The 69,745-nt window shown below is 41.3% G+C and overlaps 5 protein-coding genes across 7 annotated transcripts in view; 3 read left to right on the top strand and 2 right to left on the bottom strand.

Moving 5' to 3' along the window:
• The window catches only part of LOC115795490 (protein unc-13 homolog A), a 33,768-nt gene extending 11,107 nt beyond the window's left edge, over nt 1–22,661 (bottom strand). Inside the window, exons 1-27 of one of the 2 annotated variants that reach the window (XM_030751437.1) lie at nt 22,331–22,661; nt 16,472–16,501; nt 16,181–16,280; nt 14,243–14,360; nt 14,034–14,157; nt 13,297–13,367; nt 13,073–13,127; nt 12,631–12,660; nt 11,212–11,425; nt 8,521–9,618; nt 8,279–8,381; nt 6,949–6,992; nt 6,320–6,398; nt 5,994–5,999; nt 5,822–5,896; nt 5,493–5,712; nt 4,570–4,797; nt 4,120–4,261; nt 3,708–3,877; nt 3,419–3,534; nt 2,910–3,073; nt 2,546–2,699; nt 1,723–1,791; nt 1,450–1,539; nt 891–1,025; nt 658–785; nt 1–48 (exon numbers count right to left, since the gene is read on the bottom strand). The exon at nt 1–48 is cut by the window's left edge and continues 38 nt beyond it. In XM_030751437.1, the coding sequence (XP_030607297.1) occupies nt 1–48; nt 658–785; nt 891–1,025; nt 1,450–1,539; nt 1,723–1,791; nt 2,546–2,699; nt 2,910–3,073; nt 3,419–3,534; nt 3,708–3,877; nt 4,120–4,261; nt 4,570–4,797; nt 5,493–5,712; nt 5,822–5,896; nt 5,994–5,999; nt 6,320–6,398; nt 6,949–6,992; nt 8,279–8,381; nt 8,521–9,618; nt 11,212–11,425; nt 12,631–12,660; nt 13,073–13,127; nt 13,297–13,367; nt 14,034–14,157; nt 14,243–14,360; nt 16,181–16,280; nt 16,472–16,501; nt 22,331–22,352 (3,833 nt within the window). In that variant the 5' untranslated portion in view covers nt 22,353–22,661. The remainder of the gene's footprint in view (nt 49–657; nt 786–890; nt 1,026–1,449; nt 1,540–1,722; nt 1,792–2,545; nt 2,700–2,909; nt 3,074–3,418; nt 3,535–3,707; nt 3,878–4,119; nt 4,262–4,569; nt 4,798–5,492; nt 5,713–5,821; nt 5,897–5,993; nt 6,000–6,319; nt 6,399–6,948; nt 6,993–8,278; nt 8,382–8,520; nt 9,619–11,211; nt 11,426–12,630; nt 12,661–13,072; nt 13,128–13,296; nt 13,368–14,033; nt 14,158–14,242; nt 14,361–16,180; nt 16,281–16,471; nt 16,502–22,330) is intronic. The other variant, XM_030751438.1, reaches the window with a different exon arrangement.
• Nucleotides 22,662–30,261: 7,600 nt separating this feature from the next.
• Nucleotides 30,262–35,529, top strand: LOC115796328 (BTB/POZ domain-containing protein 2-like). Its single transcript, XM_030752674.1, has 9 exons — nt 30,262–30,810; nt 30,895–31,014; nt 31,705–31,861; nt 32,188–32,293; nt 32,409–32,606; nt 32,736–32,928; nt 33,568–33,655; nt 34,174–34,320; nt 34,458–35,529. Exons 1-9 carry the CDS (start codon nt 30,290–30,292, stop codon nt 34,617–34,619), a joined length of 1,692 nt encoding a protein of 563 aa, XP_030608534.1. The 5' UTR covers nt 30,262–30,289; the 3' UTR covers nt 34,620–35,529.
• A 1,293-nt stretch (nt 35,530–36,822) lies between these two features.
• eef2b (eukaryotic translation elongation factor 2b) lies at nt 36,823–46,615 on the bottom strand. 2 transcript variants are annotated; one of them, XM_030751454.1, is made up of 14 exons: nt 46,479–46,615; nt 44,922–45,136; nt 43,856–44,037; nt 43,555–43,766; nt 43,288–43,466; nt 42,990–43,095; nt 42,536–42,788; nt 42,204–42,399; nt 41,953–42,076; nt 41,535–41,777; nt 40,480–40,833; nt 40,185–40,367; nt 39,914–40,046; nt 36,823–37,500 (listed from the first exon to the last, which is right to left on the bottom strand). In XM_030751454.1, the coding sequence occupies exons 1-14, from the start codon at nt 46,479–46,481 to the stop codon at nt 37,307–37,309; spliced, it is 2,577 nt and encodes an 858-aa protein (XP_030607314.1). In that variant the 5' UTR covers nt 46,482–46,615; the 3' UTR covers nt 36,823–37,306. The 2 variants fall into 2 exon arrangements, with proteins under 2 accessions (XP_030607314.1, XP_030607315.1); XM_030751455.1 differs by having other exon boundaries at nt 37,307–37,500; nt 43,387–43,466.
• Nucleotides 46,616–52,644: 6,029 nt separating this feature from the next.
• Nucleotides 52,645–62,014, top strand: LOC115796159 (cyclic AMP-responsive element-binding protein 3-like protein 3-B). The gene is made up of 10 exons (XM_030752437.1): nt 52,645–52,782; nt 53,015–53,113; nt 53,437–53,710; nt 56,189–56,319; nt 56,458–56,568; nt 56,800–56,906; nt 59,669–59,737; nt 60,981–61,065; nt 61,345–61,438; nt 61,540–62,014. The coding sequence occupies exons 1-10, from the start codon at nt 52,762–52,764 to the stop codon at nt 61,752–61,754; spliced, it is 1,206 nt and encodes a 401-aa protein (XP_030608297.1). The 5' UTR covers nt 52,645–52,761; the 3' UTR covers nt 61,755–62,014.
• A 3,718-nt stretch (nt 62,015–65,732) lies between these two features.
• On the top strand, nt 65,733–69,454 carry LOC115796158 (relaxin-3 receptor 1-like). The gene is made up of 3 exons (XM_030752436.1): nt 65,733–65,944; nt 68,294–68,737; nt 68,843–69,454. Exons 1-3 carry the CDS (start codon nt 65,744–65,746, stop codon nt 69,452–69,454), a joined length of 1,257 nt encoding a protein of 418 aa, XP_030608296.1. The 5' UTR covers nt 65,733–65,743.
• Nucleotides 69,455–69,745: the final 291 nt, after the last annotated feature.

The raw sequence follows: 69,745 nt of genomic DNA, 5'->3' as shown, positions 1-69,745 counted from the left end.
CACATGACCTCAGCGCTGATCTTGCCCACATTGAGTTCCTGGGGAAACCTGAAGGAGACATTACAGTGCTCAAGACTAAATCCAGCTCCATATTCAGTAATGGTGCTGTATTATTTAACAAGATAGCCCAGGCCCTTTCTTATGTAACTCCATCGGTGCTTTCACAGTTTGTTTTCAGCTGCCACAAAGAGAGAAATCCACCACAGAGAGAATATGAAATTACAAGATACTCTTATCCTCATTTTTTATTCCAAAACAAAGCTATGGGTTTATTTGAATTTATAATAAAATATTAATTTAGCAGTTTTAAAATTAAAACTATACAATTGCAGGAGTTACTTTATGAACAGAAATCAAGGGTTTGCTGCAAGTACAGTTACATAACAGAGTTGATGTTGTACAGCTGTTTGATATTCTTAGACACTGTATTCTCTTTGCTTTGGGTTTTAGAACTGACAGGACACTATTTGTGTCTCACAACAGTTTCTGTTTCCCTTTTTGTTCCACCTTACCCACACACACACACACACACAAAACCCATAGTCTACTGCTTTATTTTTTGCTTATAAAGCCTTTCACAGGCTAGCCTTGATATTTCCAGCACTGCCTGTGTTTGATAACTGAAGAGTTAGACAAATCTTATAAGCACACACTCACTGATTAAGGCAAGGAGTGTAGGAGTTTTTGTCCTCCTCTATGATGGACACAATGAGGGTAATGAGTTTTGACCAGAAGTCCAGGTTCTTGGTGCTGGGACCCTGCTCATCTGGAGGAACAGCTTTTGACTAAAAATAGAAAGATTTCTTTCACTGAAAATGCACTAAAACTGCAGTGGTAGCATCTGTACAGAAATACAGAAGATTCGTCATCACATACGAATGCATACTTACAGGGTCTGTCTGATATTCCCTGTTGTAGAGGTCATGGCAGTTGTTGAAAATGTACTCGTAGGTGGAGTTGAGACAGGCTTTTACACAGTCCTTAACCACCTGACTTGCCCTTGGGGGACTCTGCAGCTCCTGGACCTGAAAACAAAAATTAAACAGCATATTGCTGAAGTCAAAACTCCTCAAAGCATTTACCAGCCACACGCAGCAGGAGGGTTTTCTCACTGGGACTTTAACCATCAACTCACTGAACTGCACAAATGGCACCTCTGTACAGTAGCAGCCACACTAAAACAGGCACACACACACACATCAGAGTGTTTCAGTGCTAATAGCTTAAGTTTAAATAGGGTTATGCTGATGAGGCTGATTCTTAGTTTGTGCTTCAGGCTACTTTCTAGAAAGTACTGATATTTATACTATGTTAAAAAGAAAAGAAAGAAAAGAAAAGAAAAGAAAAGAAAAGAAAAGAAAAGAAAAGAAAAGAAAAGAAAAGAAAAGAAAAGAAAAGAAAAGAAAAGAAAAGAAAAGAAAAGAAAAGAAAAGAAAAAAGAAATCTTACCTTCATCCTAAAAAAAGTGATACTAGTCAAAAGGTCAACAGTAGACTTGAGGTCTTGTAGTCTTTCAGGACTGCTGGCTGGGAAGTTATTCTGAAAACACAGCAAATAAAAAAAAATGTCAAAGTGGCTTAAAAGCATACTCTCTTCTTAAAATGATGTATGTATGCAGAAAAATGGCAGCAAGAGACTGACAAACAGAAACACCTGTAAGCAGTATTTAATTTAGGATCAAATTGTTCAGCACATTTTATAATAGAAATAAGAAGTATGTACCCGATACATGGACAGGTCAATTCTCAGGGAGTTGTGCAGCTGATCCAGCAGTTTGACAAACCTCTCCTTCTACAGAGGTAAAGATGCAGAAACAAACATGCTCTCAAACACAGCACGGCTGGAGGATTATTTGTTACTATTTGACTAAGCAAATCCAGAGTGGATCTGATGATGCTCAGCTGACTACACGTTTAACAAAGCAGGGACATATTTAACTGAGCCAGTCATTTTTAAGGGTGTTAAAGAGAGATGTTATCTTCTTTAGTATAGGATTTTTCAATTAGCATATAATTCCTCTTGTATACACTCACCGGCCACTTTGTTAGGTACAACTGTTTTCCCTGCTTGTTAATACAAAAATCTAATCAGCCAATCACATGGTAGAAACTCAGTGCATTTAGCCATGGTCAAGATGACCTGCTGAAGTTCAAACTGAGCATCAGAATGTGAGTGACTTTGAACGTGGCATGGTTGTTGGTTCAGAAACTGCTGATGTGCTGGGATTTTCATCTGTAGGGTTTACAGAGCATGGTCTGAAAAAGAGAAAATATCCAGCTCTGCTCCACAGTCACCAGATCTCAATCCAACAGAGCACAGAAACAGGAGATTTGCACAAATCTGCAGCAACAAGGTGATGCTATCATGTCAATATAGACCAGAATTACTGAGAAATGCTTCCAGCACCATGTTGAATCTGTGCCATGAAGAATTAAAACAGTTCTGAAGGTGGAAGGAGGTCGAAGCCAATGCTAGTGTACCTAATATTGTGTCTGGTGAGTGCATAGTCACATATAGAAAGGGACAAAATCTTTCTGGGTCTCACTCCAAAGTTTGATGCCGCAAATCTGTCTGAGGCAGAAACATTGTTGGAGGACTGGGTGGTGTGAGCGTAGTAAGCATTGATGTTGGCAAGTAGGGTGCTCATCACAGCTGGTACTCCTGGGCACATGTACTTAGATGACAAGCAGGCAAAGTGGCTGTGGGAAGGACAAAAAACCAAACATTCAGTACATTTACTTGCTTCTCATAAACCTGTATTGACCAATAAGAAAATACACTGTCTAGTTAAGATTTAGCTGTACTGTGTGGTTCATGAAGCCATTTAAAAGCAGATCAACGCTTCACTTTTCAAACATTTCAGATTTTCCCTCCCTCTGCTCAATCCTCTAAGCTCCCGGGTTACTAACGTCATGGCCTGGTAGATGGACTCCACTCCGTATCTCATAGCAAACTCATCCACGATCTCCTGAGCTGTCTCATCAAAGTACACCTTCCAGGCATCATCTCCTTTGGCATCAGGAATCTTTACTACACCACCATTTTGCTCCTCAGTGGTGTACTGGAACAGATGCTGAACACATACAAAGAGAAAATAAGGGCGGTTTTATGTACTAAGCTATTGTTTACATTATTACTAGCAGTAGTAGTTGTATTAGTAATAGCAGTTAAATAGCAAGGAAATTACTTGATAAAGCATATTGAATGCAACATTTGCAGATCATTAAAAAGTAAAAAAAATAAATACATCCATCTAATCAGCAGGATAAAATCTCAATATAAGACTTCAGTGTGCCCATTTATGTCAGTGTTAACTGTGTGCCGCCCACAGTTAAACTTGACTGGAACTGATATAATAAATAGTTCAAATAATTGCAAAGACATTTAGAGGATTTCCATTAGAAGTCCACTCACTGACCTCATGCAGACAGGTGTACTGGACATGGTAAGGAGCCACCGTTTCCTCTCCTTTGATCTCCACGCTTATGTGCATCCGAATGGCTCCAGACACAGCAGACTTATCTGTTCTCTTGTCTGTCACGAGAAAGTAAGATATGTCTCCTTAGTTGGCTGAAATCTCTTCTATCTACAGCAGACAAGCACTTCAATTATCTGTTTCTTGTGCCGTTATCACTTCCTGACTTGTTGCTCCTCTCATTCATCTCTAATTCACGATCCCCTTTTCTCCTGTCCCATAAAAAACTCACCCAGGTTGTACCAGACATCCATCTCCCCGCTCAGAGTGCGGACTTCGATGATAGTTTGACCCAGGAAGTCATCGCTCTCACGTTTGAACCTTTGTTTCACACGAGACTTGATGTCGTCGTCCTCGTCCCACACACGAACCTTGATGCGGTCGGATGAGTTGTGGCATTCACTGGATGAAGGAGGGGCAGAAATGGTTGAAAAAAAATAAGAAGTTGGCAACTGTAATGCAGAGAAAGACCCTGTTGGAAGGGGAAATTAAGGCAAACTACAGTGACATAAAAAAATAGAACAATGCATCTTCAACAATTGTTTTTGAGCTATAACTCTTAATGATTCAGTGTCTATTGTTGTAACTTAAAACAGCTTATTAGCATTTGAAACTGTTACTGACAGGCTTTCCAGTGTACTCACAAGTGGAAGCTTTCTTCCCAGACAGGGTTGAGATTTCCATAGATGGTCTTTGTCCTCTTCTTGGTCTTTCCAACTTGAACCGTTACATAAGGGTCACTGGAGCCTGTTTTGTCTTTAGCCTGAAGGCCCTGGGCACACACCACTGAAGAAGAGGTGAGAGATAAAGGTACAAGTGAACAAACATCTAGCCAGCTCTCTCTCACAAAAAAATTGCAAGTCAAGTACAAAAATGTCTTTTTATAATTACATTATATTAAATCATTCAGAATGTAACTGCAAGATAGCATTACATCTACAGAATATCCAAAACATAAATTACTGACAGCATGTAAATATTATTTATGTGATTCAAACTTGCATCTCTGGGCTTTACATCTGCACAACACAAGTCCCTCTATTCTTAAACACTTGCTTCAGATAAGGGAAAAAGTGATATATATTTAAATTTACCTGTGATGCTGATTTTTGCTGACCATTTCGAGGTCCCATCAAGCACACTCTGTTTGATCTGTTTCATGTGCATGGCATGCGTTGCTTTGTCGAGGCCAAACACTTCCTGGATTAGCTCAAAGATCTCTGGCTTATTCCTCTCTCTGATCTTCATGCGGTCCTTCAGGACCATGATGATGTTCTGAGTCCGGTCTTCTGCCCCATGCTTGGAGCTCTTCTCTGCAGCTCCTGAAGAGACAGAAAAAATGAAGGAAGGGACGCACAAAGAATAGCTGATAGTGTAAATATATGTAGTAGGCAATATGGCCCACTGGCCCAGTAGATTATCTCTTGTTTCACTGTAATATATCTCCTTAACACTGGGCACCAAGTTAAGATAGCGTCAGATCAATTTTGAAAGACATTTCTTGGTCAGGAGTCAAACCCCCAAATCTCACAATACCATAGCAGAAAGTGACTCCACTTAACCATTAATCTACTCAGGAAAAAGTAGTCAGCTGACAGTAAAAAGAACAGTACATGTTTCCGGGATCAAGATCTTACACGAATCTTTGGACTTTGGAAATTAATTGTGCATTGCACAGACTGAGTCTAAGATGAGTATGGGAACTAAATTAGAAACCTCCTGTGAAAGTGAATTAGACAAAGCAGTATGGATGCAAAGCCTATGGGTAGAAGGGAGAGCGAAAAGGGGCAGGGGTATGACAGCACATTACTCAGGAGATAAATTGGAAAGGAAGAGGGAGGAGAAAGTGAGAGTGGCTAGAGGACAAGAATAATGGGATGTCAATCGGGCAGAAGGATACACAGGAGGAGCTAAAATAGTTTGGGCACACACAACCAGGTGCGTGTGTGCTGAAGTAGAGAGAGATGTGTATGTTTTACGCCTATGTGCACAAGTGCCAAATTTTGTGTGCCCTTACTCTGCAGACAGTCAGCATTGAGCAGATCCTGGCACTTTTCATGGCATTTGACGCCGCACTCTGAGCAGCGCATGCCTTGACGTGCGATGCCCCACAACAGTCCCTCACATTCATAGCAGTAGGTGGGAGTGGTGGCTGTCCACACCTCGAAGTTGTGTGGAGTAGTGGAGGAGATGGGGTAGATCAGAGCCTGCAGGGTCTTTTTATAAACATGAACCTTCTGCAAGTGCCGCAGAGAAAAGAAACACAAGTTTGAATGCAGATGTTTATTAAATGCTGAAAGATCCTGAAGTTAATCGTGACAAATAAACGTGAGGAAGAAAACCCACCAGCTCCTCATTGCCGAGTGTGGTGGAAGCCATAGCCGAGGTGATTCCAGCCTTACGCGAGTTCTGCACCAGAGACTGAGACGGCAAATACAAAAAAAACTTGTTTGCAAGTGTGCCACTACTGCGTGGAGTTTTATATTTGATTTCTTTGAGGAACAAAACACAAACTTACCATCGCCTAATGATGCCAGACAATGATGAAACACAAGAGGAGAGTGGAAAGAGACAAAAACAGATGTGAGCAAAAGTAGGAATTTTAAATTAGTGATTTATAAGAGTCTTAATGATCTGTGTTTGTATAAGCATTTCCTGAACTCTTGAAGAGAACAGCGCAAGTACACTGATTAAGTCCTGATATACAAGCATTTAATTTATGAACAAATCAAGCACAGCAATTGCAGTGGCTACAGTTGCAGCAAATTCACTTTTGATTATTAAAAAAAACTTGTTCAGTACAGGTGTGTGTGTGCGCGCGTGTGTGTTAATGGTGGTTCTCACCAGATCTCTGACTAGAGGAATGGCTTTCCTCTTGCGAAGGTCAGGCATGCTGTCAATACTATATAGGGCACCTCCCATTCTGTAAATTAAAGCATAAAACATTCCACATTTATGTATATGCTCATCAATATTTATAATTCTATCATCAAAATGTCTCATTATGAAATTGTGCTTTGGAACAAAGGGGGTGATGGATTTATCTCAGTCCCTTTTTTTAATGCTAAGGAAGTCGAGGACTTCACTGGAGAGTCTTATTACTCAGGCTGCTTCATCTAAAGTAGTGGGCATGACATTCCACACGCCTACAGTAGGTTTAACTGCTGGGTTTCTATTTGGCTAACTTAGCACTTCTTCAGCATGCAGCTTCAGTTTAACTCTGAGATCTGCCTCATCTACAAATGCCAGCCAAATCAGGGCAGCCCAGTACCGTTCGGTACTTACTGACTAAATGCCACAAGCTGAATGAGCCTGTGGACCATGATGAAACAGACCAAAGGATTTACTGACTAAAACAGGATTGACAATCTAACTCCAGTGAACTGAGGATAACTTTAATTGAATTTCATTTCTGAGGTTACTGCATTAACCTAACTAAAACACTGTCATCTAAAGGAACATAAACGACTCACCCTCCTTTACCAAACCACAGCGAGTTGGAGGTCTCTCCTCGAGCCTGGGAAAGAAAGAGAAGCAATGTCAAAGATGAAAAAGCCATCTGAAATTTGTCCCTGTATTGGGTTTTTTAGCCTTGATATACGGTATGAATGCAGCAGCATTAGATTGAAAGTTACCTGATTATGAAACTGCTCTATTAAACTCTTCACATTTAAATCTTATCCCATTTTGCATTGTTGTATCGCTGTTTGAAAGTTGGACGGGTCAGTAAAAATTACAGTGTTACTGTTCTCTTTGTACAGCTGGGAAATAAAACTAATGAAATTTGTCTGTAGGCAGCAGAATTTAGAACCAAGAGAAACCACTTATTCAATAAATAACTGCAGGATACATACATTGGTTTTGGTTATTGATAATGTATGTTATGGATTTATGTAAACTTTCGATTCAAATGTGTTTCTGGAAAACCAGAAAGTCTGTGGTTCATATACAGACTGCTCAGCTCTTAAAAGATACAACAACAAAAAAGGGTCAAATTGTTGTGAATGAATGAACAAAGTGAAGGTGCCTGTTTCTATAGATTAGCAACAGGATGCATTTCCTTCTCTCTCTCAAGCAACACATTCAGGCTGTACCTACCTGTCATCATGCTCCAATGATGGCCGAGAAAAGTGCATGTGAGTGTCACTATGGCAATGACATGAAACTGGAAAGAAAACATAGCGGGTTGGCACAAACAAACAAAAAAATAAATAAAATAAAAGAGAAGGGAAGGAAGCCAAATGTACAAAAACATAACGTGACACACATCAACATAAACATTGAAGCAAGTGATTATTTCTCTGCACAACTGAATTCAAACGTAATGAACAGCAACATAATATATAAATAAAATATGCAAGTGAAAACTGGCCAAGCAAAACTTAATGTGTCCGGCTAAGTCATGCAGTTTTTGTCAAACAGTGGTGTGGAGCTGCACCCAAGCTGAAATATGAAGTTTGCTCCCTGCCAAGTATTTTTATTTTAAGGACGCCAAAGGGTATCAATTATAGAATATGAAACACATTAAGTCTGCATAAAACACTATCAAAACAGAACTCAAGAAGTTAGTGTATGTACCCTGTCTCTACACATAAATAATGCACAACACATTCATATTTCAAAGACCTGGTAGACACTTTAGAGTCCCAGGAACTGAGGTGTATCTTTGATATGACTGGGTGGAGCTGAATCAGGCGTGCAGCTCAGGAAGCTGAGCGGACTGTTGCAGTAGGCTGGACTGGAATTCAGAGCAAGGGGGGGGGCTCCATCAGAGCTGGGACTAGGAGTAAATGGTGCACTTACCTCCCGAAGTTGTTCTAAGACCTTGTTGTAGAGCCTGTGCCAGTTCTCTTTGGCTCTGACTGCTGGGTCAACTGGCTCTCTGGGCTCCTCTTTTACTGCCGGACTAAAAGAAAAATTGGACTTTTAATAAAAAATGTTTTCAGCTGACACACTTCTATTGATTTTTCTTCCCCTTAATCTATTTTTTTTTTTTTTGTTGATTAAGTTAATTGATCTTATTTCCGGTGAACCTTCACTCCTACCTCTCAGGTGGCATCTCTTTTTCCTCAGGTGTGGTCAGGGGTCTGCTCTCTTCCAAATTCTCCTCTTTCTCCTCCGTAGGAATGTTATCCTCATTCTGAGCTGGGGGCGTTCTGGCCTCCTCCTCCAACATTGTTTCCTGCTCTAGCCACGGTTCCTCCTCCAACTTGGGAACCTGGTCCTCAAATGACATTGACTGGGTGGGATGGTCATTGATATTAGATGGGGTCTGCTCAGATGAAGTGCCCATTGCACTGGAGGGAGGCTGGGAGGCTGAGTTCGCCAAAGTGGCTGGGTGAGATGGAGGGACAGAGTTAGCTGTAGCAGACTGGTTTTGCTGAGGTACAACTGAGGGTGGAGGGTGAGACTGAGCAGACTGAGCAGGCTGAGCTGCGGGAACAGAAGACAGGAAACTAGAAGCCAAGCCTGTGACAGCAGCTGTTAGAGGTTTGGCCATAGAGAAGAAGGAAGTGGCAGAAGGAGCTGGCTGTGGCTGGGGCTGTGTTTGGGTCTGGGGTTGTTTAGGTGGTTGAGCTGTTTGTTGACCACCAGGGGGTTGCGCTGTTGGTGCCATGCTAGAAGGATGAGACTGGTTAGACTGGTTGGACTGATCAGAGGGTTGAGCAGGAGGCTGCTGTTGGTGTAGGGAGTTTTGTTTCTCTAGAGGGGGCCTAGAGTTGGATACATCAAGTGTTGGTGGGGCGGTTGATGTTGGAGTGGGAGTGAAGGGAGGTTCCATGTCCTCACTGAGGGTCCCATCCAAATTGTACAAGTCTTCATCATCATACATCATCTCCTCATCCTCATAGAGGCCTTCTTCTTCTCCCTCATACAACAATCCTCCATCATCCTCCTCGTACAGAGCAGCCTCTTCTCCTCCGTCTTTGCTGTAGCCACCCTCATCGCTATACGCTCCCTGGGTCTCATCAGGGTCCCAGTCTGGAGACCCTTTACTGTAGCTAACAGAGGAGTGACAGGAGTGGTAGGAGTCGTTCTCATCGTAAGGGTCCCTCTCCCCGTACTCACCCCCATAGTCTTCCTCGCTCAGCTGACTGCTGCACCGGCTGAGCTCTGCAGATGATGCATAACTCCCAGTGGGACTGGAGGGAAGGGGAGGGAAGGGAAGGGAAGGGGAGGGAAGGGAAGGGAAGGGAAGGGAGAAGAGAAGAGAAGAGAAGAGAAGAGAAGAGAAGAGAAGAGAAGAAAGAGAAGAGAAGAGAAGAGAAGAGAAGAGAAGAGAAGAGAAGAGAAGAGAAGAGAAGAGAAGAGAATAAAAATCTAAGACAGCAACATCCCCAGGAGAGTACCCAAGGTACTAAGAAAAGCATTACAGTTTTATAATAAACATAGACTTTCATTTACGTTATTACTGCATGTATAATAATAAGTATCTAGGCATATGTAAAATAAATAGTTTAATGTCCCTTTGCGAACCATAACCTCACAAATGCTTACAGAGCACTCTATTAGAGCTCTTTATGGCTTATACACTGTTGGACAGCCCTACAAAATACCTTTTCTACATGTCTTGGGGCAGCCAGAAATAATGCTGATGGCTAATCAATGAAAAGCACTGGGGCTACAAGAGTACCAGACAAGTAGCAAGAAATAGAGCAGAACAGAAAGGTAAGAGGCCCCCAAAAAGCTGACAAAAGGAAAAAGAAAAAGCATCTAGAAATGCAACAAAAAAGGGAAAACACATTCATGCTTCTTGATGAATGGGGTTATTACGAACAAAATAGAGGCACAGAGAAGGAGGATGAATGAGGGAGAGGCAGACAGTAAAGAGCACAGTGACAAAACAGAAGTGCAGAGAGGGAGGGAGTGCAGAGAGCCGAGAGGGGGAGATGAAGAAGGATGGGCGGGGATGAGGTTGTCCTGTCTGATACACTCGCAGAGGCAGCTAATCTTATGTGCAGTATTGACCATGAGATTGCCAGCTGAATAATTCATAAACTAGGGCATGGGTGAATGTATATTTTCATTCTAACTCTGTGCGTGATATGAAACTGTTGAGAAGTTTAATAGTATTGTAAACAACTCTGAAAGAGAAATAGTGTTTTGTCTGCAAAAAAAAAAACAATGAAAGTCTTGCACATGCACCAAAGGCATGGCACAATTTCATTAACCGTATTCATTCATTAACAGGACTTTCTGACTTGTCACAGCAGGAAAAACACAGGTGGATGTGAATTCATTAATGATTCATGGCTGAATTCCACTTAGGTGCCAAGTATTGCCCATCTTGGCCCATTACCACATTGTCGTGGCTTACCGAGGCACCTAAACAAAACAGAACCACCATATTTGTAATAACACATGTGCCTTTTCTTACTATAGAAGGCCAAAATCTCAGCTATAAAAATTTGGTTATAGCTTAGCTAAAGTTCACATCTAATCTGGCAGGCAGGGTATAGCACTAACTCAAAGGTTTCACCACTATGACATTCAGATGGGCAGCAGTTAGTTTGTTAATTCATTAGTCTAATTAACTACTAGTCTAAAGTGTAGCTAACTACTAAGTCTAAGCTGCAAAACTTCAAAGAAAAACAGTCACTTTTTTGATCTATCTTCATATTTTGCTTCACAGATTTAATGTTTTGAACCTTTGTAAACTTTATGTGAATTGTGCTACTGCTGGAAAAGACACAATCCTTTGTGTCTGTCTTAAACACACTGAAGCAGGAACACACCTGACAGTTCTCTGATGGTGGTAGTCGAGGTCGTGGCTATTGCCAGAGCGCGGGTAGGAGAAGCTTCTGGAGCTGCGGTGCTGGTGGCTGATAGGATACTGGTGGACAGAGGCATTGGGCTGGGATGTGCTGTAGTAGGGAGGGGGGATGCTATTACTGGTTTCACTGCGGTAGTCGCTGTCTCTGTCATCCACAGCACTATCTTGGTCTTCATCTATGTAGGAGCACACATAGACATGGTAAGAAAAAAAAAACCAGAAGAAGAAATTATCATGCCATGAAAATGATGAAACTGTCATGTGGCATAGAGATAAGAGCACTAAACCAATCTTTAGCACTATGGTAATTACAGATAATAGAGACGAGCTGCTGAACCCCTGCTGGACCCATAGACTGCAGATCATTCAAAGTGCACTCAAGCATGAAACACATGATGAACATCAGCGTTTTCCTTCTGAGTCTCATCATCATAGCTGAATGTAAATCTGCTCCGCATGCCGAGGAAACACTTTACTTTTCTGTGGTGTCCATAGATCAGAGATTAAAAATCCCAGAGGGAAGCTATGACAGACTTCCAACAGTGCTGAAGCAGTCAAAAGTGAAACCAGCTATCTATTAATCATTTATCATTATCCATCATCATCTTTCGCTCTCTGAAAGCCGCTGATGGAGCCAGCCACTGCACCACTCGCACTTTCATCTTCGTCCGCCTGGGTGTGTTAAAAACGCTAATTAAAGGCATCAAACTCACCTCAACCATGTCCCCACATGTCTCACTCTCTGTCTCTGCCCCCCCCCCCCAATCAGCTCACATCCATCACCCCCCCCCCCCCTTTCCTTTTTTTCCAAGTGAAGAGAGATGAATCGCTGCAGTTGTGTGGGTGAGTCTGAAAGGCACTTATATAAGACTATTTGCTAATCACAATAAGCAAGAAAGCGATAGGCAGGAAGGTAGAGAGTCAAAGGGGACTTTTTGTGTAGATTTTCATGTCTGGACAGTGATGAGATATAGATTTGTTTTATCATTGTGGTGCTTTACTGCAAAAATAAATAAATAAAACAATGGTTGATGTTAAAGGGCTGGTACACCCAAATTATTCTAAATAATTCATAGATCTTGTTGTTTTTTAATGGAAGTTGTTTTTGTTTACCAACAAAGCTGCTGAGGTCTCCAGTGAGAAAGAACACTGCCACTGGAATGAGATGTTAGTTTGTAATGCTGTGACTGCTACAAATGAAAATTCATTTAGATTCACTGCTCGCTCCGACACTGTTCACCTGACATATACGACTACAAGAAAAGGACCTCAAATTGAAGCTCAAAGTCAGCACTCCATTGATCATATTGCTTGATTTCAAATCTAATGATGGCTCGTAGAGTCAACACAATTTCGAAAGTGTGAGTGTATGTACACTTACTTTGTTGGTCTCCCCATAGACTCCAGTTACCTGCAGTGAAACAGAAGGGTGTCAGTACTGATCATGATTTACACCGGTGTTAAAATGTTAACATGATTTCATGCTATTAAACACTTCAAATTTCCAAGATGGTGTTGCTGAATAGAAAGCTTTTCCACCGGCCCCAGACAGCTGGCTCAGCAAGCCTTGCAGACGGGCCTAATGGTCGAAACGCAGAGGCACCCTGGAGGAGCTCACCTCTGGATATCTGATAACACCATCGATCCCTTTACGGTGCAGCTATCCAGCTCCCCCCTCCCAAAGCTCAACAACTCGTGTGTGGTTACACACACACACAATGCATCTACTGAATTTAAGCAATCTAATTATATGTCAAAAGATAGATGCATAATTCTCTTGTTAAGCACAAACTGATGTGTATAAACAGTAATTGGTTACTTACAGCACTGGGTTCCTGGCGCACGCAGAGGGCGTTCCTGTTCCTCCTGGTATGAATACTGGAGCCAAGAGCATCCAGATCATTGAAAAATAATGAAACAGAAGTATAGAAAATGTTGGATTTCATCTTGTAAGTGCAAAATATCCCCCCAATTAATCATGTTGGCTTGTTCCTAAAAAGTAAAGATATGCCACAGGGATATTAAACCAAACTGGGTAACAGCTTACATCTTGGTCCCTCATGGCATTGAGCTGCTCCAGTTTTTTGGCCCAGTACCGTGCCTCATCCTCGGGGATATCTGCAAACAACCAGAAAGAAAAACTGAGGTACAAACACAGCAAAAACAGAGCTTCACCTAGATAAGCACTTAAAATAGTTTTCACAGGACTGTCTGCCTAAAAACTGTTTTGTTCTATGTCACAAAGTCGACCCAAATGAAGACAAAGTACAGTATAACAGCCCATCTGTAAATATTTTTTGACCCAGATTGGAAACTTTGGCCTAACTAAAATACAGTGACATTGAAAACTGGCCTTTTCCACTAACAGGCCTAAAGCCAAGTCCCTATAAATAGGTCAGGTCCACAAACTGTGGAGTCAGGTGTACAATATCGACTACAGGAAGGGGAAATGGCATGAAAATGACACCTAATCAATGCTAAGAGGAACACAGCTTGATCATCGAGAAGAGAAGCACACAAATACTCCCCTCCCTAACACACATCCACACACGCTGTCCTCACAAACAGAATTGAATAGTAGGTCAGCTTAATTAATCAGTCAGAGATTATTGGTGCTTATTTATCACTGTTTGCTGTGAAAATGTACCAACAGACATAATTTATTTGCTCCGTCCCCCCTCCCCCCTTGCCTACAGGACTGATGACTTCCTGTAGTTTCAAATACTCATTTTCTCCCACCAACTGACAGTTTCTGATTTTGATGTGTGAATATTGATTTCTCACCTAGAGGCAGCTCGAAGCGTGTATCGAGCAACACCAGGTGGAGGGTGGGATCTTTGGTGCCACAGATCTCATTATCAGCCATGATGACCTGAGAGTCCAGCGTGAGCCACTCCCCTGGACCTTCCTGCATTACACAAACATCAGAGTTAGGAGTCCTCAGCCACTGCCTGATTATATTTCTGAAGTTGTGATGGTGGTTAGCGTCAAACCTCATTCGACTGCCGGATGCTGTGGAGTGGAATCCACACAGTGCCAACCATGGTGTCCCAGATTAACCCTTTGTTCCACACCTCTACTGTCAGACCCAGGTCCAGGCGGTTAATTTCACTTCGAAGAGAAAGAAAGGGAGAGAAGTTCAAAATCCAAAGACAGATTTAGATAATTTCAAGCTTCTTTAGACTTAAGAAACCACTGTGACACAGGTGTCAGAGTTTCACACGTTCTTGAAATTGTCTTGAATACGTTTTTGATTAAAAATATTTTTGAAATTCTGAATAAATTTTCCTTCGAGGAGAAATGGGTGTCAGCTGGGTTAAGAGCATTACAGAGGCAAATGCAGCACTTTTTGTTTTATTACAGAACATATGATTAGCTTATAAAATGCAAAACATTGTTTACAGATAAACCGCAGTGGTTAGACCCCTTCCATAAAGCCTGTGTTCAATTAAGTCTCCATATATTTCAGGTTTATACGAGTTCTTAGTAGTTTAAATAATATGCTGAGGTGGACAAAGTAAAAGTATTCACTACTACATAAAGAATTAAAAATTGGAGAAGCTCTGGTTCCACCACATCCAAAACAATGCTCTCCTGGAAGAGATCTGGTGACTGTGGAAGCCATTTTCAGTACAGTGAACTCACTGTCATGTCACCAGCAGCCTGACCCCTTTATACAAGGCAGGATGGATCCATGCTTTCATGTTGCTGACACCAAATAGGATACTGAATGATTTTTGCATTGTTTTAGAAGTACTTCTGCTTAAGTAATGAATATTTTTCCCACATTAAACAAACACAAGCTTTCTTACACTCACACAATGCACAATAATTACTTGTGGGCTCCACTATGACAAATTTAAGACATGTCTCTATGGGAGTGAGCCTGAAAGAGCCGGCCATAAAACACTTACAAGACAGCAGGACAGAAAGAAAAAAAGAGAGTGAGGCATAAAAAGGGGGAGGGAGGGGGAGAATGTGATGAAGGCAGTGGAGGAGGTGATTGTATCGCATGCCTGGAGGGAGAAAGTGGGAACTTTAATTAAGAAATGGAGGGAGTGGATTTCCCATCTCCGTGGTGACTCCTTTTAAGAAAAGTGCCTGTTTGATTCATGGTGGTGACTGAGGGGGCACAGTCATTTAAAGACAGTTTGAAGGAGGGCACGAGGCACTCTCTGCAGCCCAAACATTACATAACACAGCTTCACTGATGCAACCCCAGCACAATGCTCAACGCCTCCAACCATCATACAGATGCACAGGACGCCGCAGTAATCCTGCCTGCTGCATCCCACATGCTAAGTGATTCTCACCATTTATCACCCATATGCTGCCCCTCTATCAGTACCTCACTGGATCACTCTATATGCGAAATACCCCAGTGTTGTGTCAGTGTTGTGTAATATTTCAGAGGTTGAAACAAAAATAAAACAAATTTTAAAGTAAAAGAAGACCGTTAATGATGAGAGACTGATTGCAAAGAGTAAATATAAGGGCTGCTGAGGTAACTATAAAATACAGAGAGGATGTGGAGGAGAGGTTGAGCAAATAAAGATCCAGGAGATGTGTTTAGAGGAAATGACAGAGGAGAGGAGAGAGGGGCTGGGAAGGAGCCAAGGTTGAGAATAAGGATGAGAGGGGCAGAGGTATCGAGGGAGCGCAGATGAAAAAGAGCATGAGGCAGTTGTTGTAGGCAGAGAGGAAGAGATACGTGAAACAATACAGGGATAAAGGGCACTTGGGATGGAGGACTGGAAAAAAATGGGGAGGGCTGGAGAAAGGCTGAGATTTAAAAAAAAAACATCATGAAAGCACTCAAGTAGCTGAAGTTGAGCGTGTGATGGGTGGATGAAAAGAGAATGCAGTGATGGACAGGGGAGTACAGAAAGAGAAAGAGAGGAAGCTTTATCAGAAGATGTTAAAGGACTCACAACATGAAGTCTTGCTCCCAGCTGGGCAAGTTGCCCCTGACAGCGATAGTTGTGCTCTTCACATTTTGTACCTTTAGAGTCACATACGTGTTGAACTTCTCTGTCCAGGAGAAAGGGGAGAAGAAATAGATGTTTTGGAATGAAAAACAATAAGGAAGTCCCTCTGTTTGGCTGTATTTCTACACAGTGAATGACTTCCTGTCCCTCTGTTCTTTCACTTTGCAAGGTGTGCACAGAGATTTATGTCTCTGCCCCTACACCTCATGATATTTCCAGGCTCTCAGGTCTTACCTTGGGGTCCATCCAGCTTGGCTTTCTTCACTGTGAAAACACAGAGAGGAACACAGTGACACACAGGAACACCATCTGTTGTCACACTTATGCGTCTGCTGTTTTTAGCTTTTACGCTGAGATCGGACAACAAGGGGATGTTTGTGATATATAAGAAAAAAAAACAACAACAATTTGAGTTTTGGTAAAATACAAAGAACGTGAAATCTGAATAAATAAATCGTATGCATTATAAGATTTTTAATAAATAGTCATACATACTTTCCTATCAGATGGAATCTGTAGTGACTGTGCAGCATCCATCCACATACTGCACAAGTCTTGACTCAAGAAAGCTAAATTTTAATCATCCAGACTTGAACTGAGTGCTTTTTCTTATGTGCCAGAAAACACAGGGACACACAGCGCATGGAAAAACATGGATGTCCTGCTGAGTTTCATCAGTGTGGGATACAGAATCAGCAAATACAATGCAGCTACATGCAAATACACGGATACGATAGAGCACAGACATCCAACTCATTTTAGTTCATGGGTTAGACCAGTAAAATTACTGCATAATAAAAACAAAAACAAAACCTTTAATGAGTTTTTCAATTACACAACAGACAATGAGCAACCTGTTCTATTACTCCATTTAGTAAGCTATTTCTAATTCTGCTCTCACTTACTTTTATTTTATCATATTTATTTTCAGATTGGAAAATATCAGGTTTTCAGACTAGTTTTTACCACATTAAGATTTTTTTCATTTGGTGTTTTTATTTTATTTAGCTCTATATCATTCTACTTATTTAAGCCATTGGTTACATGTTTATCTATACAGCGCCAAATCAAAACAACACCTTAAGCTGCTTTATAGTGTACAGTAAAGACCCTACAATATTAGAAAGAAAACCCCAACAATCACACAACCCCTATGAGCAAGCACTTGGTGATGGTGGAAAGGAAAAACTCCCTTTGAACAGGAAGAAACCTCCAGCAGGACCAGGCTCAGGAAGGGGCAGCCATCTATTGCAACTAGTTGGGGGTGAGGGGAGGGAGACAGGCAAGAGAGCCCGAGTTTAATAACTGTTAATGATTAAATGCAGCGGTGGCGTATAAACATACAAAAGAAAAGGAGTGAAGAAGAAACAGTGCATCAAAGGAAGCTTCCAGCAGCCGAAGCCTATTGCATCATAAAAAGGGATGGTTCAGGGTCACCTGATCCAGCCCTAATTTTAAACTTTATCAAAAAAAAGCTGTGTTTAACTCTTTTTTTTAACTGCTATAACAAAAGTATTTATCAAGTCTGGGGTAAATAAAATCTGGCTTATCTTAGCCTATCAGTAATGGCACACATTTTTTTGATGCAAATCAAGGTAAATGAAGTTACAATATCAGTAACCATATGGTTAGAGTTGGGGTTGGGAGATGGATGCCGTGATGTCACTATTTGTGGAGTAGCCTGAGAAATCCACGACCTACAGAGAGGGGAGAGGAGAGGGAGACCTATTTGGATGCCCACTGAAGTTACCAAATATGGTTTTTCACCCATTTCACCGTTTGCAACACAATGCTTCGTGGTGCAATTGTGCAGTTAAATTCCTTGGAATACCTCCGTCTTTCTCTGTAATTTTCACACTTTACTAAGCCATCCAATGGCCAGTTCTGCCCTGCAGGCTAACACCACTACCTTAAGTCAGTACCAGCTTTACAGCTGTAACACCAATGTAATCAAAGCTAGGATACAATTTTAAAAATAACCCAAACCAAACCAAATTAAGATTTTTACTTCACTCTAAAGCTGGTGTTGTTGTTGGACACATTTTTTAAATTCTCAGTTGCAACTCTACCAAATTTGATGAGGAAGAACTGAAGCACCACAGAGTTGCTTTTGAGTCACAGCTGTATTAAGCATCAAGTTAAGTGAGTAAGGCATATTCACTGAAAGATTGCGCCCAATCACAGCTGTAGTGATAGAGTGGGTCATCTACTAATCAGTGGTTCAATCCCTGGCTCCTCTAGTTGGGCAAGATACTGAACCACAAGTTTGCCTCTGTGCATCCATTCAAGTGTGAATATTAGGGAAAAAGTGCTTGCATGACTGGGTAAATACGTCTTACAATAAGAAAGTGCTTTGATTGCTCCCAGGTGGAAAGGTTAAACTGAAAACCAAATTATAATTGTATTAATTGCATATTTACTAGTAGTGGACACAGAGCAAAAACAAATATAAAATAAGTGATTTGGTAATGTAGTATTTAACATAATGTAAGAGCTAAGTTATATGGCTAAAATGTGGTTTACTGTACAAGCATTCAAAGGGAACATTTCTGCCTTCATCAAACACAATCATTTGGAGCTTTTTTCAATCTCTCTGCACCACCTTTTTACCAGCCCTGACGTAACTCCCATACATTTTTAATGCTCCACTACCCACTTGCTCTCCACCATGCAGATCCCCACAAAACATGTGTGTGCACATGTTAATAAAACGCCTCGCTATATTATGCAACCAAATCTGTGCCTTTCTCACACCTTTAAAAAAAACGTAATATTAACACCAATTCACAACTTACTTCACGATATTCTCCACTGTCTGCTGTCCACACCAAAACCGGCCACCACAAAATAAAAGCTGCCAGCCTGAGTCAGCAAAGCACTTTTTTAAAAACAATGTTTCTATTTCTCACTCCACTCATACAGCACACAAAAACTCAAGTGCTCACAAACACCTGCAGCAATGAGAGCAATATTAATCCCCACCTCCATTCTTTATGTTGAACACAAATTTAAGAACACACACACAACAGGTCAGTATATTTACTATAACATTAAAAATCTTTGCTCTGACATGCCTCTTCCAGAAGAGGAGAGCAGAAAATGAAATTATTTAATATTGCATCAAGGAGATGAAATAAGATCTTTACAATGTTTGGGCAGACCCCATCAGAGTCTGCTTCCTGCTGTGTTTTAATGTCAACACTAACACAGCACTGGAAATGTAACGGTATGTAAGGAGGATCAATAAAAAGCGAATTGGAGTTTCAGTGGCAGAAAGCTGAAGCTTAATGATGGCGCACGATCATAAATCTCTCTGACAGCGAGCCTTATGATGAGAAATACTCTACAAACAACATTTTATCAGGGCTGCATGCCATCTAAGCTGTCAGCACAACCACCAAAAACACACTCACTATACAGTATATGCCTGTAGCTCTCACACAGAAATGGACTATAACATTGGGTTCAATCTGCACTTAAGTAGCAAGTAACACTCACATAGTAACAATTGCTGGGTCAGATTTGTCACCTTGATGTTCCCCCGGAAATGAGGACAGGCTCACTGATCAATAATGACACTTCATTAGGCAGATATAATACAGTATGAAAAATCTGAGATATGTCAATCTGATCAGAATATGTCTATTATTATCTTATGTCAACTATTGTACCTTACTCGTGATTAATTATTAATAGCTGTTAATCTACAGTGGTGGATATAAAGTCTTAACACTGGCTGAGGTCAAAGATTTTCTACAGTCATCATGAGAATAAATGACTTCCATCTAGCTGAAATGTGCCAGGTTTTCTTTAACAAAGAGGATATGTGGCGCAATTTAACATGTCCAACAGTAAATTTTGCGCAGCCCAGAAACTTAGGCAGAAACTTCATTCGGGAAGTACCTCTGACACAGCAAAGTCTGACTTATGTGACATAAGCAGATTGCCAAGAAAACAGAGACTCGACAGGGAATCAAGCAAACACTTCAAACTCGAACTGTCAGGGAATATAAAATAGGTTGTGGGTGAGCTGAGTTCAGCCATCCAGTGACAAAAATGAGGGATGACATGAGACAGATAGACAGCGCCTTATTCTGAAGGATCACTTATACATGGAGATCTACAGCAGTCCCTGCAACTGCTGACAGTGTCAGTTCCCTGATTTAGTGTCCAAAGCAAGAGGACAGGGAGAATAAGTGGACTTCAGAGTACAGCATGTGGGATATCTGCAGGAAAAGAAGCCAAGTTTTTCAGAGTTAATCTGTATCAGTGTCTGAATTCTGCTTGGTCGGCAGATGCGCCAAAGAAATGCTGCCTATTCGAGAGGCACGAAGTACTGTGGAGGCCAGAAATAGCTCCAGTCAGGTAAGCATGAATGATGTAAGCGGAACAGAAAGAGGGCCCGCTGCCAATTCTCGTAGACTCCAACACTGACAGCTGCAGCCAGTGTTTATGAATGAATAAAGCTCAGCGTCTTAATGACACTTGCGACTGACTCAGAGCAGGAACAGTCAGTGGGTGGATCTGGAGGGACAAGATGAGGTGGGCTAGCATCCATGATAAGCCTGACGTATCAAAGGTGACTTTAAAAACCACTTAACTTCTCTTTTGTTCTTATGCTACCACTAACACATCTATGACAAATGTCTAGAGCTCAAATATACTGTATGCCTATAATACACCATAGTCCCTGATCAGTTTAATAGGCTGAATTAGTCACAGTTTTGGAAAACTGACACAAGCCTGAATTTTCAAGCAAAAATGACAAATATTTAGTGGTTTGAAAACTGAATACCGGACAAATCATGAGATTTAAAGATGCTGCTGTCAGCTTTAGGCAAATGTGATGATGCAGGAACATTTTCATGGTAGACAGTTTTACTTGCTACAGCAGGGAAAGCGCTGCTGGTGACACTAATCCACTTAGTAGGTCCTACACTTGTGCATGTGGGTGCTCTATGCTTTCTTTACAAGTCATATATATTTACCATGACAAGGGTATATTGGGTCTAAAATCAGAATTCCCATCTAGCTGTGTAAGCAGGTGCCAATTAACTTTCTTTTCTTTTCTTTTCTTTTTCAGCTCTATTTGGCATCTTTCATCATTTTATAGTATCTCAAAGACCAGAACTGTGCAGGTTAATAATTGCAAATGATTGAGATTCCTGGTTGGCATTTTCTACAACTTAGAACTACTGTCTCTACTGAGTTTTTGGGGGGGGTTGCGGGGCGTTTTTGCTGATTCAGCCACCATCTATCCATCCAAACGTAAGCCGAAAACGCACTTGAGGACAACAGCGTGCACCTCTCCAATCCCCTCCCCGTGTGCGTTCACCGCGCCCTGGATGTGAAGCTGGAAGTGTCCGTTTATGAGCAACCACAGCAGATGCTTATTCATCGTGCTGAGAGGCAACAGCATCAGCATCAGGTGCTTTCGGGGAGTCTGGTGGGAGGAGGTGACGCATCGCTTCAGGGAAAACGCGCAGAAGTGACGCGCACCTCCAGCCGACAGCCAGTATTCCCTCACGGTACGCCAGCGCGGCGGGGAGGAGGAGGCGGCGGAGAGGGGTGCGGCAGCGGCAGGGGCTTTTCCTCGTCTTCCTCCTCCTCCTCCTCCTCCTCCTCCTCCTCCCTCTCTTTGGACTGCCCACGCATGAATGAATGAAGTGGATGACACACACGTAGGCTACACCAGGCATCCGCAACAGTACGAGCGGGGAGATGAAGGAGCGGTTCTCCCCGTCTTCATTTATAGAAAGTCAAAACAGCCCGTTAGTGTTTTCTACTACAAACAGTCACGACTGCTCTTTTATAATGCAGGACACATGTGAGGACAAACAGCGTTAAACAAACAGTGCTGGTAAAAGTATCTCAGCGGTGTTCCCCACAATAAACGTGTTGTTTCCGTAAGGAATAGAGGAGCTGCTCTGAGATTTAATGACTATTCAGCACAAACCCACACACACATACACACACACACTTTTGCTGGGAGCTGATAGCCCGCAGGCTCTGTCAGACAGCTGGTGCAGTTAGAGATACTTCAATAACATGAAACACACAGGCTTTCACGGCCTCTTTCATTTCCACTCTTACCTCCCACGCACAGCAGGGACATCTCTGGTAGCGGTGTGAGCGTCCCCGGCTGTCCTCTACTCAGTGCTCCGTGATTTCTGTTGGCTACAAAAAAAAAAAAAAAAAATTCCAAAGAAAAAAAACAAACTCAAACCGTCAAAGCCCGTTACCGTAAAAGGTAACGGAAACAAATCAGCACCATCTCAGAAGTGTATCTTCTCCTTCTCTGTGGGGCTGTTGCTCTTTTGGCAGGACAAGACACACACAGAAGTGAATTCCTCGCCCCCCCTCTGCTTCCTCCTCTGCATTGCCTCAGCTCTCCTCCTCCTCCTCCGCCGGTGCCGCTGCTCCTCCTGCGCGCACAGCCATCTTGTTTCAGCAGCAGCAACCTCCGCGTGAGGACGCGCTCTCCCGCGCCGTGCCGCCCTGACGTCACGGTTGGTGAGTAGCAGGCTCGAGGGGTGAGGGGTGGGGGTGGGGTGGGGGGAGTAATGTACTCAATGAACAATATGGCCACCAGGAATTTCCATTCATTGCTTCTGAAAGAAATATATTGGTTCATATCCAAGGCTGGATTACCCACTAAAGTGTGGCGCCTGTTACATCACCTGGCGCTTTAATTTATCAAGTTATCGTCCATTGCCTTTTTTTAAAAGTCCTGTAGACAAAAAAATAAATAAAAATAAAATAAAAATGCGTGAGTCTATACCTAAACCCAGTGATGGAGTAAATAATCCAATCCAATCCAAAATATTTGGAATCAATAGCACATCATATAAGCCATTTTCTAACTTAACCTGCCCTCTTTTCAGTGTGTTGCTGGAGGTTTCATGGCAGATCCACTACAATGTTCAGAAAGCAGTCCTTCTGAAAACTGTTTGTCACAACACCAGATTATCATTGCACAATTGTCAGCTATTGTAGCCACAAAAAAAATCTGGATAACAATATTATCGCAACATCTATCCGCAGAACAGTGCACAGTCATGGTAAAAAGAAAGTGCACCCTCTGTCAGTTCTAAGGTTTTACAGATCAGCACATAATAAGAAAAAAAATCTGGGCCTTATCAGGCCTGAAAGTTAGGTAAATGCAACCTGAGATCAACAACATGTGACATATGACACTGTCATTATTTAACAAATGTTAAGCCAAAATGAGGAAGCAGTATGTGAGAAACTAAGTACAGCCCATGATTCAGTAGCTTCTAGAACCACCTTTAAAATAAGATAAGATAAGATAAGATAAGACTTTAATGATCCCACAATGGGGAAATTTGCGTATTACGGCAGCTCAAGTACAGAGAAGAAGGATAAAATAAAATAAAATGAAATAAAATAGAAAACACTATATACATAAAATATATATCAATACACATATACATATACACACATATACATCAAAACACTATATACATTTGTAGCAGGTAATTTGTGTACAGCATACACAGTATGCATTATGGGTGGGAGTGTAAATAAATAAAATGTATATGTACTATATGTAAAAGTACACTGTGTGTGTAAAGTGATTGCAGTGGAGTAAAGACTTATGAAATCAAGATGTGTTGTACAGTCTAACTGCTGTTGGGATGAATGACCTGCAAAAGCGCTCCTTCCTGCAGCGAGGATGTTTCAGTCTCTGACAGAATGAGCTGCTCAGCGCACCCACGGTCTCAGGCAGAGGGTGACAGGGGTTGTCCATAATGCATGTCAGCTTTGCTAGCATCCTCCTCTCATCCACCACCACCACAGACTCCAGAGGACATCCCAGCACAGTTTGTCAATCCTGCTCCTGTCCCTTTCGGTGCGTCTGTGTTTGTAATCCAGTCCAGCTTGTTGTTGAGGTGAAGGTACTTGTAAGAGACCACTGTCTCGATGTCCTTTCCCTGGATGTTCACCGGTGCTGTAGGGGGGTGACTTCCTACTGAAGTCTATGACCATCTCCTTCGTCTTGCTGGCGTTGATTTGGAGAGCACTGGCCTCACACCAGTCGACAAAGTCACTGATGACCCCGCTGTATTCCTCATTGTTCCCGTCTGATATGCATCCGATGATGGCTGTATCATCTTCTGTAGATGGCAATGGTCTGAGTTGTACCTGAAGTCTGAGGTGTACAGACTGAACAGAAAGGGTGAGAGGACCGTGCCCTGCGGTGCCCCTGTGCTCCAGACTACCACATCAGACACACAGTCATGGCACCTCACATACTGTGGTCTGTTGGTGAGGTAGTCAATGGTCCATGCAGTCAGCTGCCTGTCCACTCCGGCTCCCTCCAGCTTCCCTCTCAGCAGTGCAGGATGGATGGTGTTGAAAGCACTGGAGAAGTCAAAGAACATGACCCTCACAGTGTTCCCCGCCTGCTCTAGGTAAGAGAGGGATCTGTGCAGCAGGTAGATGATGGGCTGGTAGGCAAACTGCAGGGGGTTCAGCACTGAGCTCACCAGTGGGCAAAGGTGGTGCAGGATGAGCCTCTCCATGGTCTTCATCAGATGAGAAGTCAGGGCCACAGGACTATAGTGGTTGGGCTCCCTGGGGTGTGCAATCTTTGGCACTGGAACTATGCAGGAAGTCTTCCACAGTTCAGGGACCCTCTCCAGATTCAGGCTCAGGTTGAAGATATGCAGGACCCCCTGACAGAGCTGGTCTCTACAGTTCCTGAACAGTCTGGAGCTGATTACATCCGGACCTGCTGCCTTCCTGATCTTTCTTCGATCTTTAGCAGCAATAACTTGAAGTCATTGTTTTCTGTGTGACTTTATCAGCCTGTCATATCACTGTGGGAGAATTTTGGCCCACTCTTCTTTACAGTGTTGCTTCAGTTTGTTGAGGCATTTGTTTTTGCACTGTTCTCCTAAGGTCCCACCACAACATTTCAGGCTGGACTTTTACCACTGGGCCACTGCAACGCTTGGATTTATTTCTTTTACAATCATTCTGTTGGCAATGCTTGGGAATATTGTCCTGTTGCATAGCTAGCGCACTTTGGACCAAGCTTTAGCTGTCAGACACATTTCTGTGGTATACAGAGGAGTTCATGGTGGTCGACTCAATGACTGCAAGGCGTCCAGATCCTGTGGCTGCAAAACAAACCAGAATAATCACCCCTCCACCACCGTGCTTTACAGCTGCTATGAGGTGTTTGTGCTGATATGCTGTGTGGCCAAACATCTTCATTTTGATCTTGCTTTGAAAAAGTAATCAAGTAATTACAGCCACCAAGGGCCAGTGGAGGGCTCTATTTTGTACCAGTCACTAGAGGGCACAGAAGGACCATGAAAAACTCTATAGCAGTCTTCTAAATACAAATAAACTTTAGTTTAATTTAATCCTAAATTTAAACGTTTAACCACAACACTGTATTGTGTTATTTGACTAAACAGAAACATATAAACTGTATTTATAGCATATAGAATAAATAAATATTTTTCCAAAAATGTAAACATTCATTTCACTGACCATGTGGAGGTTAGCATGCCACCCTGACAAGACAGACATTAACAATTTAAGACCCAATATATATACAACAAATGCAACATTAATATCCATTGTAAATAACAAATGAGTAAACATAATTGAGTGCATTTACACACCCTCAGCACAGGCTACAGCAACTATGCATCCACAAAGCATCTGCACCACATGAACATTTTTTCCCCCATGCTGTTTATTGCTGTAGAAAAACAGCTGTTGGTCAATAAATCCAAGAAAGACTCATCAGAGAGCACAACACTAAGCCAGTACATTGTTCCAGAACCCCTGCAGGGTTGTATCTGAACATTCCACATGTTTGGAAAATAAGCCATACTTGTTCAGTCTTTTTCTAGTTGTACTGTTATGAACGTTAATATTTAAGCTGCTACTTGAGACCTGCAGAGTTTGAGATGTAGCTCTGGTGTTTGTTTTTTGTTTTGTTTGTTTTGTTTTTTTGCAGTTTCTTTGAGCATTGCAAAGTCTAAATTTACTGGGATATCCACACCTGGAAGATTGGCAGCTGTCTTGAATGTTTTCCACTTGTGAATAATCTTTATCACTGTAGAATGATGGATTTCAGATTATTTGGAAATGACCTTATAAGTTTTCACAGATTACATTGTGTTAATACACCTGGATGCACCAGACCTGCAAACTACTCAAACTTCTGAGATGCTCACACTTGCTGATCATGAATCATGGCAATTTGATTAGCAGCATCTGACTGTTTCTTATGTGTGTCCATGAGAATAAACCACACATTCAAGGAGGAGTTGCTTCAATATACTTCAAATAAATGAGTGATGAGAAACAGATTTATGTTTTCCCAAAATTAGAGAGACAAGGTTGAGATGGTTTGGCCATGTGCAGAGGAAGGATAGTGGATATTATATTGGACAAATGATATTGAAAATGGAGCTGCAAGTCAGGAGGAAAAAGAGGAAGATCCCAGAGAAGATTCATGGATGTAGTGAAAGAAGACATGCAGAAGGTTGGTGTGACAGAAAGGATGCTGTAGGGTGAGATGGAGACAAAGGATCTGCTATGACGACCCCTAAAGGGAGCAGCCATAAGAGGAGGAAGAAGAACTGGATTTCTTGTTATCACTATCATTCCTGTTTTTACTAGACGAAATGCCGAGATTGCATATATATATATATATATATATATATATATATATATATATATATATATATATATATATATATATATATATATATATATATATATATATATATATATCGAATAAGCACCATAGATTTATTTCACCCATGATCATGGATGTAATATACTGTAATATAGAAAATTTGTCAAACTCATCTGTAACTTTGTTTATTCTGTGTTTCTGTGTTATTTTTTTTGGCTAATAAATATGTATGAGACGTTAAAGGAAGGTGAAGAGAATAACCAAGTTTGTACAAAAAAGTGGAAATAGGACCACATTAATGGCTATGATCTCTTTGCAGCATCAGTTTCATGTCCCACAATAGGGATGAGACAGTATGTGGGCAAAGCAGGAAATATGAACATCTCTTACTATCCTTTTTTTCCCAGACTGACAAAGAAAGTGTCACAGCGGAGATGGAGACAGGAAAAAAGTGCTCTGCTGAGTAACTGAAGCTATTAAACATGCATCTCATGGGCCTGTCAAAGGATGACAAGCGGTGATATGCAAAGACTGTAAAACAAAGAAGACTCAGTTGAGTCACACTGAGAGATGTTGAGATTAAATACACAGTGCTAAGAAGTAGCCAGTGTACAGTGTGTGCAAGAGCACATACATGAAATAATAATAAGTTAAAAGTGATAAAAATGTTGTGGCTTTCAGCAGCTGCTCATAAACCAAATATCCAAAAAGCTATATTGTGAAATGTGCGGCAATTATTATTGCCGCACATGCTCTGTATTGTCCAGTGTTTGGGATTTTAGTTCAATTTCAAAAGACAGATAAGTGGATTTTTTTTTTTTATCATAAAACATAAATCCTAAATTCCCTAAAGCTCAGGATCCAAGCTTCTACTCACTGAAGCCTGCACCGATCATTTCTTTATACTTTTCCAGGAAATTGGAAATAGTTGCAGCAATTTATTGAAATACGTACAAACACACTTGGAAAGAAAGTTTATAAGACAAAAAAAGTTTGAATAATCCTAACAAAACTTGAAAGTCAATACTTAGTGTGACCAACTTAGTGTGACTTTAGTGTGACCAAATTCTTCAACACAGCCTGAAATCTGTACTTTCTTTAAGCAGTCTTCAGGAATAGTTCTCCAGGCTTCTCGAAAAACATTCAAAGCTCTTCTTCGGATGTTGGCTGCCTTTTGTTCCGTTCTCTGTCAAGATGAGCTGAGATGAGCTCTGGGGAGGCCAATCCGTGACTGATTGTGTTCCATTGTGTGCTTTTCTATCCAGGTATGCTTTTACTGCACTGGCAGTGTGTTTGGGATCATTGTCATGCTGAAAAATGAAGTAATTGCCAGTCAGACACTTTCAAGATGGTACTGCACTGGTACTAAATGGTGGATCAAAATCGGATGGAAAATTTCAGCCCAGTTCTTGTGTAATTTGGCATTCCTCAGCCAGAGTATGTCTTTTTTAACAACAGATGTAGATGTTGGCCTCTTTCTTCTGCCTGTGCTGCCCACTCTCAGGGAAACCTCCTGGAGGTCTGAATTCCTACCTCCCCAGCTTCAATGGACAGATCGAAAAGATGTTAGATGTAAAACAAACAAGTAGTAAGTAAATAAATGTATTAAATGATAAGAACACTGTCAATAATAAGAAGAAGAAAAAAGAAGATGAGGAAAAAGAAGAAAACTATTTGAAGAATAACACTGGATGGGGGCACGGATTACTAATGCATAGCTAGTTAATCACAGTACATTTAGGGTATATACAGCAAAGACAGAGACTTATAATAAAAATAACATTAATAATAACAACACTAATAACACTAATAATCAAATTATTAACATCTTAATCATCACCACCAATGACTGGAGAACAAATGTAGCACCAGTAACTGCCATAATGTAAGTAAGTATAGTGTGTGTGTGTGTGTGTGTGTGTGTGTGTGTGTGTGTGTGTGTGTGTGTGTGTGTGTGTGTGTGTGTGTGTGTAACAGTATTATACTGAGAATAGTGGAAAAGAGAGAAAACAAGTAAAACCAGAGAGCGAATTATGGGTGAAGAATGAGGAGAGGAAAAAAAGAATTGGAAAAAAGGGGGTTATGATAAGTAGGTTTGGTGCATTGGTGTTGTTTACGTAGTAATGTGTTGAGCATGTTATTCATCAAGTAGTGAACTGAGGAAAGGCTCTCAGGAACAGATATTTTTTTTTGGTTGATGGAAGCTTTCATTTGTCATTGTCATAAAGAGGCCTATCCATAATAAAGCGATTCAAAGTTAATTTCAGCTGCTCCCTTATTCACAAGGAGTTGCCATAGTGGGTAACTCTACATGTTGGATTTGGCAGATTTCCAGGCTGGATGCCCTTCCTGAAGCAACCCCCAGATGGATTTGTGTCTCCTAATGAGACTGACCTTGGGATTTTTTTTTTGAATGAATCTCACCTCCTTGCCATGTCCTGTGATAATCAGTGTATTCTGTGATCCAAATTTCTGTTTCTCCACCTGAAATGGTCTCAGTGGAAGTGTGGCTTCTTGACAGCCACCCTTCCACTGAGACCATTTCTGATGAAGCTTCAGTAAACAGCAGATGGATCAACTGAAGGGCCAGATGCATCTCCAGGTCATGTGTCAGGTCTTTGCTGGATTTTTTTTCCCCTATTTCTTAAGAACGTGACTTTCAGATACTGTTCATCTGCCGTAGATAGTTTTTTTTTTAAGCCTGCCACTCCTTCTTTAGTTTTCCACTTGTCCAGTTTCCTCAATTTTTTAAGGTCACACTGCACACCATACTGAGATATGCCAAGTTTTCAGTTAAAAGCTCTCTGGGAATCACCTTGTTTGTGTAAAAATACTATCTTGTGTCTGTAAAACTGCGTTATCTTTGGTATCTTTGTAGAATCATTCAAATTTCAGCATTGATCTGAAAATTGTCAGGTACACATTCAAAAAAGTCTGGGTCCTTGGAAGCAAAATATAAAGAAATAAGATGCGGCTTGAGACTTTTGCACACCACTGTATGTTTGCTTGTTTACAAATACATTGCTTGGGGTATTGAAGTTATGATATTCACTTCCAAAATATTCCATCTTCTCAATATTCTTTCAGATTGTTTTCTGTGTTTGTTTAATTGCATTATTGCACAGCATTTTGTTTTTTGTAAAGCCCTTTTACGCTTGTCTGTGAAAAGCATTGTTCCCATTGTTCATTGTACAGTTTTTTTAAAGAGGTATTATGCAAGAAATAAAATAACCACTTGTGCAGAGAAAATCTTGCAGTTCTCGTGATAAACACCAGGGGGGAACAAAAAGCAGATGTCACTGTTGAGCCTGCTAGAAATAAATAAACAGAGGAAGTGTGTTGTTTACGCCTACTCTGGGTTCAAGATGGCTGCTGGAGACAACAACGGCAGGCCTCCTTGCCTTAGTTTCTCTGGCCCGGGTCCTTTGGGAAACAGCCAGCCCAGCAACAGTGTTTTCTCCATGCCCGCATCCAACGGCGGAGCGGTCGGTGCAGCCGGGGGGTCGCAGGGAGCCGCGCGGCGGCCCAACCCTCAGCTTGGGCCTGGAGGGGGAGACGGCAACGGTGTTTCGACCGGAACTCCGCCGACTGCGCAGAACTCCCTGCAGCAGCCCGTTGCGGCAGGTGCTGCGGCAGCTGGAGCCATGGCCTCCCCGGCGTCCAACATGGCAAGCACCGCGGCGTCAAACGCCTCCCAAGCGGCAGCACCGACGGCCACCCCAGCGGCTGCGTCCGTGCTGGTGTACCGAGAGCCAGTGTACAACTGGCAGGCAACGAAGAGCACCGTCAAAGAGAGGTTTGCGTTCCTCTTCAACAACGAGGTGCTCAGTGACGTTCATTTTTTAGTGGGTAAGGGAATGGGAGTTCAGAGGATACCGGCGCACAGGTAAGAGGATTAACTGCAGCGCGAGCACTGAAAAAAAGGCGACTCTGCAAGCGACTTTATCCCCGTCTTTGTTGCTGCCGTCAGGTTTGTTCTGGCCGTGGGCAGTGCAGTGTTTGATGCCATGTTCAACGGGGGGATGGCGACCACATCAACGGAGATCGAGCTCCCAGATGTGGAACCCGCTGCCTTCCTGGCCTTGCTAAAGTAAGGAGCTGCGTGTCTTTTAACACGGCGTTGTCCTCAAAGTGGGTGTGGTATTTACACCGATTAGCCACAACATTAAAACCACTGACAGGTGAGGTGATGACATTGATGGGTCCCATGCAATGGCACCTTTCAGGTGTTGGGATATGTTAGGCTGCAAGGGAGCAGTCAGCACTTGAAGCTGACTTGTTGGAAAGGAGGATGAAATTGTGACAACTAGAAAAGTGGGTCAGAGCATCTCTAGCGGGCCTTTGCAGTGCTGGGGACCCATACTACCAAGCAGTGAGTTAGTGACAGGGTCATGGATACCCAATGCTCATGGGAAAAACCCTAAACAAAACACTGCTGTAGTATAAATTGCTGAAAATCCTAATGCTGGTTATGATAGAAAGATTAATTGCAGCTTGCTGAATAGTGCCCGTGATGACTCCTGCCTATTAACAAAGGCTTACAGCTGGCATGTGAGCATCAGGATTGCATCAGTGGACCTTATCTAATAAATCTGTTGATGTTAGAAGAAGGGAAGCTGGCAGGGGCAGTGGGCCAGAGCTGTTTTGGTGGCACAGTATTAGGCAGGCGCTGTTAATGTTGTGTCTGATCTGTGTACATTCATTATACCATAATTGAATATTATACACAGACACAGTGACTGTAATGCAATAATATGTGTAATCTGCCATCTTTCTGCAGGTTTCTCTACTCTGATGAAGTCCAGATTGGGCCTGAGACGGTGATGACCACGCTCTATACGGCAAAGAAGTATGCAGTTCCAGCCCTGGAGGCTCATTGTGTGGAGTTCCTGAAGAAGAACCTCAGAGCAGACAATGCTTTCATGCTGCTTACACAGGTCTGCCCCTAAAATGTGGTTACACCTTTTGGCTTCATTTGACTGTAATGTATTTTCTGAGGGGAAACAAAAAACCCATAATTGATAAGGTTTTTTTTTTTGTTCTGTTTCTTTTTTGCTGCTTGTTATATTGTATTGCAAGCCCAGACTATTGGGAGTTAACTGTTTAAACCCTTATGCTGAGCTGCAGATTACACGTGTCTAAACATTAACAGCAGTACAAGACTTGCCAAGTGCATCTGTTAAGCTTAAAATTTTAACTTACTGGTGTACTTTAAAAAAAAATATATATATATATTTGAATGGTGGAGTATTTGTCGCTTCAGGCACGATTGTTTGACGAGCCACAGCTTGCCAGCCTCTGTTTGGAGAATATTGACAAGAACACCGGTGACGCGCTCGCTGCTGAAGGCTTCACAGACATAGATCTAGGTAATTTGTCTCTGTGAATGTGAGCGCCATTACATCCAAGTTTTGTATATCAGAATAACGGTGTGTTGTGTTTTTTTTTTTGTTTTGTTTTTTTTGTCATCCTTTTCTTCACCAGACACACTGGTGGCAGTGTTGGAGAGGGATACTCTGGGAGTGAGGGAGGTGCGTTTGTTTAGTGCTGCAGTTCGTTGGGCTGAGGCTGAGGCACACAGGCAGCAGCTGCAGCCCACGCCTGAGAACAAACGTAAAGTCCTGGGAAAAGCTCTCACACTCATCCGTTTCCCTCTCATGACCATCGAGGAGTTTGCTGCAGGTGAACGGGAACACTTTTAATCGTCCTTTAAAATAATTTTTTTCCTCTCTCATAAACACACACCTGTGATTTAGTCTTTGACATGTGTCTTTGGGTTGTATCATTTTTTTTTTCTTTCCCCTCCTTTAGGTCCAGCACAGTCCAGTATCCTGACTGACAGAGAGGTTGTGAGTCTCTTCCTGCATTTCACAGTCAACCCAAAGCCTCATGTAGATTTCATTGACCGCCCTCGCTGCTGCCTCCGCGGGAAGGAGTGCAGCATCACACGTTTTGGGCAGGTAGAGAGCCGCTGGGGCTACAGCGGGACAAGTGACCGCATAAGGTGAGTCAAGGGCGGCTCGAAACTATAATTACAGACTCTGTCTTATACAAAACTTCAGCTGTAGAGGTATGACATGGTATATAAATATAATAAGAGATGAAGTAATCACCTCATGAAGTGATTAAGTGAAAATGAATCCTCGTTAACCAATAAATGCATTTCTATGATACAAATACCCACAACAGTTGAAATTTATTAACCTTGTTTTTATATATATATTTATATATATATATATATATATATATATATATATATATATATATATATATATATATATATATATATTAGTAAATTAATCAAGAACAGACATTAAAAATATATTTTTAAATCTCCTTTTCCACAGCCTGATGTGAACATCTTAGTTTATAATATGATCAAAAGCCGCCATGCACTTTCACAGGAATAATTGGAAATGTATTGTATATGTAAATGTATGTTTATCAAATGTATGTAAATCAAGCCCATACTAATGATGTCTGTGTGGCCTCAGTGTGGTCAGCTTCTACTTTAATGATGTGCAAAACTGACTGGAAAACTAAAGGAGGAACACGTTTACACAGTGCCACTGTATATTGTACACACAGCTATACCATCAGCTGTAAAACTGTCATCATTTTAAAAAAAAATTTTTATTCACAGGTTCTCTGTAAACAGAAGGATATTTGTAGTTGGTTTTGGGCTGTATGGATCAATACATGGACCCACAGATTACCAAGTCAACATACAGGTATGGTCCTGAAACCCATTCTGTGTAAACCTATTCTGTATAAGGATGTTTTCACGCCTGTACTGTATAGTCTGTTTAAACCAAACTCTGGTTTGTTTCTACCCTTGGTGTACAGACCAAAACACCCACTCTGAGACCCTTTATAGGAGATAGCCTCAGTCTGGTTCCAAATGAACCCCAGTGTGGGTGGGGGTGGTGAGAATGTGATCTGACCTCAGTCTAACCCAGCTACCAGGTGTATGCTGCAAGTTTGAGCTAAATGGCTTCCAGTAGCCTGGTGTACTTTGTATTCTGTGATACAGCAGAGTACACAAACTGTAGCAACTAACCCAAGAATGAACCGAGGGCTCCCTTGCACTTGGACACTTTATCCATTAGTTCAGAGCACAGCTTCGTCTTTCTCTGTTTACTTTTGTGATTCCCACCCCAGACACTTCAGGCCGACAAGCTGACCGAACAGTCTCACATGGGGGGGACTGTTATCTTGTTGTAATGTATGTGGTATGTATGTTTTCCAGATCATTCACACAGACAGTAACACAGTGCTGGGGCAGAACGACACAGGCTTCAGCTGTGATGGCTCAGCAAACACCTTCAGAGTCATGTTCAAAGAGCCGGTGGAGATCCTGCCCAACGTCAACTACACTGCCTGTGCCACACTCAAGGTCTGTAATGTCAAAAATGTTTAATACATGAGGCAGTACAGCATAAGCAAAGCACTGTTCAGCACTCTGCGCCCATTGTGTGTTTTATTTCTCCTAAATAATCCCACGATTTCTTCACCCTCTTTTCTGTCTTACAGGGTCCAGATTCTCATTATGGCACTAAGGGAATGCGAAAGGTAACGCATGAGTCATCATCCACTGGCACAAAGACCTGTTTCACCTTCTGCTACGCAGCGGGCAACAACAATGGAACCTCTGTGGAGGATGGACAGATTCCCGAGGTCATCTTCTACACATAGTCACCTGAGACATTGCAACGATCTTCCATCAAATGTGACAACCGTGACACCAGCGCAGGGCCTCACCTCAGCAGCTGTACTGGGGACTAATCTGTCAGACTTCATACTGTTCCCTCCATATAGTGCACTACTGCTGGCCGCATGGGAAGACAAACAGCCTGGAGGCGGTGTAGGTCACTACATGGGGCAAAGCTCGTCATTTGAGATGTCTCTCTCTTTCTCAGTGGCTTTCCTTTATCCCCTTTGTGTTATATTGACGCCAGCCTTTGAAACTGATGGTAACCGACTCCACGTAGAAACGAGAGGGAAGGAGAAGCCTCTCAGATTATTCACAGTATCAGTGTCGCTGCTGTGGATTGATAAAGGCTTAAACTGTACGATTCCTCTTTCTGTACTCCACAGCATTAACACAGAGGAGAGTTGCAACTGTATGAATGTACAGTTTATCAGATTTGCCAAGAAAAGATCCTCATTACTGTTTAGTACAGACTAGAATCCCACATTAGCTGTAACTTCCACATACTGACAGACCTCATAGGCTTTATGAAATCTTGGCAAATTTGAACCAAACTTCATATTAATCTTAACAATATGGTTAGGGTAAGCAGTTTTTTTTTTTTTGTTTGTTTGTTTTTTTTGGGTTTCTACATACAGTACAACCTGTGATATCTTGTGTCCTTGCTTGGTAGTTGCCTATACCCAAGATAACCTTGCACTTCTTGGCCTTGCATATGTTTATTTGGTTGTTGTATGGATGCACACTAACTCTTCAAATATGTTTCTTTTATGCTTTGTTTTAAAAAGTGTGGGTGGAACAGCTTTCCTGTCTTGGTGTGGAAGTGAGAGGGTTGTATATTAAAGTGGCATTTATTAACATTATATATGTAACTTGAATTAAGTATCGATTAAAGAGTGAAGAAAAAATATTGCAGTGATTGTTTTTTTTTGTGTGTGAAGTGTGTGAAGTCTCCATCCCCGGAGAAAGTTCTTTCAGACGGTGAGAAACTTAACATTTGGGGAAAAGATGGTTTCTCTTCTGTCAGACTTGCCGCTTAACTGTCCTGTGATAGGAGCCCTCAGCTGGATGCAGCAGCTGATTAACTTAGAATAAATACTGCAAATGAGGGAAAGAACGTCCTTTAGTCTAAAGCAGGGGTGTCAAACAGTGACATCACGAGCTGCCGTACAGCCCAATTATGTGGTCCGCACCAGTGAAAATGTACACAAGCTTGTTTCTGCCACTGAAAAAAAAGCATTTTGCCTCAAGTTATCTCAAAATTTCAAGTTAATTGCTCAATTTTATTTTATCAGATGTTTAAGTTGAAATTTTTAAATCACTCAAAACTTTGACTTACGGATGGCAAAAATGTTCTATTCAGTCGTGGGAAAAAACTTCCATAGAAACTATAGCCTAATAAACTATAAAAGAAAAAAAAAACTCACCTCCAAATTGCTCTCTTCGTTTTGGGTGTACAGAAGATTAAGTTATGCATTCAATCCCTGAGATGTCTTAATAATAATAAAAAAAAAGGTACAGTTTTAATAATATGCCTGTAGTTTTTCCACATATAAAGAAATGCTTCTGTAAGAAATCAATTAAAAGCTGTTGGATTATTCTAGTATTAAATAACATTTATCTCTGAATTCATAGATTATATTCTATTTTTTTATTTTCATTTTTGTTGTACTGAAAAAAGGGAACTTAGTTATTCAATGAATACTAACAATAAAGAAAAAAATTCTATTGCTTTCTATTACTAATATTAATTTCTATTACTTACTTTGATGTATAACAGACCTCGGGTTGCATCTTTGTTAGTAAGAAGACTATAAAACTGATGACATTATAGTTAATTGTTCAAAATTTATGCCCTACTTTGAAACATCTCCAGTTTTCAAAGCCATCTGGTGGGCCTGAGCATCTCTCTGGTGAGGCTGGTTTCTGGTCCACGTGCTTTATGTTTGACTGGACTCGTCTAAAGGAAACAGTTCACCTACCACCACACAGGACTCCATTCTTTTGGAATTGAGGTACCAACAGGAAGCAAGCAGATTACGTGCTGGTCTTTCATTCACTAAAATTCAATTTAGATCCTTTTTTTATTGTTAATGGTACTGGTGTGAACTTTTTTGGCTACTGAAAGCAGGCAATATAGAATAAATCAGAGAACCACTACACCAAAACAACATTTTAGCAGTCACATTTTCATCATGAGTTGTTTTTATTCATTACATCCACTGAACAAACGCCCATTCCAGCGAGTTTGACTTCTATAACACTTTTATTGTGATTTCCATGGTTTAATCTGGCCATGATCCATTTAAATATGCATTATTGCAGCAGCATCACAGTGCACTGTACACGCCCATCCTGGCAGATACGTAGAAGGAAAAGGGGGACGATGTGAAGGAATAGAAGAAACAAGGAATTGATAATACAGCTGCTTTGATCCAATTACTCCCCCAAACCCTTGCCCTAGGCACTTGGTGTACGGTAGCTGTGAAATGGAAAAAAAAGCACTGCTGCTTCCACTAGCCTACAACGAAAGCTTAAGCTTTGCTTCTGCTCCGCGCTCAAAGATGAAACAATTGGAGCAATGTATCTTTAAGCCTGTGCAAAGATTTGAAAGTGCCCACGGGGTAGGGTTTAGAGAATGATTTGGTATTTTCTAATCCGGGGTGTGTGGTTACAATTTGTCCAAATAGTTGTCGAGGGCAGGTATGCCCTCTTTCAGACCTTTGCGTTTCCTAATTTCAGCGATAACTTGGAAGGGTCTGCTGGCAAGATCGCTGGGGTCTCCCTGGAGAATCTGCCAGTGATCGAATACACATTGAGGGAAGGCTTGGCCTCCAGTGTTACTGCGCAGGTCAGCTGTGAACCCTGGAGGACAGAAAAACAGATAAAAACGTTACTTTAATTAGAGCAGCAGCTTCATAGATAATGGCTCTGTCAGCTGAAATTGAATTGCTACATATCCACTTTACATCTGGCCTGCCTTAAACATGTTTGTTGAGAAATTAATCACACAGTAGCTGCAGATTTGTCAGCTGCACATCCATGATGTGAATCTCCCATTCCACCACATCCCAAAGGTGCTCTATTGGATTGAGATCTGTTGACTTTGGAGGCCATTTGAGTACAGTGAACTTCATTGTCATGTTCAAGAAACCAGTTTGAGATGATCTGAGCTTTGTGACATGGTGTGTTATCCTGCTGGAAGCAGCCATCAGAAGATGGGTACACTGTGGTCATGAAGGGATGGACATGGGCAGCAACAATTCTCAGGTGGGCTGTGGGATTTAAACAATGCTCAGATGGCACTAAATGGCACAAAGTGTGCCAAGAAAATATCCCACGCATTACACCACCACCTGCATAGACACAAGGAAGGATGGATCCATGCTTTCATGTTGTTTACACCAAATTCTGACCCCACCATCTCAATGCCGCAGCAGAAACTGAGACTCATCAGACCAGGCAATGTTTTTCCAGTCTTTTATTGGTGAACTAAAGCCTCAATTTCCTGTTCTTAGTTGACAGGAGTGGTATCCAGTGTGGTCTTCTGCTGCTGTAGTCTATTTGCTTTAAGGGTCAATGAGTTGTGCATTCAGAAATGCTCTTCTGCATGCCTTGGCTGTAACGAGTGGATATTTGAGTCACAGTTTTCCTTCCTATCAGCTTGAAACAGTTTGTCCATTCTCCTCTGACCTCTGATATCAACAAAGCATTTTCACCAAGGGAGCTGCTGCTCACTGGATATTTTCTCATTTTTAAACCCTAGAGATGGGTGAGTGGGAAAATCCCAGTAGATGAGCAGTTTCTGAAATACTGAGACCAACCTGTCTGGCACCAACAACCATGCCACATTCAAAGTCACTTAAATCACCTTTATTCCCCATTCTGATGCTCAGTTTGAACTTCAGCAGGTCGCCTCAACCATATCTGCATTCCTAAATGCACTGAGTTGCTACCATGTGATTAGATGAACTGAGCAGCTCAACGAATGTACCTAATATTATGGCCTTGAAGTGTAGAGTTCCACGTATGTCTGTGTAGATTCTCAGTTATCCAGGTCATATAGTCTCTGGAGCTTGAAAAAGGCGACTGGACTTCTTTTTGTTTCTTGAAGACGTTTCACCTCTCATCCGAAAGGCTTCTTCAGTTCTCAACCAAATGGTGGAGAGACCCAGGTATTTAAACCCCTGTGGGCGTAGTCCCCTGGAGGTGGTTATGACCCTCTATTGAGCATGTGCTTGAACACATGTGCCCAGGTGTGAAGGGGGCGTGGGTCATATTTAATCAGTGGTTTCAGTTGAAACCAACTTAGGACTCCGCTCCATTGTTTCCTGTGGCCTATTGAGGTCACTGGAACAAAGGTGTGAATGGGGGTTGAGACGTCTGGGAAGGGAGCTCAGGACAGCACTGTAAGCGGGGGAAAGTTGGTGACGTAATCCACCTCCTCTGTTCAATGATGGTTGTTCACAGTGGACATAGATGGCTTCTTTCACTCCTCTTTCAAACCATCTGTTTTCCCTGTCCAAAATGTGGACATTGGCATCCTCAAAAGAGTGCCCTTTTTCCTTCAGATGCAGATGTACTGCTGAATCTTGTCCTGTCGAAGTGGCTCTTCTATGTTGTGCCATTCGTTTGTGAAGAGGCTGTTTGGTTTCACCAATGTAGAGGTCCGAGCACTCTTCACTGCACTGAACAGCATACACTACATCGCTGATCTTGTGTTTGGCGGGTTTGTCCTTGGGATGAACCAGTTTTTGTCTTAGGGTGTGACTTGGTTTGAAGTATACTGAGATGTCATGCTTGGAGAAAATTCTTCTGAGTTTCTCTGACAAGCCTGACACATATGGGATGACAATGTTGTTCCTCTTGTCCTTCCCATTCTCTGTAGTTTGTGTTTGGCCTTCATTCCTGTGCATCTTAGCTGATTTGATGAAGGCCCAGTTGGGGTAACTGCATGTTTTGAGGGCTTTCTTAATGTGTGTGTGTTCCTTATGCTTCCCTTCTGCCTTAGAGGGAACACTTTCCGCACGGTGTTGTAGGGTCCTGATCACCCCAAGTTTGTGTTCCAGAGGGTGGTGGGAGTCAAAGAGGAGATACTGGTCTGTGTGTGTGGGCTTCCGGTAAACTTCAGTTCCACGTACTTTTTAAAGAATAATTTTAGTTTTTAGACCTTTGTTGTATTCTCACCTAAGGCTTTTTGTTTCAAGAAGCCTTACCTTCCAATCAGAGAATTAAAGCCCACCATAAAAAACATCAAACAGTATCAACTGAAACTCACCGAAGGATTCATTGACTGGCAGGTAGGCTTTCACCACAAACATGGGAGTGCCCATCACTTGGGATTCCTCAAAGACGTGACCTCGTTTCCTGTTCAGAACGCCATAGATCCCACCGACAACCTGCTCCGGGCACTGCATGGACAAGAGGCACAGCCACAGATATTTACTATAGTCTTTTTTTTTTTTGCTTACAAAAAAAATTGAGCTCCACAATATCACAAGCCTGTATTCAAGCAATGCCCATGTCCCCACTTTACTCCAAACACCAACCTGTATCTCCACAAGATACACCGGCTCCATGAGTCGAGGCTGAGCAGTGAGCTGGCAGGCATACAGGACTCTGCGAGCTGTGGGAATAATCTGTCCTCCCCCGCGGTGAATGGCGTCTGCATGCAGTGTCACATCATGAATGTCAAAGCGAATTGCGCGCATGTTCTCCTCACACAGTGCACCCTGCAGGATGACGACAGGGACAAGTGTATAAGAACACAAGCGTATAAATAGCTTTTAGAGTGGAAGCACAAATTTAAAATGTAACACGAGTCTGAGTTCATTTGCCGCCCACCTCCTTAGTTGCCCACTGGAAACCGGCCACTACGCTGTCCTTGATCTCATTGAGGTACTGAACCCCCTTTGTCATGTCTATCAGCAGGTTGGGCCCAGTTCCATCTGGACCAAAGCACCAGATCTTCCTGGCTTCTGTCACTTCCCACTCATACTTGTCAGCGAGGTAACGTGCACGGGCTTTGAGCTCCTGCCGAGCAGTGACCTCCCCTTTCTCGATATCTTCAGCCAGGCCGTCGGGGAATGGACGGGATTTCATGAAGAGACGATTGTGCTTGTTGGGGGACTTCGACAGACACATCTGGTCTGATTCTTCTGTCACTGTCTCTCTGTAAGACACCACTGGGTCGGATTTCTACAAAGAGGTAAAAGAAGGGTTCAGAATTGAGGGTATGAGTAGTACTCCAACAATGTGGGAAAAAACTCTGCATTTTTTAAATTTTAGCTTTAAACTTAGGCTTTTCTCATTTTCCTACCAATTCTAGCCCCACGTAATCACTAAGGCCATGTAAAGCTGTTATGTTTAGCATTTCAAAGTTAGGCTTAAAAAACAAAACAAAACAGTGACCAAATGCTAACGCTGAAGCTTCAAAACCAGTCCAAAATCCATGCTGTCCTTTATGCAGACCACTATGTTTAAATTCTCAACTTCAGGCAGAAGTAAACAAGTTTAAAGCCTTTTGGTCTCTACAGCTTATTCTCCCTTCAGCTGTATGGGAGGTTAATATTTCTATAGCTCAACTGTTTAAATTTTATTCAAACTTAAAGTTTACATTGTTTTGTCGTGGGGCTGTTTTTTTATTTATTTATTTTGTGAGGCCAGGCACGTCTTCTTTTTTGTGTTGAATCTCTATACAGATTATACAGACCATAAGATAAGAATTATCTATCAGTAAGTGTCCAAAAACAACTGAACTATCATAGATTTTCTGCAATTTTGTGCTAATATTTTTTTTTGTCTAATATAAATAAATCACTACTTCTAATCCTTCTAATTTAACTTAGCATTGCAGGAGTAACTTCACCTTCACCTTGCCAGTAACTTCCTCTCCTCACCTTCAGTGGAATGCAGGCGTGGTCCTCCTCCAAGTCCTTCAGGCAGATCTCCAGGTGCAGCTCTCCCGCTCCTGCAATGATGTGCTCCCCGGACTCTTCGATGATGCATTGCACCATGGGATCTGACTTGGCCAGGCGCTTCAAGCCCTCCACTAGCTTGGGCAAATCTGCAGGATTTTTGGCCTCCACAGCAACTCGGACCACAGGGCTCACGCTAAACTTCATCACCCTCATGTTGTGGGCCTGCAGATGGAGTCAGTGAGCTATAAGACTAAATTGCTTTAAGGTTCTTATACCAGGAAATCCACACCAAATAGTCACTCAGTATTAATAGCAAATGATTCATTTGTCATACACCAGTATCTAAACTAGAGCACACTCTATATACATACATAAGAAAAGAAAAGTGACACACTACCTGTTCATAGGTGGTAATAGTTCCAGTCTTAACCAGGAACTGGTCTACTCCAACGAGACCCACTATGTTGCCACAGGGAACATCTTCAATAGGCTCCACATAGCGGCCCATCATCAGAATAGTCCTAGATGGACGTGGTGATAAAATAAAAGGGAAGGAATAAAAGAAGAGAGGAGAAGCAAAAATTTTGAACTAATTTTCTCTCTTCTCTTACTATCTTAGGCCTGTGTGGTGTACATAAACATGCTCACCTCTGGATGGGTTTGATGTAGAGGTCTTCCTTCTTGCCAGGGGTGAAGTTTGGCCCCATGATGCGCACCTTCAGCCCTGTGGACACACAGCCAGAAAACACACGGCCAAAGGCATAGAAACGACCCTTGTCGCTGGTCGGGACCATCTTGGAAATATACATCATCAGGGGGGCCTTAGGATCACAGTTCTTAATACCTGAGAAGAGAGTTTAGATGGTCCGAATTTAGTAAAGTCAAAGTAAACAGGGATGATTTTGTAAAGCTGCTTAGTAATAATCCAATACTCTTTATTGAACTGAATTTACTGAATAGGGTGAACGTTTTCAACTGACCCATGGCAGCCTCATCGTCTCCGGGCCCCTCATAGAGAAGCTCACAGCGGTATTTCTGCGCAGTGACAGGGGAGGGCAGGTGGATGGTAATCATCTGGAGCAAGGCCTCTCCAGCAGGAAGCCAGCGACGCATTACAGCCTTCAGCAGGGGCTTCCCCTCCTTCTCTTTGTCCTCTGTGTCAAGTTTGACATCCAGTTTTTCAATAAGTTTGGCTGTCTCTTCTTTTTTGAAATTCATGATGGCATCAAACACCTAAGAGGATAGTGCAAAAAGGGCAAGAAATTAAGGCATTAAGCAAAGGCAGTAACTTTTCAGTTGCATTTGAGACTCTACTGTAAGTCTAAGTTCTTACCAGCTGCAGTCTTGCACCATGGTCTTAAATTTTTTAACAATATTACACCATAAAAAAAATAAAAGCTTGTAGATTTATTGCAATGTGTTCAGTACATTCACCTTAAAGATGGGATCCAAAACAAGCTGGCAAAAAGTTCGAGGTAATTTCTGACCATCAGGGCCAATGGCGGTCTTACTGAATTTGCCGGCGCTTGGATCAAAATATCTGGAAAAAGCAAAGAAATTATTGTATAAAAATATGTTATTCAAATATCACTTGTTGCCTATTGTTTTGTATGAATTAATAGATGCTTGCTAAATTTTTAAATTTTAACATTTAGAAAGCAGAGTCACTGCAAGTCACTGTTAACATGCTGTTTTTACATGAACAACTCTCCGTATGTGCACTCGTGTTCACCTGTCTCCCCACAGTTTCTTCATCATGTCCTCCACTTTCTTACACCTATCTGCTGGTCCCAACTGCGCAACTCCTTTAGCAGCAAACTTAGCCACATACATCTCAGCAAACTGCTTCAAGGTGAAAGCCCATCCATGAAGGCCAGAGCCAAAGCCAACTGTACCAACCACAGGGTCAATCTGATGAAAAAAAATGATAGTATTCATTGTAATCACATATTTATGTAAAGGTTTCTAAGGTATTTTAGTAGCATCAGTGTGTATTTACCATGATGTTCCCCATTGGCCCTCCCTCATCTTCTCCATAGGTGGAGATAATGACGTTAACATTCTCCACAATGCGCTGAAAGGTCTGGTAGAGCTCATCTGGCTCCAGCTGCAGCTCAAGCAGGGCCCGGTCCATCTTGTTCATCATGAGAACTGGCTTTATACGCTCAGCGATGGCCTGCCGCAGTACAGTCTCAGTTTGCACACACACACCTGTCAGAGAAAAAAAACAGGTAAACCTCGGTGCATGTGTGTGTGTGTGAGGACAAAAAAGGTAAGTGCGTTTTATGCCATCTAATTACCTGAGACACAGTCCACCACCACCAGGGCTCCATCAGTTACTCTAAGGGCGGCAGTGACCTCAGAGGAGAAATCAACGTGACCCGGGGAATCGATCAAGTTGATAAGGAAGCCGTTTCCGTCTTTGCTCTGCTTGATAAACGCCAAGTCGTTCTCTCCAAGCTCATAATACATGGAGATGGCCCTGAAAGTAGTGAGAAAGTAAGGGAACATTAAAAAAAAAAAACCCTGGAGCTATTAACTCAGCACCTACATCTTCAATTCAAACACATTTAATGATTTATGTAAATACACCTCAAAACTGCACTCTGAGTCACTTCATCCTCTAATAAAAGAGCCTAAAACAGCTAAAAGAGAAAACTACAACTAACCAACAACTAAACTAATCAAAGCTAAACTAAATGAAATGAAAGAACACATCAGGCGGGTCTGAAAACTGAAGGACCCAAAAGCCTTCCTTCTGAGTCAAGGTCTTACTATGATTGATGAGTTATTACACATAGCCAATATTTCCTGCCAAAGATAGAACAGTACTGATTAGGTCACATTATTAGTCCATGCCACAGACTGTAAATAAAAGATGATCACGCTGCCGTGACAAATAACTTGTCAACCACGCTCTAAACTATATCCTGAGTTATCTTCTTTTTTCACTCTAAATGGGACAATTATTTACAAAAGGAACATCATAATGCATAAAATAAGACTTATGTTTATGAATGAGGCCACAAACTCATCAGGAAAATTGTTATTTTCTCAAACATCTTTATGGAACCAAAGAAGTCGCCCCCTGCTGGCCATTAGAAAAGAAGCAGATTTAAAGGCAATTAGCTTCACATTTCAGAACCAGAGGCTATGTTCTGTTTATTGTTACCTAATGAATCTCAAACCACACCCATCCAGTCCTGATCAGGCAGGTAAGGTGAATTTGGGAGGCTGAATGCTTAATAAAACTATTTAAATGTAACCAGTATTGTTGCTGAGTTAGTATTTTGGATAAATTGTTAGGATTTCAAGCAACACTTTCAGGCTCTTTAATAGGTACTGCAACAAACAGAAAGCACATACGTTGATTTGATGGTGATACAGCGCTCCTGCTCGTCTTTGCGCGTGTCTGTGAAGCGAGTCTCTCCGGCACGGGACGAAGCAATGATCCCGGCCTTGGACACCAGCGAGTCGGTCAGCGTGGACTTCCCATGATCCACGTGGGCGATCACAGACATGTTTCTGATGTTGGACTTTTTGTCCATGATGGCACGGATCTGATCTACCGTGAAGTTCACCTGGAGGGAGGGTTGGTGGTTTAGAATGGGTGGGGGTTTGGGGTTACAGTCATCCATTTCCAACTAGCACAGGTTCATTTTATTCATCATATGCATCTATTTCTGTCCACTACCAGTTCTCCCTGGGCGCTCCAAGCTGAGTTATAAAAAGAAAGACATGTTTGAAACTGAATCTAGGAGGAAGGAGAGTGGACGCCGTTTAAAGACTTTACCTTATGGTTTCTAACCAGGCGGCATATCAGGAATTACTGAGTCACCATTCACATGTGGCAACTGAGTGGGGGTGAACGCAATGTACCACAATCACAAGAAAACAGTCTCTTGATTTTAGACCTTAACTAAAAATTATATTAAATTTCAGATGACAAAGTGACAAAAAGACTTCCAATGGGAGACCAACATATGCACTTTATGTTTCTCAATTCACACACATGAGGGTTAGCCACTAAGTCTGATATTTAATATGTAACATATGAAGAGGAGCACTCCTCTAAGATCACAAAATAGGATGGAAATGAGACCATTTTCAGTTTCTCTAGCAGTGGGTTGTATGACTATATAAAACTATCACCATAGGTCTCTGTGGGCTTTAGTAGGCCTTTTATTATATACTTGAATATTGTATGAAAGAAAAATAAGAAGAAAACAAGATCCAGTATTATTCAGAGGAAATTTATTTATCCAAATAACCATTTCAGAAATATCACACTGGATATGGAAATGAATTGACACAGCCAATGCTTCATTTGGTGAAAACAATTCATTTTATATCACCCACTGCTGCGAACACTCGCATGAAATGCAGCGCAGCTCTCTGACAGTGACGTAGTGCTGTCTGCCTATATGTAATAACACATTTCCATGGCTTCTTAAACAAAACGGAATGACGCAGTCGCTTCTAATCAAATGGAAATCCACATTTTTCCACAAACAGAGCTGATCACATTTTACATTAGACATGCCAGGGCCATGTGCCTTCCCTCTGTCGGCAGCTATATTAACATGATATTCATACCGGAGCAGGCTGATCTTAGAGGCTTTGCAGTGTACGTCACAGTGAGCGCAGAGCGGCCCGTCCACTGAAGGCCAAAGCCCTGCTTTATCAGCCGGCTGCTGCGCATGTTATAACGGCGCACAAACACAGCCCTCATCCCGATCACATAACACCACCAGGCATCGGCATCCATTTCGCGCACCTGACAGGGTCCAGTGCGGCTGCGGCAGCGCGCAGTTAGAGCTATACATGACCGTTATTCGGTGCGGCGGCTGACAGCGTGTTTTTCACCCTCTACAAATACGTTAAAGGCATCGTCAGTACACGTAAGGCTATAGTTTCACTCACCATATTGTCTGCAGGTCGTCGGTCTTTGTGTGCGACGGGTTATTGCTGTGGTCACTGCCTCTGAGGACAGGCAGTCCCGGTGGAGACAGGAGTGGCGCTGCTGCTGCGGCTGCGGCTGCCGTGGAGCGGTGCCGGTCAGTGGCTACGACGGCAGGGGGCGCTGCAGCTCAGCAGCCCGTCACATATCACATGTCCGTGGATCCGTGCCATGTTATCCATAAACAGCCATGATGTGTGTGTACGTGTGTGTGTGTGTGTAATTAAAGAAAAAAAATAATACTTTTAAATATGTTATTAGGAAGTAACTTAAAACAGAATTTAACAATAGAAATTACATTTTTTTTTAGGTCTTAATACTAATTTTAGCCAGCTTTTTGGACTTTTAAACTGTTTACACTGTTACTTTTTTTTCTAACGAAGATACATGCTAAAATAAAATAAAATATAATTTGTTATAGTGCGTACTGGCCAAATTGTTATTTTAAACATTTGTTTTGGCCCAGAATTTCACTGTCAGTTCATCTGTTTAACTACAGGGTCTGTTTCATTTCTCTACAATCAACCTAAGGAGCCAATTGTTGGCTGACAAATTGTCAAATCATTAATCTGTCTTTATGTTGTTTAAAATCACTGGTTTGTCTTAGGACCTTGTAAAAAATAAGAAGGTATAGCTGAGGATGGAGGGGAGTTCAGGGTCTTTACAACGTACAGCACCCTCTGTCCTTAGACCCCTGATCTGGATGAGAAAAACCATCCGAATCTATCATAAATCTAATATGCATTAGAGAATGTGTTGCAGAGGATACAAAGAAATGTTAAAATGCTTTCAGTTTGTTGTTTGGTTGTATTTATCTGTATCTTAGCATGCAGCTGCTTCTGGGTGTGTCGGTGAATGAGGGTTAGCAGCTCTCTGTGGGCTGTTGGAAAGTGCATTGCGTGTCAAAGCCAATTTTACAAAAAATCCTGATCTGCTCCAAAATTGAATGCGTTCTGCCTTATATCACCTCTCTTCCATGTGTCATGAAATTTGGTTTTCATGTGTAATCCCTCCACCTCTGAAATATCGACCCACCGTGAACAAAGCAGGCCGCTTCGGGATGCTGCAGCAGTCCTCCACCAGCTGAGGGCAGAGCAGGACAACACATGTTTGGGAGGTTCCAAGAAATGTGAAATGACACTGAAATGAAAACTGAGCGAGGTAAAGAACACATTTGTTCTGTGTGTGTGTGTGTGTGTGTGTGTGTGTGTGTGTGTGTGTGTGTGTGTGTGTGTGTGTGTGTGTGTGTGTGTGTGTGTGTGTTTAGGAGAAATGGTATCTTATTAAACCAGTGGACTCTGTTCTACATGCACTGAATGGGAATAAAAATACACGGGTTTCCCATAATAGGCATTTAATGGGTTCTCCTAGGAGCAGATGATTATTATCTTTGAAGAAAGTTTTAGTCATGAATTTAAGATGAAGATAAAAAGACAAAGCAAAGATATTCTGGAAGACAATATAGTTTATCAATGTTTACATTTAGTTTTGAGCTTGGAAAACCCTGGATTATATATATATATATATATATATATATATATATATATATATATATATATATATATATATATATATATACACGTGTGTGTGTGTGTGTGTAAAAAAACATTTTGTTAAAACTGTCTAAAATATATCTCATTACAAAGTACTACTTTGTGTCTTCAGGGCACTAGAACAAGCAAGCTGAATTAAAATGTATTGAGCAACAATAAAGGCTGTGAAAAGCTCATATTATTCACCATACAGTGTCATTTTTAACACAAGGGAGGCCAGATATTAAAGTTTCTGGTGACAAACAAGAACCAGTCGTTTCCACGGTCATTGCAGCTGATAAAGCTGATATTAATGTAATATCACTGTGCAGTGCGTCACTTTTCTACCAGCAGGGCTGACCTACTAAGACAGTAATGCTTACAGCAGAAGAAGTCTGTTGTCTGCAGTCACTCAAGCAATGCAGTGCAGAATACCTCATCTGAAAAGCCGTGTCTGTTATGTGGTATAACACTGGGATCATCTAATCATTTCAGTTTGCTGGGCCATCTGTTTGCCTGTAAAATTATACAAAAACTACAAAGGTAATTTTCATGAACCTCAGTGAAGCAGTGGAGTGTGTTTCAAAATTTCAAAATAGTGGTGGAAGATAACTTGATTGGCCATTTAGCTGGTGTTGTTCGGAAGCTTTCAGTGTGGGATGCTCACTGTCACAGTGCAGCTAAAAGTGGAGCATGTTTTTCTAAGCTCCAAAATGGGAGAAATGTATTCCCTTTACGCAGAAGGATCTTACAAATGCAGGGACCTGACTCCTGAACTTAGCAGTAGGAAAATAAAATCTAAGAAATAAAAAATGATCTAAGCTAGGATATCAGATTTTTAAATGTAATAATAAACATATATACTGATGGAATACGCATGATGTGCACACAGACCCTGAATTTAGATTCAAAATGAACACTTGGGGTTGCTACATCAAGCTCCTTGGGGAAATCAGAGAGCTGACAAAAAAAAAAATTACATGATTGAAAACAATTCCCAGTCGTATGTCGGCATTCCTTGCAAGTGTAATAGTGAATAAGAAAATTACATGACACTTGTAGCTGTGAGAATGAGAAGAAACCATCTGAATTATCTCATATTCATGGCGCGAATGATGGGAATTAAAAAAGCAGATGCTGAGCTGGTACTATCTTGCAACTGTAGCCGTAGGGTGTGTTTAATCTTTGTTTCCTGATTGTGTAGCTTAGGAGTTTTACCGATAACTCAGAGACAGCTGAGAAGTGTATTTCACCCATTTGCCCACTCCGTACCTGCAGTTTCCCAGCTGCAGGTATAGGAGCGATTTTGCTCACATTAGAGCAATTGCTGAGCCTCAGTAAAAGCTAATGAAAATGCACTCAGTGACCATGCTGTAACCTTCAAACATGTTCTCAACTTGTGACTTTACACTCGTGGATCTGAAAAAGGTATATTTTAAGTGTAATAAGTGTAATAGACAAATGCTTAAAGGTATACTGTAGCATACACCTGTATCTTTTAATGTTTTATTTTGTCTTTTAATGTTTTATTTTTGTCTTTTAATGTTTTATTTTTGTCTTTTAATGTTTTATTTTTGTTCTTTTAATGTTTTATTTTTGTTTTGGCTTTTTGTATTATTGTGTCATCATTGTAAGTCGCTTTGAATAAAGGCGTGTGCTAAATGTAATAAAGTAAAGTATATCTTTGATCACTGCAGTAGCCGCATTTTTTTTTTTTTTTTTTTTTTATTCTTTCACTCTGCACTCATCATGTTGCATGCCTTCTTATCAGGGAACTGTGTGAACTGTGAGATCCTTTTTTATGTAGCTGAAATGCACTTATTTGTACCTGTGCAGGTGTATTTCACTGAAAGAGGACTGACCAGCATGACAATGATTTCACAGTATATTTTATTTATTTACAGTATGATCTCATATGCAATAACAGCTATGATGTGTACAGAGCTGCACACTATTCCTGGTATCTAGAGATGTGCTGTAAATGCCCTGGTTAGATAATCACTGCACGTACAGTACTTTGACACTCTAATCTCCAGTTAGAACAACAATAAAGATAGCAGTGCTCTGCTGTCATTTAATTAGGTGTATTCATAGATCTGCTGATATTAATGCAATAAATACACTTAAAAAGCAAGTCCTTGAAAGACTGAAGTATAGCAGTCATAATGGATTCACATGGTGGCTTCACTCCATACATTATTTTCTTAAATGGCAAAGAATCTATCAGAGCTGAATGTGTTAATACACCATAATTTCCATTAGTGCCACAAGAATGTATTTAAATAACTGTGAACTCCTTTCTGGTCTCATACAAGGGCACTTTTTAAACATTAGAAATATATTTTAGGTCTGGAAATCCAACATAAGCTGTAAAATAAACGTTTGCACCAAGTCTGGGAATCAGACATCTCGGAGCTCCTTCAGAGAATTTGATTTATTCACATTATGTACGCCTGACAAACAGAAGATAAGAAAGATTTGCGTCCTTTCTGCCGTGTGACAGTTTCATTTTCGTTCTTCCCATAAAATCCCTCTAGGGCTTTGAAACTTTTGAGCAGCTTAGTAAAGGTAACAATGTCCCCCCCCCCAAAATAAAACAAATTTAGAACATATCTCACATCTCTGTCTGCTTCATGCCGTCTGATGAAGCGAAAAATGTCAAATAAAATTATCTGAAGAGAAAAGTAAATGATGCTTTGAATCATTTGAGCTACCAGGCTGAGTGTTCCCTCAAAGATGTAACAATGCTTTGAAGTTGAAGCAGCAATGGGAGGATTGAGCTGATGGAATTCATTCTAAAAAGAAGGCAGACTATTGATTGTGCTTATTCTGGTTTAAGAGGAGTGTAATGAGGAGCTCTGCCGCTGAAAGAATCTCTTCCTCTTTGTCATGACAATTAGATAATCTGTGCCAGTGTGCATGTTCCCCTTGTGCTACCGCTCGAAGAACACATTATATAATACAGTATCTTTTGCTTCATGGGGTGTATTGGCATGAAACACATCTTAATTATGAGAGCAGAGATAAGAAACAGATAAAGTTGTTTTGCAATAGAAAAGCAGGAAAAAAGTCACTGATCAGCTTTCTTAAAAGCTGTCACTTCAGGAGCAAGTTTTTATTTGGCAGACACAAAGAGAATAAAAGTTTCATTTAGAGCAATGCGTGTTTTTGCTCGTGTCGATCGCCTCGTTTGATTCATTCCTTCACACCCGTTCCAGCTGAACTCTTTGTTCTTGTAAACCTGTTTGCTGGCAAAAACGTTAAGGTAGTTATGAGTGTTTGTTTGATGCCAGTGACTGAAAGAAGCTGCAGACAATTGCCTTCTTTCTTGATGCTTTGACAACCTTCAGTGAAAAACCTTTGCAGCTGTTTGTTGAAGAAAAAAAAAATCTGCAGATAGTCAATAATTCTGTCATTTTTTTTCCAAAACACTGCAAACTGCACTTGTTAAGCCACTTCTAACAAAAAAAAAAAAGGAGTAGCTTGGATGCATCTGCAGTTATAGATAAAAAGTTTTTGGTAACAAAATTGTTTACTAGCAAATTATGTTTAATCTCAGTTTTTTTACAGTCCCATTTAAATTTTCATATGACAAGATTTTAGCTATAGCTGTATTAGATTTTAGTGCTCCTTTTAACAGAGTTGAGTGTAGAATATAATAGAGCCTATTATATTCTACACTCAACTCTGTTAAGTGTAGAATATAATAGAGCCTATTAGTCCTAAAAGTTCTCTCTCCAAGATAACTGAGCAAACAAATCACTGGATGTGCTAGAACTTTCTCCAGCTAAATACTGACCGAGTGTCTGTGGATCAGAAAAGGCCACTGCACTGAAAGATGGTGCTCATCTCAATTTCTGTCTTTGGTAATCAAAAAACAAGCCCCAAAATCTTGGTGTTATCTTGACTTTTACTTTTTAATAGTTGTCAAATGAGTCGCAAAGTCTTCACTCAACCTTAAAGTCATAAGAAGAATAAGAAGAGGGTTCATGTCCAGAGAAGTGTTATATAAGGGTCATTTTTTTCTGTGCTTAGGTTTCCACTGACAAACCTTCAAGCTCTGCTTCCAATCAGATCACTGCACTGTCTTTCAGTGTCAGAAAATAGTACAGCTGCCTTCTAGTTAATCCCTCAGTGGCTTAGAAGTACATCTCTGACTTTTTTACTAACCTTCTCTGCCTTTCAAATAATCAAATAAGCGGTTTCTAACTCTTAAATTCAGGTCAAACCCTTTTGCGCGTGTTTCCACTGCCTTGTGGTTTCCTTAGTGATGAGCAGAGAGAAGAGCATTGAACTTTTGTCGGGCTTAGTCAAAACTGGTGTAAATTAAATGTCAGTCTCTCCACCTTTTGTGTTTCAGCAATAAAAAATGTGCTGTGAAAAGAAAGATTTTGAGAGCACAGAAAATGCTGATAATCACCTCAAAGGTCGCAATAGGATACCCGTGACTTATTTACAATGAATTCATCGTCTTTCCTCGTGTCCCAATTGGCTCTCTCAGCTGTCTGCTTTACACCGGATTGGACAGTGAGCAGCTGGGTTGGGAAATGTTGTTGTGTGATATGGCATTTCAACTTTGTCCCCGAAGACTGACTCAGACATTTCTCCTTCACGCTAAAGGCCCGAGGAACTTACTGATCTGGCTGCGTGTTGTATTTGTATGCCTGCTGTATATTTTCATTGAAATTCCACCAGCTGCTTTAATGTCAGAATTATGACACTGACTACAGACAAGGTAAGATCACCGGGTGCCACTAATGCTTTTTGTGTAAGAGAATGATTCAGCATGAGTGCACGTCAAGAATGCTTTGCTTTAAGGAGGGTAAACATGAATGTGAGTTTGTCAAAGACAAGCGAAGCGTGAGATTGAGCACGTTTTTGACACCCAGGTGAAATTGAGTAATACTTCAAAACAAACTTGGAAAAACAGCTTAGAGACAAACCTGAACCATCACTCTTTGTTTCAGGTATATGATGGGATGGACATCATTGACCTTCTGCTCAACAATGCAGGTGAATCCACCAGTTGCCACAGCAACCAAGCATGGACCATCTCAACTAATGATGTAAGTGTACTGCCTATTGTGCACGGTTTGCCCCTAAAGCAAATCACTCAGAGGAAAACGTAATCATAATCACAAATTCATCTCATTTTGAAAATGTGAATGCTGAGTCCTGAACTGTATTCTGGGGTGTGCCTGATTGTAGGGCTGTGAGTGCTGCAAATGGCAATGAGGGGAGACAAAATCACAGGGAAGACAGAAGGAAACAAAAGCCTGCTGTGTTTATGCTCCTGTGTCTGCTTGTTTGTAGGAATACTATTATCTATTATCCAGATTAATTCTGCCAATCAGGCCATAATGTAATTATGCATGCATACTCTCTTCAGATGCTAAGCATTAAGCAAAGTGGTCCTGATGATTTCTTGGACTTCCTGCTGCATGGGAGCGACTCCTCCTCTGGGCCAGCATCACCCCTGTGGTCTCCCTGCACCAGTGAAAGTGGCATCAACGAAGACCCCCTGACAGATCCCACAAACAGCCCTCACCCAAACTCCTGCTCAGCCTTACCTGTCTGTGACAGTCAGGCGTTCACACAGTCTTCAGCTCTCGAGAATCAGCCACCGGCAAATGAGAAAAAGCCCGATGTTGTTATTGATCTCGGTAAGACGACATTTAAATTGCAAAGCATTAACACACTCGCTTTTTATACTGGGCAGATGCATCTGCTGAACTTGAACCTGTAAAGCAGTAGATTGTGTCAACAGTGAACACAAATGTGAGGAAGAGATATGAAAAGAACAAATATCCAGGGCACTGGACTGCCAGATAAAAAAAAAAAAAAAAAGAAGCTTTGGACAACGTGAGTTCTCTCATTTTGTGTTTTCTGTAGTGGAATAATGAGAGCGTTTGACTGAGGCTTTGGCAGTGAACCTTTCAAAGAGCCACTTGTTTGATTTTCCCATTTCTGAACCTTTTTTAAAGATAAAGGGTTGTGGTTGTTGTCAATCATTGCTTAACTAAATTGTTTTCTGACGGCAGCTATTTTGAATTTTGAACATTGATTCATTTCACTATGCAGTTTTTTGACCCCCTCTCTAGTGCCAGACATATTTGAAAATAACATTTCACAGACATTTCGTTCAAGAAGAAGGAAAAAAAAATCACGTGCATTATCTTGCAATTACAAGAACAGGTCTGGCAAACACACGCAAATGCATCTGCAAGGTCGGTATATTATAATTATGGGAAAGTTTAAGGTGTTTTCAAGTTTTAATTTCATTAGCATTAGTTTCTTGAACTCTTTATGTACCTGCTTAATTGCACATCAGCCTCAGAATTACAGAGGAAAGGCTGTTTTATTTGATTGCATTGGCCTCCATCAGTGGGTGAGTGAATGAATCCATCATTTACTTTGAAATGCAGAAGAATTTCTTCTTGGGATTTGTGGTAGCATTAAAGTAGCTAATATACTGCATGCACTGTCGACTGGGTTAAGGATCAGTGTTCAGTCTGTTCGTTACAGGGAATAACTGCTCTAACATCAGTCCTATGCTTGTGAGACTATTTTGCAAAGTCACTTTCAGCAGCTCCTCAGAGCTCTGTAACAGCTATTGCCGCAAAAGTTAAATCCACTGTGCTCTTGAGAAGCAGTGGCAGCTAGTTTGACCACCCCAAACCACACTGAGGACTGGCTTTACTGCAGCCTCTAAGACACCAGTGTGGTTTCAGTTTATATCCATGAAGGAAGCATCACTGGTTTAAATGCTCCTGCCAGAAAAGATCAGCAGATAAGACCCAAGCGTTCCTAATGACTTGAGATGGCTGTGCAGTGTTGCTGTTATCGGTGAAATCCACATGATTTAACATTTGTATTTCCCAGTATTTACACTTTTCCACATTTGCTTTGACACATTTCTCGGAACCTTCTTGAAACCTCTGACTCTGCCGAACACTCGTATCAAAACAGTTTGAACTGTGCTTTCAGATCCCAAACGAAGCCTGCAAAAATATAACCGCACTAATGAGCCTTCATTGAACAATACATCAAAAAACGCAAAACACAACTTCAGGGCCTGAACATTAAGAATAGTTTGACATTAAGAATTCAGTAAATAAAGTAGGAGAAAAATGTGAAAGTAGCTTCTTTCATGTGCACAAGACAAAGTAAGTAAGTAAAGTTTATTTACAGATTTCTTTTCACAGACAGCCACATATTGTTGTGCAATCAAAATGAGAAAAACTAGGAAGAATCACAAGAAAATATAAGTTGTATTTAAGAAATGAAACACAGCGTGCTAAAGTTGTGCAATCACTGTGTGTAACAAGGTGAATATTAAGAGAGTGGTTTGTTCAGTAAATGGAGTTAGGGCACTGTGTATTTGTTTGAGACAGTAGGATATGAGGTTTTATGACAAAATAAAAATCAGACAGCACTCCCTGCTGGTTTATCCTTTAGCCTCTGTTAGCAACAGCTGGTAACTGGCTGCCTCAAAGATTTGAACACACTCACCCCTGTAATTATATCTACTGTATATATGTAATTGCAGGACAATATCCTGATGTCTTATTGATCTTTTCTGACTTTAACATCCTTCTGTATGCATGCAGTGCTGTGCAAAGGTTTGAAGCACTAAAAGCAAAGAAAAGATACTTGCATAAAGAATGTCATTTACTCCAAATTCAAAATATTGACTCCAAAGTCAATATTTTGTGTGACTAGTTTTTTTAAGGTACTTGGCAGCTTGGCTGCTTCAGGTGTCTTCTGTAGATTTTGGCTATCTCAGTGTCTTTAGTCTCTTCCTGTAATCCCAGACTGACTCCATGAGACAAGAGCTCGGCGGGGACCATCTGATGCAGGACTCCTTTCTTGTGGGGATAGTTATTTATGACTCTGTCATGCTGCATAATCAATGTTAGCATAATCAGACTCCTTGGTGGTGCTACATGATGGATAGGGATCAAACATCTAAAATGCCTAAACCCCTTTGCACAGTACTGTGTATTTGTAAAGTGTTTTGAAAGCACAGAAAGATGCAGCAATCACTGATGTGTTGCGCTGCGTTTTGTTTGAATTGCAAATAGAGGCAATTTTGTAAACCATGACATGTGGTGTAATGTTTTTTCTGGTTTAACATGCAGGCTGTGAGTTTGGCAGCTTAGATGAGGATTTTGGAATTTCATACTACCTCACTGCAAACCAAAATCCTCTGCTACCATCCAGCCATTCTCTCACCGTGAAGGACCTGCTGTTATCCAACCTGGGACACAAAGTAAGAAGGGTTTAATACTTTTTGTGGTGGCCTGTCCTACTCTGAGAGGAAAATAATTTATTATCTATTTGTGCCTTCTTCGGGTAAGCTGCAGAGAGTCACTTTAAGTGAAATATATTCTGTCCATCTGGTTCACAGGCACAGCGAATCCCCCAGCATTCCTTGCAGGAGCTTGTACTTAATGAGGATGAGAAGAGGCTTCTGGCTAAAGAAGGGGTAAACTTGCCCAGCAGACTGCCTCTGTCCAAGGTACATGAACAAGATACACATGTATGTAGGGCAGATGTCGCTACACAAACATGCTCCAAACACATCCACTCACACACTCATGAGCTAAATCTGTATCCCCAGTTACACAAACTCAGCCAGATATGGACCCCCTTCACCCCCACCGCACCCTCCAGCCTAGTTTCATCTCACATACCTTTTTCTTTATTCTCTCTTGTCCTGTCCTCCCATGTGTTTCATCTCCCTGACAAGTTTGAAGACAGAGTTTTGAAAAAGATCCGGCGGAAAATCCGCAACAAGCGCTCGGCTCAAGAAAGTCGGAAGAAGAAGAGGGAATATGTTGATAGTCTGGAAGACAGGTATGACATTATCTCTGCACTGACAGAGGAAAGCTTTTTTTTATCAGCAATCATCTGTTTTGGGTCTTTAACATTTTTCAATTAGTCTGTTTTGTTGTTATTTAAGTATAGCACAGTTCACGATTTCTAGTATTACATTCAGTAAGAAAGAAAGAAAGAAAGAAAGAAAGAAAGAAAGAAAGAAAGAAAGAAAGAAAGAAAGAAAGAAAGAAAGAAAGAAAGAAAGAAAGAAAGAAAGAAAGAAAAAAAGAAAGAAAGAAAGAAAGGAAGCTCAAAGAAAATTTGTATAACAACCTCAAACAACACTAGTGGGCTGTTTTGATTGAAAAATATGAAGAGCTGCGCAGCAAAACCTGTCATGGCCCCCGGCAAGAGCAATTAATTACAGAAACTTATTCAAGAGAAAAATTAAACAGTCTAAAAATGAATAAAATTAAAATACAATCTATTAGAATTCAGTTCCAGTGAAGTGACCAAGAATGAACGCTACAAGCCTTGTTATGACTTTATTTATTCACTAATAAAGTTCATTATCTGGACATAGAAAGGATTGACATTTTCAACAGATTGCTGCAAAAGAGAACTCTAAAAATGATTATAAATGAGCCGACTTGCTACTAAAGCATTTTTTTAATTTATTTGAGGAATGCGTAGATGACAAAAACAGACCTGCATATGAGCATTGTAGTCCATAACACCAACAAGGCCACAATGAAAACATACAAAAAGATAATGTGTAGAGAATAATGTGTATTTATACTACTGTCATGGTAAAAAGAAAGTGAACCCTCTGTCAGTCCAAAGGTTTTATGTATCAGGACATAGTAAAAAAAGATCCAGTCCTTACTAGATCTTAAATTTAGATAAATTCTGTAGAGTCTGAGATGTAGCTCTTGGGGTTTGGGCAGTTTCTCTGAGCACTGCACAGTCTGACCTTGGGGTGAATTTGCTGGGACATCCACTCCCGGAAAGACTGGCATCTGTCTTCAATGTTTTCCACTTGTAAATAATCATTCTGTAGAATGATGAACTTTTGGAAATGCCTTTATAACCCTTCCCAATCCGATGGGCGGCAACAATTGCTTCCCTAGGCTCATTGCTGATGTCTTTCCTCATTTGGCCATGTGTTAACACACACCTGAATGCTCCAAACCAGCAAACTGCAAAAACCTCTGCTTCTAAAGAGGTGCTCACACTTACTGGTGATCAAGTAATCAAATGCATTTGATTACCAGCACCTGGCTGCTACTTACTGCTACTGCTACTTAAGTCCTATGGAAGCAGTAAAAGTGCACTTAGTTTTTCACACATTGCTTCTGCACTTGTCAACTTGTCTTAGTTTTTATTGATGTGGTGTAATATGCCATATTTTGTACTTTATCTGTATTTACTAAGTTTAAGATCTGCTAAGGACCAGATTTATTTTTTATTATGTTCTGATTGCATATGAGAAAAAGAGGTGTTCCCATATAGTGAAAAAACTGAAGGCTTCCTAGCACAACCACTGAGCATTTTACAGAAGCTCAGAAAATTTACCATACTGTGATAACTGCTCCATCATGGCGCACCTAAACTGTTTTGTGTTTCATCAGGAGCTGAAATCAAGCTCAGTCATAACACACTGTACCAACGCTTGATCAGGACCACACACACACACACACACACACACACACACACACACACACACACACACACACACACACACACACACACACACACACACACACACACACAGACTGAGTCAGGAGAGAGGATGGATTCATCCTAAAGATGATGCCACAACCCACAATTGCAGGGAGGTACTGTCAGAATTATTGCAGTGTTCCTCCTCCATCTCTGCCTCCAGGCTCCTCAAAATCAGCCCTGCCACACAGTCAGCTAGCCTTTGTCACCAAATTTATTAATCCCACCTGCCTCCCACATGCTGGCGTTTCAACCACATCACACCTCCACAAACCGTGCTGCGTGGTCGAGCATGTAATTTGACTCGCATCAAGAAACACAATGCAGCAATGTTCCCAAATTCCTTTGTTTGTCAAATGCCTCAAGGTTTATCATTCATCAGCTTCCTAGGTGTATTTTTAGAACTTGTTTCCATCCTGTTTGGTACTTGAGATTGTCTCCCTCACACTGCTGGATTCTTTTAAAACCTGCCATTACTGTTTCATCTCTGAATAAAGGAGTTGATTGATAATGCATCGAGGTGTTTTGGACCACGGGGTGTAACAAGTGGGATAAAGTGAATAGACAGTTTGGGTTTTTAAAATAGCTAAACACAAGTGTACTTTCACTTTAATAGTATTTTAAATGTGAGGACTGTTTGTGTGTTTTTGCGTACTAATTACAATGTCTCACTGATGTAATACAGGAGGCTGATATATCTAATTACATGCTATCAACATCTCAATCGAGCTTGAGCTCTGCTGCGTCCTGATAACAAAAGTTTCATGGCAGGGCGAGATTGTCTCTCCCAGAGTCAGCATTTGTTGATAATTAAACCAGATTCAAGCGGTGCGTATCAACAGGGTGTCATTATCAGTCGAATGCATAATGGACTCACAGTGACTGAACCAAACAAGAGAGACAGCAGAAGAAGAAAGGGGTGGAGTCCCTGGATGGCAGAATGGGGTTTGCGATAACAGTCAGCAGACTGATATTGGCAAAGAGAGAACTCGAGGGCAGGCGAGGTAACGCTATAACACAATATTTTTTAATACGTTTCCATCCTTATTCTCCTGCTTGTTCTCTGTCTCTTTCTGTAGGTTGTCTGCATGTGGTACTCACAACCTCAAGCTGCAGAGAAAGATCCAGCAGCTGGAGGATACCAACAAGTGAGTCCTTAAATGAGGCAACAAAGCCTTCACCTGGACTACTTAGTACTCTAAGTGTTTTTTTAATGATGGAGAGCAGTGTAAACATGACCATTACAAACAGCAATGGAGGAGTTTGCTTAAGTGCAAATTCCAACAAATGCAAAAAAGAAAAATAACAGCATGATAACATTTTTGATCTTATGCTTTATTTTCTTTGAACGTTATCATGTAATGCAAAAGCATCACCATGACTACAGCCCAGTGCGCCACACTTCAACGTGTGGTTTGGAGAAAACTATGTCCTGACCAAGGCACAGTCAGGGCACTGCTTCAGAGCTTTGGTATGATTGAATGGTCAGTGTTAGATTTTAGTGAATTGCTATTTAAGCTCTGCAGCAGCTGCAGCTGTAAAAACAACACCACAAATGTCTCAGTGTCTCTATTTAACTGCCAGTTTCAGTCATACTTACACATTTGGTTATTTGGCTACATTGTTTTCATGAGCTGGACTATGCCAGGTAGCGTTGTGTTTATCTGTATTGATACTGCCTTCTCTGTCCGCTCTTCTTTCTGATTTCAGAAATCTAGGATAACTGAATAAACTAGGCTTGACCTCATATAGTCAGTACATCCTGGTTTTCATATGTTTAACAATGGTCAGGCTGAGGAGGTGCAGCCAGGCCAAGCCAGGTGAAAAAAATGATTGGATACCTACATGAGAACATGGCATAACTGCAAAACCCACATTCATTTCCAATCAAAGTGCCTACTGGTTGAACAGATAAGGCAGTAGGATTAATCAAACCTGGACCCTGGCTTGTCCAGAGCGAGCTAGCTGCACAGAATAAATCTCCATGGTATCTTTTGTGACACTACTTTCATAAAACTGAGCCACCGCTGAAAATGGCCAAACTGTTCTGCTTGTTAAAGATCGGGACTGAAGAGCCTCAGAGTAAAATTACCAGAATACAAAGCACATTCAATTCTAAAACTTCACACGGCTTTCCTGACTTTTCTTTCTTTTCATTCTGCAATTTCACTGTCCCGATTTCGCTCTCTCTCTCTTTTTCTCTCATGCTGGCAGAGTGCTGCTTGTAAAAACAAAATGTGAGAAGGCGCCACATATCCACACTTCCTTCGATTTGTGTCTCTCTCTTTTTTTGTTTGAGACCAGTGATCACAGATGCTGGAAATGATGAGACCCTTTATGTGAAACTTTTGCACAACCTCTTTCATCTTTCTGTCTGGAAATGTGTTGCAGTGCTCTGCTGGAGCAGCTAAGCCAGCTACAGGCTCTCCTTCCTAATGGCCCCAGCAAAACAACACAGAGAGGAACCTGCATCCTGGTGAGAACTATCATTAGGTATTTCTTAGACAGACAGCATAATTTTAACAAATAAATAATAGATGCAAGTACAGTAAACATTAAAGTTCACAAGCACATCAAAGAGTGCTAGTGTTTGCACTAGCGGGACTACAGCTGTGAATATTTTGAATATGTAAATGAGTCCAACCAGCAAAATGCTATGTAGGTTATGTGTAATAATCTTCTTTCTGTCACTTCCCCCAATCAGTGTTTTCCATGCTTGACCTCTTTTTGTCCATCTGTCTGTATTTATATCCAGGTTTTGCTGCTCTCCTTCTCTCTGCTGATTTCTTCAAATCTTCAACCAAACCCTTACGGCCAACTCAGTCAGGCAGAGTATGCGGAGACCAAAGGTCTGTAGCCACATGCATGGCCAGTCTTGCTTTCTTCTCCTCCACGCACACTCACTCATGCACACACACTCACTTCTCTCAACCATGTCTCTGCCTCTCAGTGCCATCTCGCTCCCTGCAGTCGATGGATGATACGCAAGAAGTTCCCCCTCCTCCTCCTCCTCCTCCCCTTCTTCCTCTTCCTCTCCTCTCCGTTACCAGGGGCTTTGAAGCCCTGCGCAATCTGACAGGGAAGATCAGGCCACAAGCAGATCTCCCCAAAGTAGACGACCCCGCCTTTCGCCACCAAGATCACAGGCACAAGGACCTTCACTGATTTATTCTAACAAGAAAGATGTAGCAGAGGGGTGCATGCTTAGATGCAAGTGCCGCACCCATAAGGGCAGTTTAAAAGCTTCTTTGCATCTTTTCACTACACACGCTGGGTGGGGTGGTGCTCTAATACATAAACATCTATTTTAAAGATGTTTCAGAAATGCACTTTCTCAGTTAAGGACCAGTAAAGAGGTCACTGACATAGATGTAATAATTTTTCACTTAACTCTGAATAACAAACCCAAAACAGCTTTTGGATCATGTATGCTGGATCATACCTGTATTGCCGATGCGTGTTAATTGCATGTTAAAGATATTAAATATAAATGTGTGTGCTCACCACTGTGATTTGTTGTTTACTTTAAATGTATACTGTGATTTGTGGTGCATTCATTAAGAGCTCAGTGCAGAAATTTAATGAGCCAGTTGCACTGTCACTGTGCAGGCGGTGTGCGTACTAAGACACAGACGGTTAAATCTTTGAGACAGGTTGCTGCTGGAGGGATCAGCCATGTGTGAATTCACATTTTCTCCAGTGAATTTTGGACCCATCTGAAATTTTCTTTCAGTGATACCATATGTCCAGCGTAGAGGAAAACTGCTTTGCAAAAAATATTAAGACAATATTTTGGAGATAAAAATCATTTTGGGCCCAGAAATATGACTTGGTGTGCAAAAAAGCTCTGACAGCAAGCTGTCAAAATAACAGGGCAAAAAATGTTGTTTATTCTTATTGTTGACGTGTAATTAAATATTGTTTATAGATCATCATGAAGTGCCTTTTTTCTGGTGAGATGAAAGAAAAGTGAAAAGCTGTCACAGTGACCGTAACTGGTTTGTTTGTGTTGCGCCGTAATGCAGCTTAAATTTTCTACAGCTGCAAACCTCAGAAAAAATCAGATGAAAATACAAGAGTAGCAGTAGAGCAGAAGTCAGGAGTAACTGGCAATTCTAAAGGAAAGGAAACTAATTATATACTATGAGTATTTTTAAGTTAAAAACTAATTTTGAGTTATTTTAGTGGAAAGTACAAATATTGATTCCCCTTCTTATTAGCAGTATTATTAGCGGTTTGGGTTATATTCTAGAGTATCTGAACTTCCGTCCTCCCCTTTTTACACATAGATTTATGTATATATAGTTTGTTAAGCAATAAAATCTGCCTCTAAGATGACTGTGTCAGCCTGGCAAACATCATGTTGGTCCATAGTGTGGTACCTCTCTCAGTGCTGGACTGATTGCCTTGAAATTTTATGCAGACCTTCACAGTGCCCACAGTAAAAATCCTAATGACACTGGTGGTCTCCTATCTATGAGGTCCACAGCAGCAAGTCAGAGTGTCTTTGTGTTTAAAAAAAAAAAACATTAAAAAAAATCTGTTTTTCACTGCAATATACCATTTTTAAATAAAGGATTTTTTATGGATTTTGTTTGTTTGTTTGTTTGTTTTTACCAGGCATTGAATTTTACCACTTACCATTTTCCCTATTTATTTATTTTTTACACTGTGTTCTGAGCTTTGCCACTATCAGTTGATACTATCTGCAGACTTGATGCCCATCAGACTCAGCTGCAGTATTCTGCCTCATATGCTTACACACCACATTACACCGCTGAAAGTATAGTTGTGCATTCACACAGTTTGTTTGGTTGATGCTGTTTGTTCGTTGCCGATGGAGCTGTGTTTTGGAAATGTGGGCTTATAACCTCACTATTTTTTAATATCCTGGCAGTCACGCATCTAGTGTTTCTCTCTGAGAGCTCTTGCTGAGCAGAGGATGTCGAATAACCTAAATAAAAAATAAAAATAAAAAAATTTCTGCAAACCCAAGCTCAAAACCACAAGTTCGAGATGCACACAGGCTAGGAGGCAGAAATGAATTATTGATGAAACAGGTTAGGTGGTGTGTTATAATGATAAAGAGTTAAAAAAAAATGTAAGTGGAAATTCAGTCAGAGTCTCAGAGCTGAGCAGAGGTGCCGCTACCTGAGGGCGCAAAGAGGTCGCAGGAGGAGAAGATTGCTCAGATAATTTTGGGAGGTTAGGCTGTCCATGTGGGGTTTCATGAACATTTGAGTAGCTGCAGAATAATTATCCTGCAAATTGGGCACATAATTCTGACCTAGTGATGACAAATATGAGAATAGATGAGGCTGCTTTACTGCTTCACTCTTTTAAATAATTTTTGTGCAGTGTTTTTTTTTTTTCTTTAATTCAATTATTCTCGCACAACCTTGGATTTACTGTTCAAAGTTTTACTGGCTAAATTCTCAGGATGTTTAATGTATATTTGATTTTTCACACCTTTGAACTTGTTCGTTTCTTCTAAAGATTTATTAGCATTTGCTCAGCCTGGAACTCGGCCTTTCAGTGCTGTTATATTCTTTGCAGTGCAGCAGTTCTGAGGGAGTCATTTAGAGTGTGAATAAAAATCATCTTCTCCACCAAAAAATGACATTGAAGGAGCACACTGAATGCCCTTGGTCAGGCCAAGAATTTGTATTTTAATAACAGTATATTCTATTCAAAAGGAGCTCACCATTAAATATGTCTAATGTAGAAGAACTAAATGTATATTTAACACAGTCTGTATAAAGTGCTTTTACCTGGATCAAACAGAAATATTCACATTCACACATATATGAATTTACTTCAGTTATTTTCCCTCATTTAGACTACAGATGAAATGAAGATGGAAAAGGCCAAAGGTGTCAGCATCTCCCCATCCATTTCTTTTAAAACTCACTGTAAAAACACAGACAGACTTGTGATAATGAAAGCTGACTCTTTAAGCATCTCAGAAAGCCTCAGCAGAATGACAATAAGCAGCTTCACGGGGGGACAACCACATCTGCATTTCTGTTCATGTCAGTGCTGGGTAGAAAAGGAGAAGATTTATTGAATTTGTGGCTGACCACTTATGAAACTGGGCAAAATCTCTGCCCCAACCACAAAAAAAAGTACACATTTTCTTCCAAATGTCCTAACTGCTCTAATATCTGGTCCTTTTGCTGAGTTTTAGAGGAATGGCTCAATTATTTAATGCCACTTGAAGCAAACTGGTTGGGGTTAAGATGTTAGACAAAGATCTCTTTTAAAGTTGATAGTCTACAGACTCTGATGGTACTTAAGAAAATGGCATAATTTCTCCTTTTCTGCACTCTTTTCTCTCTAACACACTCAGTTTAGAGCACAGCGACACTCTGTTTGAATACCAACAGTGACCTATAAGAGATGCAGATCACAAGCGCGCACACACACACACACACGCAAACACACACACACAGCACCATCTCGTCCTCTAACAACATCAAAAAGACTGAAAGCTTTCTGATTTTCTGGTGAACACTGACAAACCCTTGGAGACAAGGAAATAAAAAAAAATAAATAAATTTCTATGTAAAAAATTAAAGGTGATCTGGATTCCATCAAACAAGGAAAAAACATGAATGAAGCTCAGCCAAGAGTAATGCCATCTCAGTTTAAAATCTGGAACTTGGTTAGTGGGACATCTGCTGTAATGACGATAATAATATATAAACACTGGGGACGAACTGTGAAGTCCCTGTGTGCACCATCAGAGCGCCATCGAGCGGTGAAATGAGAACCCCGGCAAGTATAAAAGCCTCCAGTGAGAGGATGCTGACAGGAGAAGCAGCTGCATCATGTCAGACTTCAGGCTGAACGCGCCAAAGTAGGCAGATGCGGAGGCAGCTCTTTCCTTTGTTTATTCAGTGTTTAAATATATTTAATTTAATAACACAAACAAACAATAAGAGTCGAGAGAGGGGCAAAAAAAAAGCATATTGGAGCTCTGATGTCTTTTCATACTAAATGCATGAGAAGAAAGAGATGGGGATTTTTGAACCTACACCTGTGCACCTGCAATTTGAAAATTCTCCAGGAGGAAGAAGCGGTTAGTTCTGCGAAGTAATTCGCCTTTCCTTAACCCCCCCCCCCCCCCCCCCCCCCCCCCCCCCCGGAGAAACATGCAGGTCAACAACAGCAGCTCCTCTGGACTTGTGACAGCGTTGAATGAGTGCGAAGGGGAAGAGGATGAACGCAAAATCTCCGAACTGGTCAGTCCTACAGGAGCAGCCTCCTCTTTTAACCTCTCGTTAAACTGCTGGCTTCACATACTCTCTCAGGAGTCCTCGCTGGATCTGCACGGAGACAGCGCCAACCTGGCAGTAGGTTTAACTACCTTCTTCTATTTTTATTTATTTATTTTTTTACAAGTCCAGTGTGTTTGTCTCATGAAAGACGGTGATTGTGCATAAATCTCGGAGGTGATTAGGTTATTAATTCTGACTTTAAAGATCTTATAATATCCCACTTATTTGAATAGAAACAAGCTACGCATGTCTTCAGAATGTGTTTCAGTTCAAAATGTTTTATTAGTCATTTTGCAAACCTGTACATACATAAACTGTAGATAAAAGATGGCATTGCCACCATGGCGTCCAGTGATGTCAGTAACTATCTGACTTTTTTCAGTAATGTAACTTATCCAAGTCAATGTGCGTTACTATTTTTTGTCATTTTCCTTAGTAAAAACACATATTTTAGCTTTCTTCTTGCATCTCGGGGAGTGACATCTGGCCGATGCACAATCAAGTCACATTTTCAGCATGAGGACAATAATACCACACACAGAGATGCATGTTTTCTAGCTGGAAATACAGGCACTATTTTGAGTTTGTATCAGCTAAAGATGACAATATCAAGGTTCGTTGTGCACTCTGTGCTGTTGACAAAGTGCTATTTAGCTTCAAAGACACTATGTCAAATTTGAAGAAACATTTGGAGTTTCAGTACCGCACAGTCAAACTTACAGAGCAAGTCCCACCAGGTGGTGCAAAGCAGAGAGCTGCGGCAAATGCAGGAGCCCCCCCCCCCCCCCCCAGCACCCAAACAACAAAAGCTGGACTTCGGTGCAAAACCGGTAAATGGGGAAGAGTTGAAGAAGTTGGTTGGACAGTATATAGTAAAGGAAATGCTGCCCTTAAACACAGTTGACTCGCCCTTGTTTCATGGTTGTCATTTTCATGTTAAGGCAGTGTGTGTGTGTGTGTGTGGGGGGGGGGGGGGGGGGGGGGGGGGGGGTGTTGGCAAAAAATTATCATCTGCCATAAAGTCATTCTGATGTTTCTATGTGCTTTTATGTGTAATGTTGTTGCTTATATTGGTAAATAGAGTGCAGTCAACATGATTTATGAAGTGCTTATGTATAAAATGAAGACATAACCTGTTTCGCAAGAATCTTTAGGAGTCTGTGTTATTGCTTGCTAATCCATTGCTTTTTGCCCACTTAAAATATCTTTATAGAACTGTGATGTTATATTTGTTGTGATTTCTGCAGCCTTCTTAGCCAGATTTCTGTTTTAAAAGACATTTTTAATGTCTATGACAGTTTTTACCTTGATAAAAAATGAATATATAAAAGACACTTTACCAAAATCTGATTGCAGCTTCTACATTTTGATAGAAATGCTGATTCTCGCTTAAAATGACTTCATATCATTCATGAGAGATATGTTTGACATATGTTTCACAGATTATAGATCAACAAGTCATTTACAACAGTTTAAATACAGACGATCATTTTTTGGCAAATACCGGAAAATTGCTTTTTGGTAGACAGTCAGTTTTTGGCACAACACCAGCAGCTGTTGAATGTAACTAATAAAGTAACTTGTAATTTAGTTACTTCTAAAATAAAGCAATTAGTAAAGTAACTAAGTTACTTTTTAAAGGAGTAATCAGTAATCAGATAACTTTTTCAAGGCAACTATGCCATCACTGATGGTGTCATGCATTGGTTTGCATCTGAGCTTTTTGAAACCAGAGGTCTGGAGTGTGAAATCAAGGTGTCGGCCACAAAGCAGGCCTGCCCCAAAGCATACTCTGCTTTGTTGTCCTTATGGACACCAGTGAGACTTAAAACTAGCATTTGAGACAACAAACTCATCAGAAAAGCGTTTACAGAGGGCACGATCAGGCATCAAGGGAGCCAGTGACAGTTGTCCCATAGATTTCTATACAGCCAAAGTTGGTTTTGCAAACATAAGCCCCTGAATGCCACTAGAAAGAACCGTAAGTTTAAGGCACTACCATGTGTTTCAGACCCAGAAGCTATGTCTATCTTTTATTTGGAGATAATTTATCTGAATTTCAGGAGAGGGACCACACCTCATATACTGCCCTTCTGGTTCTCTGTCTATATATGCCTTCCTGCATTACAAGCTTTTTTTAATGCCTCATGAAAATGAGAACAAGTCTACTAGAAACACTGTCCAATCTAAATAAGGATGTTGTTCCAGGTAATGAAATATAGTCTATGTGTACATCCCTGGGTTTTCGTTCTGCTTCAAATGGGCTCAAGCATCCAAATCAAGATCCAAATAAGCTGCCGTAGGCCTCAAGACTGCAGTGCATATGAGAAAGTTTTCTTTTTGTTTTGTGCACTTATGTGCCCTGAAAAATACAAAACCCAAAACAAAAATAAGCTAGTGTGTGTGTGTGTATGTGTTTGACAGGTACGAGTTGTCATTGCCACAGTCTATCTGGTTGTATGTGTCCTGGGGCTTGTGGGTAATCTCCTAGCGCTCTTCCTGCTTCACTCCCGTCGCCGAGGGTACCACCACTCCTCCATTGACTGCTTTGTGATGAGCCTGGCTCTCACAGACCTCCAGTTCGTCCTCACCTTGCCCTTCTGGGCCGTGGACACGTTGCTGGACTTCCGCTGGCCCTTCGGCCGGGTCATGTGTAAAATCGTGAGCTCAGTCACCACCATGAACATGTACGCAAGTGTCTTCTTCCTCACTGCCATGAGCGTGACCCGATACCGCTCTCTGGTTACCGCTCTGAGGATGGAGAGCCCTAGGACTGCAACTACTCGGGCCAAGTGGGCCAGTACAGCCATCTGGGTGGTGTCTCTGGTGGCCACACTGCCTCATGCTTTCTACTCCACCACTGTCCAGGTTTGTTGAATTAGGCCTTAACAACCAATCCTGATTTGCTCTGCCTACAGTGCATGCTTTCTGTTTTGGATAAGGATCCTCTGATTTCCTGGTTTGTGTTTCCAGGTTTCTACAGATGATGAGCTGTGCTTGGTTCGCTTCTCTGACTCCGACTCAGGTCAGTGGGACCCCCAAGTCCTGCTGGGACTCTATCAAACACAGAAGGTCCTTCTTGGATTTGTGGTTCCCCTGATTATCATCTCTGTGTGCTACCTCCTCCTGTTGAGGTTTATCCTGAGCCGGCGCGTTGTGGGCAGCATGGTAACCGGGAATGTCACAGAGAAGTCAGAGTGTGAGAGAGGACGCCACCGTCGCCGCTCCAAAGTGACCCGCTCTGTCACAATTGTAGTTCTGTCCTTTTTCATCTGCTGGCTGCCCAACCAGGCGCTCACCCTGTGGGGGGTGCTGATCAAATTTGACCTGGTGCCCTTCAGCAAAGCTTTCTACAACACCCAGGCCTACGCGTTCCCCCTGACTGTGTGTCTGGCTCACGCAAACAGCTGTCTTAACCCAGTGCTCTACTGCTTGATCCGAAAAGAATACAGAACTGGCCTGAAGGAGCTTCTGCTGAGAATTTCTCAAGCAGTCCAAAATGTTTTCACCATGTCTCTGAGAGGGAGGAGAGTGGAGGAAGCACCACCCAGCATGGTTATGTTACATAAAGACATTAATATGTGATTTACTCAGAATAAGAGAATAGCCTGACAGGTTTGGAAACTCAGTTATTTGCTTTCCGATTGCATGTGTTGATGAGCTCCAGAGGTGCTGGAAGGTGAATTTTATCACTTTCAGATTGAACCAGGCTAACTGTTTCCATCTCTTCCCAGTCTTTGTGCTAAACCAGGCTTACCGGCTGCTCATTGTAGCCCCATAAACGGAGCGCACACATGAAAGTGATGTCAGTGTTATCATCTAAATCTTAGCAAGAAAGCCACTAAGAATATTCTGACTAATGTTGAATGTTTGCTT

This window comes from Archocentrus centrarchus, chromosome 17 (assembly GCF_007364275.1).
Source record: "Archocentrus centrarchus isolate MPI-CPG fArcCen1 chromosome 17, fArcCen1, whole genome shotgun sequence".
NCBI classification, from domain to species: Eukaryota; Metazoa; Chordata; class Actinopteri; order Cichliformes; family Cichlidae; genus Archocentrus; species Archocentrus centrarchus.
This window is presented reverse-complemented; position numbering and strand designations above follow the sequence as displayed.

Excerpts from the sequence above, each read along its gene's own strand:
- LOC115796158 (XM_030752436.1), top strand. The coding sequence starts at position 65,744 with ATGCAGGTCAACAACAGCAGCTCCTCTGGACTTGTGACAGCGTTGAAT. Across the intron at positions 65,945-68,293 it reads GAGACAGCGCCAACCTGGCA|GTACGAGTTGTCATTGCCAC; the intron begins GTAGGTTTAACT and ends TGTGTTTGACAG. Across the intron at positions 68,738-68,842 it reads TCTACTCCACCACTGTCCAG|GTTTCTACAGATGATGAGCT; the intron begins GTTTGTTGAATT and ends TTGTGTTTCCAG.
- eef2b (XM_030751454.1), bottom strand. Across the intron at positions 43,767-43,855 it reads GGTGGTGGACTGTGTCTCAG|GTGTGTGTGTGCAAACTGAG; the intron begins GTAATTAGATGG and ends TTTCTCTGACAG. Across the intron at positions 40,047-40,184 it reads TGTATCTTGTGGAGATACAG|TGCCCGGAGCAGGTTGTCGG; the intron begins GTTGGTGTTTGG and ends TTGTCCATGCAG.
- LOC115796159 (XM_030752437.1), top strand. The coding sequence starts at position 52,762 with ATGACACTGACTACAGACAAG. Across the intron at positions 53,114-53,436 it reads GGACCATCTCAACTAATGAT|ATGCTAAGCATTAAGCAAAG; the intron begins GTAAGTGTACTG and ends TACTCTCTTCAG. Across the intron at positions 61,066-61,344 it reads AGAGAGGAACCTGCATCCTG|GTTTTGCTGCTCTCCTTCTC; the intron begins GTGAGAACTATC and ends ATTTATATCCAG.
- LOC115796328 (XM_030752674.1), top strand. The coding sequence starts at position 30,290 with ATGGCTGCTGGAGACAACAACGGCAGGCCTCCTTGCCTTAGTTTCTCT. Across the intron at positions 30,811-30,894 it reads CAGAGGATACCGGCGCACAG|GTTTGTTCTGGCCGTGGGCA; the intron begins GTAAGAGGATTA and ends TGCTGCCGTCAG. Across the intron at positions 32,929-33,567 it reads GGGACAAGTGACCGCATAAG|GTTCTCTGTAAACAGAAGGA; the intron begins GTGAGTCAAGGG and ends TTTTATTCACAG.